Raw genomic sequence first — 72,089 nt, 5'->3', positions numbered from 1 at the left:
TAGGAAGCGGAAGAGGGCCTCTTGCAATTTTGAGACCATTCTTTCGACCCTAGACCAAAGGGCATCTGACAGAGATGCTCTTATGGAAGCAGGCAGGCAGAGGCGCACTGCCGTCATTGAGAGTCTGATGGGACTGCAAGATGACTGTGGCAGACACGGCCTCCGCGTGGCAACCTTCATGAGGTCTCTGCCACCAGCCCATCTGGCTGACTTTAAAGTCCAACTCTGCAACCTCATGAGGAAGACCGAACAGGCAGTGGGAAATGAACTTGCAGAGAGAGTTGTGGAAAATGATCATTGAAAATGTTTTTGTTTTGTATGTATTGTTCCAATTCTTGGTTTACCTGTGACCCTATAGTCTACTGAGGCACTACACTGTCAATATTCCTGTTATATTTTTTACATTGGTTATATCTATTTATTATAACATTTATTTATACATTATTTATTTATAATTTTTATGTTTGCTAGATTTATTTATACATGTATTTATTATATACATTTATTTATTATCTTTATATATTAATGATTTATACTGTATACATTTGTATTTATTATATTTATTTATAGATATTTTGTAAATATGTTCAGAGTTGATTGCTATTTATAATTATTATGCTAGTTCAATGTCAAGTCAAAAGTACGGTATACATGTATTTATATATTATTTATTTATAATGTTTATGTTTGATAGATGTATTTATTTATATTATATACATTTATTTATATTATATACATTTATTTATTATCTTTATATTTGATAGATTAATGATTTATACTGTATACATTTGTATTTTATATTTGATAAGATTTATTTATACATAATATTTATTTATAGATATTTTGTAAATATGTTCAGAGTTGATTGCTATTTATAATTCTTATGCTAGTTCAATAAAATGTCAAGTCAAAAGTACGGCATGGTGTTATTTACACATTGACCAAACAAGTAAACTCTGAAATATGTAATGTACACCCCTTTTTATACTCACGTTCACTATGTTGCCACACTGCCACAGATAAGTAGCGAAAATAGCCAATCCACAAGCTCAAGACCGCTCGCAATGAGACATTTTGATCTTGTAGATGGGCTATTTTCCCTATAATATTTGTTACATTTTTAGTGTATCACATACCCACAATAGGAAGGCTAGGTTGAAAATGGCTAAATGATTCTAATCATTAATACATTTTCTGAAATCAGAGATAACTCACAGGATAAAGAAGTGAAACTGGTAAGTGATGACCATAAAAAATAATTCTGTTTAAAAAAGCTGGAGATGGGCTACAATCAGAATATAGAGCTTTAACGTTATAACAAAAACGTTCCCTCTGTGGATTTTATGCACATTTAAACATTGAATAGTATTAACAAGAACTTACATTGGATCCACTGGAACATAGGTTCTGAATGGGAATGTTTTATTTACAGACAGGGCCCACACACACACACACACATTTAAACAGTACATCAAATATAAAATGTGAAGGTTTGGGGGTGGCCACACATAACAAATCTGCATCAGCATAACACATTAAATGCCAATATCACACAGTAATACATCAATATATCCAGTTGCCTATGTTGAGCCTGTGTAGAAGGCCTCAGGGTTGCCTTTCTGCCAAGCTAGGGGCTTAACATTACAAACTGGAGGGAGAGTGGGGCATGTCCCTTCATGAGAGCAAAGGGGGCCGTGGGGCCTGAAAGCCCAACAACGGGATACACTTTGGTGGTTCCAAATAACGCAACTTAAAATTCTGGCACAATTTGACGTAGTGTGATAAAACAAACCCAACAAACCCAAACCCTAAATGAGTATTTACTCATTTACAGAAATCAAAACCATTTTTTATGAAAACATTTGATTACTGTTAATTCGAGTTCTGAAATACTGGCTCATATCAGTCAGGTTCTACTGTGGTTCCACAGTCCTGAGTAAATCTATGAAAGACAAACACCCATAGGTTGGGTCGTGCAAACAGGTTACTGCGGTCACAACTGAGCCCATGTCAAAGGCCTGTCATATCCATAGTCTTTGTGCAATTCCATAGCAGGGGGTCCTCATCATGAGGCCAAAGGTCATCCTAGGAAGAGCCGGGCGGTGGCTCTGCATCTAGCCAATGTTTAACACCCGAGCCACATGGCTCAGAGCACCCTAGCTACTGTTCCCAGCCTGCACATGTGCAGGCAGCATAAGCAAACAAGACCCACCACTCCATACCCTCACAGGATCCTCAACCCAAACCATCACCCTACACATTCAGACGACCCCGCCGGACCACGTTTCCCTGCCACGGGACAAGCCCTTGTGGGGTCATAAAGTACTCTGTGAAGTCCCCTCTGACTCGCTTCCCTGCAGTCGTTTTGCGGTTATTGGACATCCTCGCCGGGTGTATGAGGTTGGTGTCTCCTTCCACCCGTCTCCTCCATTCTCCTGGCTGCTCGTCCCCAGCAGCAGTGGTCATGTCTGTGAAGTTGGGTGGGACGTACCTTGGGATATAACAATTATAGATTTTGATGGTGTGATTATAATCACAACTTCAAAATGATCACAAATTGAGGTGACATTTTTTTCTACAACCTTTGTCAACTAGTGTCAACTTTTTTTTTTTTTTTTTTACAGTTGTTGCCTTTCAAAAGACAAACAATACAGTCTCAAAATAAGTCATATTTATACTATTTTAAATCAGTGGTTCTCAATGTCGGGAGTCCCCACATGATTTTTGGGGGGTCCCAGGATGACAGTAAAGTGACAATTAAAGGACATTTAAGAGGTTAAAAATACATCACAAGTAATCACAAACTATAAAAACTGGTCAAACATTGGCCAAATCGTCAAATAATATATGAAAATAGCCGATCTACAAGCTCACAACACGAGGCGTTGTGAGCTTGTAAATCTGCTATTTTTTTGAATATTTATCTGTGGAACCGAGTCAAATTAAATGTCATGCCTCAATTCCTACAATTCCAAGTGCTTGTCATGGTGGGGGATCCCCAGTTCAAATATGATGATTTAGGGGGGGGGGCCTGAAAATGGTTGAGAACCACCGTTTTAAATAACGGTTTATAGCTACATCACCACATTACCTTGAAGCCGGTGTATTTGCCGCATCTGTGCACATCAGGTAGTTGTGCAGAGCTACACAGGCATGCACAACGTGTCCGGCCTTCTCTGGAGTGCATTCAAGTGGCCGCCCCAGGATCCTCCACCTGGCTGCCAAAATGCCAAATGAATTCTCGATTATCCTTCGAGCTCTGGAGTGACGGTAATTGTAGATCCGCTTCTCCTCTGTGAGATTTGCGACCTGTACATAAGAGAGGTAAACAAAACAAATGCCATGTGTTATTTAGATGTGTCACAGCATGTTTTGGTTCAAACAGTATCAGTGCTCGCATTGCCAGGCGGGAGGAAGGTGGGTGTAAAATCTATAAATACAAAGCAGAGCTTTTTGCAGCATCACCAGTGTGCAGACTCTACTCATGTGATATTTAAAAGAATAAAGGAATAAACAAAGTATCATTTTATGATACTTTGTTTGTCTTGCACCTGGGCCACGGATGTGCGTGCACTACCTTTTTCGGGTGTCAAATTGTATGTCATATAGCAGGATTAGAACACTTTGTCTGTGTCGTCTGAAGTCAAGTTACATTATTAGCAACTTACTTGAATAGGGACTCATGAGGTTAGGAAGCATGGGGAATGCTGCGTCGCCCACAAAAACATGCAGGGTTTTTATGGTCCGTCCAGGGAGGGCTTCGGGAGGGGGTAGCTGGATCTCACCGCTCTGAAGACCAGAACCAAAGGCGCTGTCCTGGAAGACTCCACCGTCACTTTCTCTACCTGTGAGAGAAATTATAAACATAACAAAAATCTTATTAGCAGACACACATGCACCTGGTCATTAATGTATACTAGTGGACTACTGATGTGCCATAGTGTCTATTCTATATTCCAATGTGCAACACATTTAAATGTATCAGTGGCTATTCTGAATCAATCACTGCAGCATGGACCAAGTCTATTCACTGCATACTGGCTGTATACAGTGTAGTACAGTCCAAGTTCACTGTATACATGCTGCATCAAAGCAGCATGGTCCATAATTTCCACAAGTCCTATCAATAGTCAGTGTTTTATTCCCACATTACATGAACAACATATGAACAATTGAATGTTTGGTAGAATGAATCATTATAAAAAAAGGCCTTGATCATTGCATTGTCAATGGAATGTAAATGATTCATTGTGCTTTACCAAAGAGAGGGCCATGTATACAATGGTCACAGCAGTATCATTATTATTTTTAGGATATAAGTAAGTTTGCTATGACATACCATACGCCCCCATGTCTACCATTATGAAACGGTAGCGTGCGTCACACACTGCCATCAGGACGATGCTGTGATGTCCCTTGTAGTTGTGGAAATCACTGCCAGCATTCCCTGGAGCCTTCAGAATCAGAATCAGAATCAGGTTTATTGTCACATCACAGGTTTACAGTGTAAAAAAGTGTGTGAAATTCGTTTTCGTGCATAGTTCCCATCGTAACGTTATTTCCATAGAAAGAAGAAGGGGAGGAAGAAGAGGGGGGGGGGGGGCAAGTGGAAAAAAGGAGATTAAACAAGAGAACTACATATTTACATACACTAGTAGCCTACCTTGAGGTTGACGTGCTTGCCATCTATCGCACCAACACAGTTGGGGAAGTTCCACAAGTTCCAGAAGTCCACCGCGATCTCACGGAACTGTGGAGCCGAGGGGAACGCCACAAAATCGTCTTTCAAGGCCAGCCAGATGGCTTGGCTGACCTCCGCCACGATGGAACAAACTGTGGAATGGCCCATCCTGTAGTTCGTTGCAGCCATTTGATGAGACGCACCAGAGGCCAGCAGAGACACGGTGACTGCAAGTGGCTCTGCAGGGGAAATGGGCATGCTGTGTGTGGGTGCATGCTGTGTGTGGGTGCATGCTGTGTGTGGGTGCATGCTGTGTGTGGGTGCATGCTGTGTGTGGGTGCATGCTGTGTGTGGGTGCATGCTGTGTGTGGGTGCATGCTGTGTGTGGGTGCATGCTGTGTGTGGTTGCATGCTGTGTGTGGGTGCATGCTGTGTGTGGTTGCATGCTGTGTGTGGGTGCATGCTGTGTGTGGGTGCATGCTGTGTGTGGGTGCATGCTGTGTGTGGGTGCATGCTGTGTGTGGGTGCATGCTGTGTGTGGGTGCATGCTGTGTGTGGGTGCATGCTGTGTGTGGGTGCATGCTGTGTGTGGGTGCATGCTGTGTGTGGGTGCATGCTGTGTGTGGGTGCATGCTGTGTGTGGGTGCATGCTGTGTGTGGGTGCATGCTGTGTGTGGGTGCATGCTGTGTGTGGTTGCATGCTGTGTGTGGGTGCATGCTGTGTGTGGGTGCATGCTGTGTGTGGTTGCATGCTGTGTGTGGTTGCATGCTGTGTGTGGGTGCATGCTGTGTGTGGGTGCATGCTGTGTGTGGGTGCATGCTGTGTGTGGGTGCATGTTGCAGCAGCGGCTCGACGCGGCGCAGGAGGTCGTCGAAGCGGCTAGCTGACATCCTGAAATGGATGAAGTGCTTCTCCTCGTCCATTACCCGCATTTGCGCCACCAGCAGACCCCATTCTCCCTCCTCCGGCCGTGTCATGTTCAGCGGCCGAACACTCCACCTGTGTGTACTCGGTGCCAGCGCTCATCTCCTCCTCCACCAAGCACCGCAAACCGAGGTCCTCCGCTTCCTCCTTTTCACATAGGAGCTTCTCCTCCTCCTCCTCCTCCTCCTCCAACAACTTGCATGCGACTGCGATCTTTGCTGCCATCTCAACTTCCTCGTCTTCCATTCCCAATCCCTCCATGTCTCTTGCGATTCCTTCTCCTTCCATGTTGTATTTCCCGCAAAATGCACACTGAGCTCTGTTTCCTGAACACCGATTTCAGAGTGGGCGGGGTGGCGCGTCTGAACCAGAGGGAGGCGGGGTTATTCCTTATCACCTTATCACCGAGTATGAGCGTCTCGTATACAAACCACCGTTTCGGTGGTCACAGCGGTGATAGGGTGACCACCTCATTTTGGTAGCATGCGGGGGCCTTAACTGTTCTTAATATTAAATATCAGTCTTGCATTGCAGAAAGTACAATACATTACAATGTTATGTGTAATAATTCATTACATGGATAAGTCTTGTTTATTATTTTAAAATGAACGTATTTTTCCAGTGGTAACCTATTTATATCATTGATATATAATCTCTTATCACAGGAAAAGCTTTGTGTTCAATCAGCCCCTATGATCATGTATGTGTACTGTGAGTGTGAAATCCTGTCTTCTTGGTAATAGTCCATGAGTCAGAGTCCCAAAATTGAGCCATGATTATCAAATGGATAGGCAAATCCAGGTTTGATTTTTTGACTATAGCTGTACACCTCTGGTGTACAGTTTGGCATGACCATTGAGGACTAGCAGCTATCATGCGTTGAATATGTGGACCCCTATATTGTCACACTTTTGAACCTTATTTTAACCCACTTTCCTGCATAATTCAAGTATGGGGAATTGATTGGAATGGTTATTGTCTCCGTCAGGCCGAAAGGCATGGCGAGAGAGTATGTTTTACCCCCTGTCCGTCCGTGTGTGTGTGTGTGTGTGTGTGTGTGTGTGTGTGTGTGTGTGTGTGTGTGTGTGTGTGTGTGTGTGTGTGTGTCCGTGTGTCATTCTGTCATTTTGTGTACAGCTAATCTCTTGATTGCAGCTAAACTGTGCACACACACTCCCTGGATGCCAGAGCAGAACCTCTGCTCTGGCCTTTTATAGCGCCACCAGGAGGCCGATTTGTGCAAAACACATTTTTGAACAGTACTCCTACAGATTTTGGCCAAAGATCCCCCAAATCGGTACACAGTATCTCTATAGTCATTAAAAGAAACGGCTCATTTCAGATTTTTCATATTCCATCCTGATTGGCAAAAATTGTCTTTCAAAGTTTGCAGGAGTACTCCGTTTCGAACAAAATGCCTCAAATCATGAACACAGCATGCAATTTCCGTGAAATGTTGCACACACATTCCCATTAGGCCGAGGAAGAAATGCCATTTGAAAATGTTCAAATCAGCCTCATGGTGGCGCTGTAACAGGCCGATTCGTGTTTTTACCTATAACTGCACCGATCAGTGTAAAACTTTGTATGCACACTCTCTAGAGGCCAAGGGAAAACATTTGCCCTGCATTTTTCACATTTGCCTTTTATAGTGCCACCAGGAGGCAGACTTATGTAAAACACATTTTTTGATATTAAGCCATTTCACGCAAATCGGTACACATGATCTTTATAGTCATGTGATGAAGACGGATCTGTTTGATTTTTCATATTCCATCCTGATTGGCTAACATTGACATGTAATGTTTGCAGGAGTGGCCCGTTTTGAACAAAATGCCGCCAATCATGAACGCAGCGTCCGATTGCGGTGAAACTTTGAATGCACATTTGCACTACGTTGAGGAACAAATGCCACCCTTTTAACATTGGCCTGTTATAGCGCCACCAGCAGGTCAAATTTGGCAAAACACATTTTTAGAACAAAATTTGTCAAATCATGCATGCAGTGGGCCTATTATATATATATATATATATATATATATATATATATATATATATATATATATATATATATATATAGTGCCACCAGGAGGCCATAATAACCTACCTGACCTGGCGGAGACTTGTGCTCCGAGGAGCACTTTTTCTAGTTTTACTTTTTATTTATTTTTTTACTTATTTTACTCTAAAGTTTCCTCACTTCTGAACACAGATGGTCAGAGCCCTGTTCTGTCTCTCCATGCTGCATGGACATGGACTTATATTTTTTTATAGAATCAAGTATGTTTCTCTTTTAATCTGGACCTGCGTACATTTTCTTCCATGTTTTTCTTCTTTTTAATAGCACCTTTTTGGGTTTAACAGCAATGGCCTTTATTAGCTTCAGGGCTCAGTAAAGAAAAGCCACACTTTTGCTAGGCTGATTTGAGATCTTGAAATGAATAACTTTTCTATGAATATTGTATACAGCACTTTTTCCCCACTGGTGCAAATCATTATGAATTGATACATTTCTAAAGTTAAAAAATTGATTTTTTCCCATTCATCTGTATGAAACAGTATGTTAACAGATGGCATGTCATTATAGCCGTGTCATTTTGACCACATTCCATTTCTATTTTCCTGCCTGTCACCTCATTTTTAACTGCCTCATTTATCAATGTTTTCCTTAAACCATGCACGTTATGTACCGTACATATTTGTTACAACAGCTGCTGTTTCAAAGATACTATAAGTGATTTGTTTGTTGGTTTTGTCAGTATTAAATAACTCTATATTATGATAGTAATCATATAGAGTGTTTGTTCAGTAGAGGTCTCCCCATCTAACAGAAAATACATTTTCAGTTTGGGATACTAAACTGCCTGTTTTCACTATTTTCAAATCTTTTTAAAAGTATACAATTATAAAAAAATAAAATATGTTCAATGCCAAAAAAATTATAATTATCGATTATTTGTATGACATGTGATCGTCAACTAAAATGTCAGCCCTACAGTATGCATCCATATAGCGTACCAAGCCAACATTCAGCGAAAATTCACTGAAAATAGCTAATTTGCAAGCTCACAACCCAACGCGCAATGCGATGCATTGTGGGCTTGTAGACTGGCTATTTTCACTGATAAGATTTGGTATTGAGGGGGAAAAGGAGAAGGCGAAGTACAGACCCCTGGGGGACCCCAGTCATTGAAGTATATAGGACTGTTGTGTTTAAGTGATTAAAGAAAATACTGCATTATGTAAACATAAGGTTTATCGCAAATGTGCATTTGTATCCATACACCATTAGTGAACAACTGTTTCTTTGATACAGTACAGCAACAACACTGTTATCTTTACAAAAGCTCTAGCTAGCTCTAGCTAACAAGACTTCTCCCTGTGAAGTTGTACACGTGGTCCTGGGTTTCTTGGCTTTCATTGAGGCAAAGTCTTTGGTAGCTAGTAGACAAACAACAATAACAGAGCTCATTGTGGAAATGTGTTCCTCTCTTACTACTAGTACTGACAGGCACTGTTGTCATGCCATTGTTTTCAAGTTGGCATCTGACCATCAAACAGGGGACCAGATTCTGTGGAAATGCTGACAAAGTCAGGAGTGCATCTGCAGCAAGAAATGCATCTCCACTGCACTACATCTTTCAAGACTATATACATACTGTATCATTGTAGCTTTACTGTATTTACTGTATCCTTTACTGTGCAGAGATAGGCAACAAAGGAGTGGTAGATATGTCGCCTCCATATATTTGCTATATGTATGAAACAAAAAACAACAACAATCACCTTTACAGAACAGTGTACTCCTATTTGACAAACGGGGATTTTTGTTAAGAATAACAAACAACACAATAGCAGGATTTGTTTTTGTTTTACCCCCAATAAGCAGCAATCCCCAACTTACTACTTACTTACTACTACTAATTACTGCAATATTATGAGAGAGACCGGGTCTGTCTGTTATCAGTCAGCCATCTTTATTTAGAACTACCTGCATGGCCCTTATATCCTATATCACAACAATTACCAGAAGTCTTAAGTGCATTCTCTTCTAAAACAAGCAACTAAGAGTATACCTAGCGCTAAGGTAAAAGTGCAATATATCAGCTTCCTACTTCCTTAAACAGATGAGACAAATAGGAAAATCAAATGAGCAAGAGCTAAAACAAATACGTATAGAATAAACAAGAGCTCGCACAAATAATTGACAACAAGTAGGCAAGGCTAAGATGACTGCCCGCCCCAGGACGAGACATGCCGGTTCTCTAAAATAGGCTCTGTCATGATTAATTGACCACATATATGAAGTTAAACAACTAATTGCTATCCAAAAATATCTTTAAAGTAAATTCTGTGCCACTAAAAAAAGAAGTTTGATAGTGTTCAAGAAGTGCTACAGCAAGTGGTACGGACTAAGGTGGAGTCTGAAGAGGTGAGTCTTCAGATTACAGCGGAAGATTGGGAGTGAGTCTGCAGTTCTGACTGCAATGGGGAGTTTGTTCCATAGTTTGGGAGGCAGAGGAGAGAACAGTCTGGGACGTGTGGAGCGTTGTCCCGGATGTTTTAGTGAAGGTTCTGACAGCTTCCCTGTGTTAGCCTATCTGAGTGATTGTAGGGTTGGAGTAGGGTTGGAGTAGGATTGGAAGATATGGGGGTGCCATACCTTTGGTTGCTGTGTAGGCCAACCTCAGTGTTTTGTACTGTCAGTAACTGGGAGCCAATGGAGGGAGAGGAGAAAAGGGGAGAAATGTGAACATTTTGGCTGGTTGAAGACCAAGCGTGCTGCGGCATTCTGGATCTAATTTAGGCATTTAGCATAGTCTGTGGGCCAGGGAGGTTTGTCATTATCATCTGAGGGGAATAATGATCATAGTGATTTTTGTCAAGCTATGCATGTCTAGAGTTAGAAAAATATGTGATAGACTTGCACCAATGGTAGCTTTATGGGTGCTATCATGCATTTTATTTTATAACACTAGGCGAAAAATACATGGGTCAATATATGAAAACATACTACTTAACCCTGCTGTTGCTGACAGGGAACTTCCCAGGCTACCCTGATGTGCTGGGTGGGGTGGGTGCCACAAGTTAATGGGCCTTCCTCCAACACCGACCAACCTGTTGCACCACGTGTTGAGGGCTTATTTTCAAGTGATGCTGTGGAAAGTGTCAGACCACCAAGCTCCACCTGACAAGTCGTTTGACGTCACAAAATGTGGATTGAAGATCCAGGGGAGTATCCCTGTTTCTGTCATTGCTAAGGGAGACCCGGCACCGTCAGAGCTATGTGGCATGGTGCAATATCAATTTAGGGCACAGAGCAAGAAGTGCATCACTGATGTACTGTAACTGCTCTGGTGAAGATGGTTACTGATGATATGTTCAAACTACAGATGAGGAGTGATGTCTATAAGGAGGATACTTACCCCGTGTCTCCTAGGGTAGGTACCCTCACAAAAACATGCAGTAATCCTTGTCACTATACTGCCTCCCCCTGGTCAGCCGGGGCGCCTGATGGAGGGGAAAGGAACTGGTTGGAATAACGTGTTCCTTCCACACGCTACGTCCTACCGGGGAAACTCTCCCCTGTCAGGTGACAAGAAGGTCAGTTGGCTCTCATGCATTGAAGGAGGCATGAGCTCGGCCCTGGCCTCCCTAGGTTGGCAGAGGGAAGGTAGTGCCCAGGATTACATAGACAATTGGCACTGGGTGTAAAAAATGGGGTTACAAAATCGTGGGATAAAAAAAATAAAAAAATATATATATATAAATAAGGAGGATACTTGTAAGGATGAGGTAGAACAGGATGTGGGTACGAGAATTGTGTGCGTGCCAATCAGGACGGCGTGGGCCAGGAGGATGTGATGGGTGGACTGTATGATCCTAATTATAAGTTGGAGAATACAGATATAGTTGCAAAAGATACATATTGCCATCATAATATATCATTTGACATTCATGTTATTATGAATACCAGATCGTGTGATATGTTAATGACAGTTTTCACAAAAAATAAATCATGAATAAAGTGAACCATGAATGTTAATCAAGTTGTTTACATTTGTTCTCCAAAAGGTCAACCTTGACCTGACCTTTAACATGTGAGATTGACCTGATATTAAAAAATATCATCAGGAATGGATTCTACACATTATGAAAAGCCTAAAAAAGAGGTATTACACAGAGGTATTTTAGGACAAGCGGATCAAAAGTACAATTTTGGATATTTTCTTACACACTTGCACTATATTCTGTAAATTGAATTTCATAATACATTTCCCTAGAATCTATGTATGTAAACATGGTTTTAAATCTTTAGGTGATTTACAAAGGAAACCTTTCTTAAGTACATCTTATGTCATATATAGTCACTATGTTGTCACTGCCTGTAATAGAAAAAGATTCCAGAGATGCTAATTGTAACAACCTTTCTGAACAATATATAGTCTGAGCTTTATCCCAACCATTTTTCAAAGACTCACGGCTGTAATCTGGGCAAATCTAAAGCCCCGCCCGGTGTCCATTACCCGTGAATTTCTGCCCATTACTCGTGAAATACGGGATAAGGGAGCTGGCACTGTCCCTAAACGCTATTCTGCGCCTGCTATACCCGCTCTGCATTATGCCCACTCCCTTGTCCCTGTTGTTGCTATATCCCCAAAATTGCTATTCTGCCCAGTGCCCACACCCCTTTGGGAAAGCACATAGCGGAATCTGAAACCACCTGCAATGCCAACTTGGTTTGGTAGAGAGCACACAGGCTGCAATGGATGTGATGGAGACGACCAGGACGCACAGCGCCGTACCTCTCTCTACTAGGCTATCATTGACAACACAACTCTGTGATTCTAATGTTCCTATAATCAGCAGAAGTGAGAGTGTCAATTCCTTGTGTCTGTTGTGTTTAAATAAGATGATAGTCTATTCAAAGAAGACAATTTGTGCGTCACGCAAATTACACACGTCAGTTTTATTCATCGATTATGCAGGAAATGATGAACTGATTACAAAACTGTAAAATGTTCTCTAATCAGTAACATGTAGGTGATACGTATATGTCTATGAAATGTGCTTTTATTGAAAGGCAATCAAAGGCCAGAGCTTAGAAACCAAACGTCAGTGTGCTGACAGGAGCTGTGTTGCCAGAATTTGCAAAATAAATAAGCAACCAGGTCTATGAAAGCAAGCCCAAAAGAAGCGACTATAATAGGCCACATGAGCACTTCAAACCTATATATGTCGGCCATTAAACAATGTGCATATTTATATGTATTGGCTATTTGAAAATAGACGATCTACAAGCTCACAGCCGTTCTACCATTATTTACAAGCAACTTCAGAGAAACAAGCCCAATGTGGCTTATAATAATCAGACCAGGCAACACTGCAGACAGGGAGAGAGGAGTGAGTAAGACTGCATTGTGGATAATGGCTAGCTCAGTCTTCTCTTAAAGGTAATAACATCTGGCACGGTGATTGGTTTTATCATTGTAACGCCCAAACCACACACCTATGCATAATGTAACAGGGTAGTTTACTGTACATATTTTTTTGTTTTTAATAGCTTTAACTTTGAAGCTATTTGTATGATGTTCTGCATAGTAGTGTATATCTGTCTGTTTTTTACTGACTCCATTATTTGAGGACGTGGGGATCTCATTTGAAACAAGCCGTTGGCTTTTCACAGACAATTGGACTCGAGTCATAGTGACTCGACTCGAGTCTGACTCGAGTCGCATATTTGACGACTTGCGACTCGACTCGGACTTTGAATGTAAAGACTTGCGACTCGACTCGGACTTGGAAGGTAAAAGACCGACGAGACTTGAGACTCGACTCCGACTTGCTAGCCAATGACTCCCGACTCGACTCGACTCGAGACAAGATGACTCGTGACTTGTTTTGTTTTTTTCACTGTGAATGATCTGTGTGTGTACTGTGCAAACGGCACCGCCACCCCCAGCAGAGTCATATTGATTCTACGTCGGCTGCCGTCCAGTTATCATGAGTGCCAGTGTTGCCAGATTTCCTGTGAGCAAAAACAAGCAACCAGGTCTAGGAAAACCAGCCCAAAAGAAGCGAGTCAAGCGAATATGGGCCACATGAGCACTCCAACATATACACAGCTATTTGAAAATAGCAGATCTACAAGCTCACAACGCGTCGCGATGCGACGCCTTGTGAGCAGCTTGTAGATCGGCTATTTTCAAATAAAATCTTTCGGCGAAATTATAATAAGCAGATCTGGCAACCCTGATCAGTGCGTGCAGAACAGCTGGGGCACACTGCGGCGCCCCACAGCAGCAGAAAAACAACAACAATGGCAACAGCAACAGAAGTCCCCAAAGTCATTCAATTTGCTTTTAAAAACTACAATTCTGACGGAACGAGAAGAACAGCTCAATGCACGATATGCAAGGCCACAATAAAGGATAAAGAGGGCACCACATCAAACTTTGTCCGGCACTTGAAGAATCCCGGCCATTAAGTCAAGTAAGTGAAACCAACATAAATGCCCGACCTGTGGCCAATGTAGCTAAAGCTAACATTAGTAGAAGACTAGAAGTGTGTGTGCATGTGTGTTGGAAATGAATAATACTACTAGTCGTTCGTGTTTTGTTTATGACCCCAGATAGCTAACGCAAAGCCAGAAATCAACAACAACAGTAGCACCAGCCAGCGAGATATACGTACTTGTAAACATGAAAGTCACTCACCACTGTCGAATTAGGATCACACCGATCATGATGTACTGTAGTGAAGTGACAGTATACTTTATCCATGGTAACAGCAATAAGTCTCTGCGTAATCCATCACTTTCTCACGGCGCCACTTTTCCATTCATCCGCAGGTTTAATAACTTCTAACTTCACTAAATCACTCCCACCAAACTTGAATTCCTCCTTCCTTATTCCTTCCTTTTTTTCCACCATAAGTTTCTCTCTGCTATATATAAGCTTAAAGAGATGCCTTTATTCCACTGTGTGTTGTAGCCTTGTTTTTACCAAGGACCCCTTTGCAAAACAAAATAAAAACACATGTACAGGGTTGCCAGATCTGCTTAGTGCTTATTATCATTTCCCCGCAAGATTTTATTTGAAAATAGCAGATCTACAAGCTCACAACGAGCTTGTAGATCTACTAGTATTTTCAAATAGCTGATGTATATGTTAAAGTGCTCATGTGGCCCATAGTCGCTTCTTTTGGGCTGATTTTGGGCTGGTTTTCCTAGACCTGGTTGCTTGTTTCTCTCACAGAATCTGGCAACACTGCATGTGCTGTAGTAGATGGCTGAACTGTGCCTGATGGAAAATGACGTAATATTAAAATACTACAAAACAAACACAGACACGTCAGGATTATAGGCCTAATAGGCCTATAGATAAATACCATTCATGTATTTCCTTTCCTGCATCATTTCACCCACAGTTTATCCAATATTCATTAATAATTAATATAATTATAGGCTATTTGTCTTTGATTGACCCAACTGCACCCAAACTGAGAAATGTACTGTCAGTAAATTATAATTAATGGCAAGTGTGTGTGTTTGTGCATGCAGTTTTATGTCTGCTACACAGAAATGTCACACACCAATAACCTTTCTTGTTTTCTTCTGTTTCACAGATTTGAAGAGTACAAGAGGTGGAAGAAACAGCCAGTGCCTGGTCCCAGGCAGTCAGGGATTGGACAATTCTCTCTTCCTCTTGGTCAGCCCCTAGAGGTATATAGCCAGACACACCCCAAACAGAGGGCCATCACCAACGCCATCGTTGAAGACCTAATAGTGCGGTGTAACCTTCCCCTAACTATAATGGAAAACGAAAACTTCCGTCACTTTCTCTCCGTAGTAGACCCCAAGTACACGGCCACCACTTATCGCTCTGTAATGAAGCAAGTACAAGGCTCTGTAGCAGAGACCCGCACAAAGCTCAAAGGGATCATCGCAGAAGCAGAAGATCTTTCAGTGACTGTAGACATATGGTCAGATCGTAGGATGCGGGGCTTTTTGGGTATCACTGCCCATGTCCTCACTACAGACAAAGGGCTGCGGCTGAATTCCCACTTGCTGGCCTGCAGTAGGTTCCGAGGATCACATACAGGAGAGAGGATCTCTGAAGCGTTTGAAGCCATCTGTGATGAATATGACATCAAACACAAATTGAACTTTATAATCTGTGACAACGCAGCTAACATGAAAAAGGCCTTCTCGATCTGCTTCCCACCCCAAGAGGAAGAAGACCAAGATGATGATGATGAGAGCCTGGACGACTCAGAGATATGGGAAGATCTATCTGCGACTGATAAAGACATTGTTGAACAGGTGAATTGACAGACAGTTAAACATATTTGCGTATGATGGTTATTGTAGTAGTTATTACATTTTCTGTTTTGTAATCTACAGGTCAGCCTTGTTTTGTTTACTCATTGTACTATTTATTTTCTGTCTTGTGCTCTCTGACAATACTGTTTATGTGAAGAAAACCAACTGAATGTAATTGTTTGAATTCAACAGGCACTAACCAAAGGAAGCCCCACACGCCTACAGTGCTTTGCTCATACGCTACAGTTGGTTGTAGGTGATGGCATTAAGGAATCAAAGGCCGTAAGAGGTGCCACGGCAAAGTGCTCCAAACTCAGCTCTGTTCTGCACACATCTAGCTCCTTCCATGACAAGTTTGAAGAAGCGTTTGGCGATCGAGGGATTCCTGCTGCTGTGACCACACGATGGAGTTCAACCTACCGCCAACTGAATGCACTGCTCTCGTTTGACCATCAGGAACTGAGTGATGTTGTACAGGACGCAGGTTAGTGCTCCTGCTGCTCTGTCTGCTGTGTACTGTAGGTGGCCAGATCATGGCTTTAGCTCAGGAGAATGGGTTTTCTAATCAAAGGGTCCCATCCCGACTTTAGAATACCAATACCGTGACTTCTCTCTCTCCTCTCTCCTCTCTCTCTCTCTAGGTAAACCGGAGCTGGATCTCTCAACGAGAGAGTGGAATCAACTCAAAGAACTGCGTGATATCCTCAAGCCCTTCGCCGAGGCCACTGATCTCACACAGGGCGAGATGTGCGTGACTGTCAGCGCCGTTCTCCCCTGTGTGTTGTCCCTAAACAACCACCTAGAGAAACAAAAGCAGCAGGTTGGTTATAGTTTCATTTTAAAACATTTGAACTACAGCTTCTTTCTTTCACACACTCACACACACACAGACACAGGGACGGACGGACGGACGGACACACACACACACACACACACACACACACACACCCCTAATTCATTCATTCATTCATTTGTTCAGGCTCGCTTCCTGGGAAGTATGGTCAGGTCCCTTCAGACCTCCCTCAAAAGAAGATTCCGTGGGATCCTGGTCAATGTGAAAATGGAAACGGCAGCACCAGGCGATCCACAGCCTCTGCCTTTTGCGGACCCCCTGTATATCCGAGCAGCTGTCCTGGACCCAGCATACTCAATGATGTGGCTGGAACATGATGTCCTTGTCAACGATGACGTCAAGAGGGAGGTGTCTAACATGGTGGCAGGTCAGTGAATGTGCATTCTTTGTACATCTAATATAATGTGCTCGAATGCACTCAGGAAGACACCACAAGTGTAGTGTATGATGAAACTCTCACACACACCACTCATTCACTTTGCATACTTACTTAGTTCCCTTTATTATAGTTGTCTGTGTCATGGTGATCAAATTATGATGATCACAAAACTACCAATATATCAATTAACTGTTCACAATATTTCATGCTATATTAAGTGATAATAATTTGTTTTCCATTAGATCTGATCCTACGGGAAGTGCCAGCTGACCAGACACCCCAGAATCCAGAGAGAGAGGAGGAGCTGTTGGAGGAGGATGGCTCTGAGTCTGGGCTCTTCGCAGGATATCGGAAGCGCCGCAAGCAAGACATAACAAGGCCAGAAACTCAGCTGACCAATTACCTTGCCCTTGAGACTGATCAGAGTTGTCTCACATTTTGGGAGGCAAATAGAACGTCCCTCCCTGCACTTTATCCGATTGCCATTAGAGCACTTGCAGTGCCCGCAACTAGTGCGCCAGTCGAGTGTTCAGCCACGGTGGCATTATTTTGAGACCACACCGTTCGCGGATGAAGGGTGACACCCTCTCAAATCTTGTGTTTCTCAAGTGCAACAACAAGCTCTGAATGTACTGTATTTAATACAGGTACTACTTGCATTACTTGTTACATATAGTGTTAGATATAACTTAGGTTTAACCCTACAGTATGTAAAGGTTATCTTGGAAAAGTTGAATTTCCCAAGCTCTTATTTTCTTTTAGAACTCTTATCTTTTTGTTTATCTCTTTAGAATTGTCTTGGCAAACACCTCATTTATTTTAAGTTAAATGTTGTTTTTATATAAGCACTTGCTTATAGTTCAGTTGTAAAATGTAGTTAGTAACTACATTTTTTTGTACAATCAGCTTCAGGTCTAAATGAATAGGTTTAATGTATATGTCTCTTTGTTCTACTCAAACCAAACGCCTCAAGAGCTTTCACAATGTGCCACCAATCACTGGGCCATACACTGGCAGCCTATTTGGCAACAGGCCTTTGGTTTCTCTACTGTTTGAATATTCACTTGCCTTTAGTGCATTAATAGTTACAGCAAAAGTAATGTCCTTGAAGTTTGTTGTTTGTTACCTTTGACTTTGTTTAATGTTTACATGAGCACTTTGTTCACTTGCTCTAACTTTGTTTACAAAACAATACACTTGAAAACTACTCAGAAAGCCAGTGCCAGTTTCAGTTTGAGCCTGCCAGCCTGGTGCAAAATGTAAAAAAATAAACAATTTTGTATCAAACATGCCATTTCTTTAGTGTAATTTAGCCTTTCCCTAGTTCTAACTAAATGATCAGACATGTAATGTTGTAATGGATTAATGAACAGCTTTATGCTGGTTTAATTCTTGACTTTAAGATACGGTTTCTCTCTTCAAGATATAAACCTGAGTGCTTTGTGGGTGGGCTGGGGAACAATAGTAGTGAGGGACTTGACACAACCTTGTGACTCGACTTGTGACTCGGCTTGACTTGCCCACAACAGAAAGACTTGGGACTCGACTTGGACTCGGACCGGAGGGTTGGATTGACTTGGGACTCGACTTGGACTTGGGACCAAATGACTTGGGACTCGACTTGGGACTCGGACCTGAGGGTTGGATTGACTTGGGACTCGACTTGGACTTGGGACCAGATGACTTGGGACTCGACTTGGACTTGGGACCAAACGACTTGGGACTCGACTTGGGACCAAATGACTTGGACTCGGACCGGAGCGACTTGAACAATTGTCTGGTTTAGTTGACCTTGTATTGTAAAGTGTAGGACTACTTCCATGTGCTTTTTCCATGTCTTTCTAAATAAAGTATTCAATCAATCAATCCCAAATAAGCAACTTTTGCGGGGGAACTCAACAACAACATGACAAAACATGGAAAAAACACTCATGCTTATGGTTTTTATTAAAGTAATCTTATTGAATACAATAATATAGATAATCAAACACAATGATGACATGATTGTGAGGAGAAGACAGATTACATACCGTAGGCACAAATGGTTTATATAAACAGTGGTGGAGAAAGTACTCAGATATTTTACTTAAGTAAAAGTAGCAATACCACAATACAAAAATACTCTGTTACAAGTAAAAGGCCTGTGTTCAAAATGTACAAAAGTATTGACATCAAAATATACTTAAAGTACAAAAAGTCAAAGTACTAAAATGTTTGAAAATAGCAGATCTACAAGCTCGCGATGCGACGCGTTGTGAGCTTGTAGATCTGCTATTTTCAAATCCTAAGCCTAGGTATAAAATAAGGCTAAAGTGGTTAATGTATGATTTATGATGTAATATATTTATATCTGCGAAGTAACAAGTAACTAACGTTTTCAAATAATTGTAGCAGATCTACAAGCTCACAACGCGTCGCATTGGAAATTGCAAATACTCAAGTAAAGTACACATACCTCAAAATTGTACTTAAGTACAGTACTTAAGTAAATGTACTTAGTTACTTTCCACCACTGATGATAACATGATTGTGAGGAGAAGACAGATTATATACTGTAGCACAAATGGTTTCTATAAGGCAGGGGTTCTCAAACGCTTTCTTTTCAGGGACACTAGATTGATACCATTTTGGCCGCGGAGTCGCGGACCCCCATCTGAAGATATGTCGTGGCAGGGACCCCCATCTGAAGATATGTCGTGGCAGGGACCCCCATCTGAAGATATGTCGTGGCAGGGACCCCCATCTGGTTTAAGGTCACTTTGCCCACTTTATTGTGCTTAAAGGAGCACTTCACTCGTTTGGTTGATATTTATATCAAAAGCCCCAGACAGTTTTAATAAACACATCGTTTTTCAAAGTAAAAGCTCCAGATATTGTTTTTCTAAATGAAAGCTCCAGACATCATGTTTCACAATAAAAGCTATATTTTTTTCAAAATACAATTCCCAAAACCAGTTAAAAAAAATATAAATAAAAGTTCCATACATGTTTAACAATCCCCAAATAGTTTTTTCAAAATAAAAACCTTTTTTTCTTTTAAAAATAATACCCCCAAAACCAGTTAAAAAATTCCCCCATACATCAATAACAACAATCCCCAAACATTGTTTTTTCAAAATAAAATATCTACATAATTGCCCCCAGATCTAGTATTCGTTTAGTTTTTTTCAAAATATAAGCCACTAGAGGCCCGGGCGCGCGCCCTGCCCAATAGTAGCCTGGCCACGAATTGTGCGTGTGCATTGCTTGTTAGTCGCGCAATACCTGGAAACCTGGCAACCCTGTGGCTGCTCCGTTACAGACAGGCACAGGCACGCTAGCCGCGCACGCGTAACATCGCGGACCCCTTGGGGGTCCATGGAGACCTAGTGTGGTCTAGCTCTGAGATTAATGGAGTACACAGACATTATGGCGACTGACTATGTTCAAGAGAGAACAAAGCAAAGCTAAAGGGCTACAGAGGAGACGGACCAGAGAGACGGACATATTTCAATGGCCGCCGCTTGGTTTTGTCTCGGCTCTGGTCGGCTGCACTCGGCTCGGTACGACCCGTATGAACGACAGAGACACACGGCAAACAGGCAGAACAAACAGCCACGCATGCGTACCACTCCCTACTGTAATATAGAGATAGATGTTGTTTTTAAAAAATCTAAGTTACAAATACACTTTTTATAAATATAAACTCTTTGTTTAGTTTTAAAGGAAAAAGATACCATGACATTTAGTTTGACATATTAACCTTATATTCTCATTAAATACCTGCAACATCCCCACGGCCCACCAGGGGGCGCCGGCCCACAGGTTGAGAACCGGTGCTCTAGAGAAGCAGGTCTGTGTGTCATGTTCTTTTTTTAACCCTTTTTTCTTTTTAACCCTTTTCTCCCCAATTTACTGTGTGTTGTCACTGTGTTGTTTCCTACTGACTCACCTACCAGTGAGGAGCCCCTACCGAGAGGACCTAGAGCCTTCATCCTACTCCTCCCACCCAACACTCCCCCCCTCCCACCCCATAGGAGTACATACAGTGACAAATACCCCCCCCTCCTCCTCCCTCCTCCTCCTCCTCCTCCTCCTCCTCCTCCTCCTCCTCCTCCTCCTCCTCCTCCTCCTCCTCCTCCTCCTCCTCTCCAGAACACGGGTCAGTCATGTTGTCGTAGACGCTCCACAAAGCAGACGCACGGCGCTGGATTCAAACCCACAACCTCCAGGATGTTTAGGTTGAGGGGGGTTTGGTCAAAGCCTCCAAGATCTGACTGAGAGCATCCTCCACCTAGTGGACACACACAGTAAGAACAGCATAAAGGTTTAAATGATAAAACTCTGTGACAGAACGGTGGACAACATGTGTAGTAAAGTGTTCTATGAGGATTCATTACAGATCAAACAGAACAATGCTTATCCGTAGGAACAGACACTGAGGAGAGAAGAGGTTTGAATAAACATCTGGACGTTACCTTGGTCTCCAAAGCTCTCTGTCTCTGCTCCATGTTGACTGTGGTTTCAGTCAGTTGATCAGTCAGTTGTTTCTGTTGTTCAGTCAGTTGTTCAGTCAGTTGTTTCAGCTGTTTCTGTTGTTCTTTGTCCATTCTGTCCACTCTGCCAAAACACACACAGATTGATTGATTGATTGATTGACCACTGATTGACCACCACTCTAAGGCTGATTTGACCATGGAGGTGGGGTGAGCTGGGAGAGTTATATTTTGTTGACCGCTTTTGTTATTTGCTCACTGTTCAAGTTATTTTGTGCACATATTTATTAGTAAATTGTAAATTGTAATAATTGGTGACACACTGCAGTAAACATTTTTAAACTTGAGCATTCGTTTGGAACAGGAATCTTTTACGTTTTCTTTCTTTAATACTGTTTTAAATCTCCCAGGCTTAGCCTGCCGGCTGAACTTTCATTGTTATCAGCCGCAATAGTAGTGATTGACATGAAGTCATTGTCACCTCACCTGTCAGTCATCTTCTCAATCCTCTGGTCAATGGTTTCTGTCACACACACACACACACACACACACACACACACACACACACACACACACACACACACACACACACACACACACACACACACACACACACACACACACACACACACACAGTTCAGTACATGTAATGCATACAAGGTGCAGGTTTATGGTGAATGTAATTATTAACATGAAGTGAAATCACAAAGTATTTATTATTTATTATCTCACTGTCAGTCATCTGCTGAATCCTCTGGTTAATGTCTGTGCTGTCAGTCACTTGTTTCAGCACAGTGTCCACACTGTGGAAATACACACAACACAACACAACACAATACAATTACAACACAACACAACACAACACAACACAACACAACACAGACACATTTCAGTGTTGCAGTTTTAGGACAAAGTAAAACTCAACTCCAGTACTCGAGTATAAAGTATAAATACTCCTGGTCAAATATTACTACAAATGTGTACTTAGGATAAAGTAATGGAGTACTAGTGTATGTTTCAGTAGACTAAAGTGAGGACTGTTTCTCTCCACCAGGACTTCACAACATGTTTATACTTTGCTGTGAGATATGAAGTTTGCAGGAGATATTTTGGGTTCTGGGCCGTGAGAGGCTTTGTGAGGCCAAAAGGTGTGGATGAGGTGCGGGGCTGGACCGCCAGTCGAAACGAGACATAAGTGTACTTTTTACAGTGGTGGAAAAAGTACTCAAATGTTTTACTTAAGTAAAAGTGTCAATACTGCACCGTAGAAGTACTCCGTTACAAGTAAACGTCAGGAATAAAACATTTACTTGAGTAAAAGTACAAAAGTATTGGTATCAAAATGTACTTAAAGTACCAAAAGTAAAAGTACTAAAATGTTTAAAAATAGCAGATCTACAAGCTTGTAGATCTGCTATTTTCAAATAACCTATGTATAAAATAGTTAATGTATGTTTTATAATGTAATAATTTGTATCTGCAAAGTAACTAGTAACTAAAGTATTCAAATAATTGTAGTGGAGTAAAAGTAAAATTTTGCCTCTGAGATGTAGTGGAGTAGACAATTGGAAATACTCTTGTAAAGTGAAAGTACCTCAAAATTGTACTTAAGTACAGTACTTGAGTAAATATACTTAGTTACATCATTGCTTTCTACTGTCTTAGAAATGCATTAGAGTCAAAAGTACAATATTTGTCTCGTGCAGCGACAGTCATATGCAAAAATACAAATACTCAAGTAAAGTACAGTACAGTACTCAAGTAAATGTACTTTGTTAGTGTCCACCTCTGGTCATTATCATCTTACTTGTCAGAAATCAGCTTGATCCTCTCAGAGTCACTGCTTCTCTTTGTCTCACTCTGGGCTTTGAGGAACTCCTTCTTCTGCTCGGTCTCCCAGTACTTAACTCTGCACGCCCTCAACTCCTCCTCTAACCATTGGGGAAAATGGTTAAATTATTATCATGCACCATCAACATAATTTACACAGTATCTCAGCAGCTGTGAGCTGAGGTTGGGCATACAGACAATGTAAACAATTCAAACAATCTATTGATTAATCAATCAATTAATCAATTGATTAATAATCAATGTAATATTTGGTAGATGCTGTACTAAAAGCATAGTTACACAAATAATGACGTACAAAAGACCAGTTGTCACAAAAAATCCTCGGGAACGACTCATGATTTATGCATCATTTTAACCTGTACATTAATTAATTAATACACTCATTCATTCATCCATCCATTCATTCATTCATTCATTCATTCATCCATCCATTCATTCATTCATTCATTCATTCAGGCGCTCACAATAAAATAGACAGTTGTCAACGATTATCTTTTGTTCTAGACTTCACCCAGTGGTCAAATCACACTATAACCTTTTACTAAAAATGAAATTTGTTTTATTCTGTTTTATTTGATCTAAATCAAATACTGACCACGACTCTGACCCCTGTTGGATGTGCTGGAAGACTCCTTGTGGATGTTCTTGTTTAAAAAAGAGAAGAAGAGAAGAAGGTGGGAGAGGAAGATGAACGGAGGAGCCAAAACAGGACGGGACTGGTACTCGATGATGAGGTTGTAATGCTGGAACTTCCAGTAGTGGTCGCTCTTCTCCTGCACCGTCTCAAAGGTCTTGCTGCATGGACGGTTGAAGGGACAAAACAACAAACTGTTAAATCATATTTGGGGTTGATTGGATCTTGCGTTCATCATATATGGTGAAACCACAGGTTTCCATCACGGACTGGTGCTGGGCGGTGTGTGTGTGTGTGCGCGTGTGCGTTTGTGTGTGTGTGCGCATTTGTGTGTGTGTGGGGTGGGGGGGGGGGGGGAGGGGGAGTAGATCGCACCACAACTCGGGTCCGCGGCCGTGTATGCATGGACACGTACGTGTGCATGCACGTTGGGGAGGCATGTGTCAGAATGTACATTATTTGTGTTCGCGCGACGGCCGTGTGTGTGTGTTCGCGACGGGGGACGGCTCTGGCCGCATGAGGATGTACCCTGGTGTGTGTGTGTGTGTGTGTGTGTGTGTGTGTGTGTGTGTGTGTGTGTGTGTGTGTGTGTGTGTGTGTGTGTGTGTGTGTGTGTGTGTGTGTGCGTGCGTGCGTGCGTGCGTGCGTGCGTGCGTGCGTGTGTTGGCGACGGGGGACGGCTCCAGTTGTTACATCTGTATATGCGCGGGTGTTTGTGTGTGTTCTGTGCCTCCACGGCGCGGCGACGGGATGTGCGTGTGTGTGTGTACACACTACAGAGTACAAAGTCACTTTTTTTTTTTTTTTAATTAGTGAAAACATGAACAGGTAGTCTCAAGGTCAGAGGACAGCGCCGTTTTAAACAATTGAGGAGATGATATTGACCGAATATGAACAGGTAGGTTGTTCCAGTCAGAAGGAGCTTAAAACCTAAAGGATATTTTGGAAACTGAATTAGAGACTTTTGGAACATCTTTTGGAACATCAGTAAACTTGTGCACAATGTCTCCGTTGGTGTCTAGAAGTAAAATTATCCGTATACTGTTTGAGATACTGTTTGTAATTAAAGTAGATACATTTAAAAATGAACTGCAACCAGTGCTGCTGTCGTCTTACTGTGGGAGATGGCAAGTTAAGGTTTTCATTTATGGTGCAATGATGAGTCATATAAGGACATTATACATGCCTACATGGTTACTGTGGACCACACTAATGAGATGATGAGAGGAGAGAAGAGCTGAGTTCAGTAAAGAGAGACAGAGTGACATTAATGGAGTCACAGACAGACAGAAGGAAGGTGGCTAACAGGTACAACAGGGTTCCTACGTGAGCATGGCGATGAGCAGGTTGATGAGCAGTATGTTGGTGACCAGCAGGAAAAGCACCAGCAGAATGATCACCAGCCAGTTGTTGTTCACGCTCCTGCATGGCTCAGCACCGCCCTCTATCAGTTCCGTGATGTTAGTGCAGTCTAATCCCACTTTAATTAAAATAACAATATTAACAATATTAACAATAATAATAATAATAATAATAATAATAATACATTAAATGGTCGAATATTTCAACATAAGATAAGTTTATGGTCCATGGCATTTTAAAGGTATTGTAAGTGATTTATACAATATATAGTTTTTAGTTAAAAAGTGAAATCTCTATATTGTGACAGTAATCATTGCTATAGAGCTGTGGTAACCGAACACACACACACACACACACACACACACACACACACACACACACACACACACACACACACCCCCCCCCCCCCCCACACACACACACACACACACACACACACACACACACACACACACACACACACACACCATCCTCATCATCAACAGGTCCATAGATGTGCAGGTAAGGTCTGTAGAACACTCGATGGATGATACGTTCTGGGTTGGGGTCATAGGGATAGAGCAGCGCCTGATTGGCTACTCCGTATGCCACTATCCACACCCCCAGGAAGAAGAGGAATGAGAAGACATCTTTCATCTGAACAGAAACAAGACAATTAGTGTTTATTTATCCTGTTTGTGACCTTCCCTCCACTCTGGCTCCAGGATGAGGTCCTACTGTGTCCAGTTCTGGTTGAGGACGGACCGGTGGAAATTTCAAATCCTTTAACAAATATTGATGGGTTGAAACAAACTTTTAATATCGTAAATATAGTTTAAATTTTTTTATATAAACTATAAAAAAGTTTATATTTAAACTTTTTATGATTTTTTCATAAATTAAAGGACGACTTCACCGATTTTCAACCTATCTTCATATAATTGGTCCTCACTAATACTCATGATAAAATGGTAAAAACATTTTCTACTTGGTCTGTGTCTCAGAGGAGGGCTGTGGACAGTCCAGAAACCCGTCTACCAGTGACATCATCGTTAGGCATGAATTTCTTTCCAACAAGATTTCACATTTTTTATTTAGATTTTTATTAACACGAGAACAATGGCTTCTTTTATTGCATTGCAACTTTCCAGGAATAGAAAGCCTGCAGTTTCTATTAGCTTGGATTCCCCATTGATGATGTCACTGGTAGACGGGACTCTGAAATGTCCACAGCCCTCCTCTGAGACACAGACCGAGTAGATTTTTTTTTTACCATTTTATCATGAGTATTAGTGAAGACCAATTATATGAAGATAGGTTGAAAATCGGTGAAGTCGTCCTTTAAGGCCCTACTTCAATATTACAAGAGTGTCGCACAAACATTTTGAATATAGCCGATCTACCAGCTTGTAGATCGGCTATTTTCTCTATTTTACACTATTTTTTAAGAGTGATAAAAGAGTGCAGTTCAGCTGTCACAGAGCACACCTCCTCTAGCCTGACACTCAGCCTGAATTTTCATTTCGTTTCACTCCATTATTCAGTCTGAAAGCCCTCTCTCTTTGGCGATTGGTTCATACTGGATTATCCCGATCTCGATTTGTCGTACAGATTTTCAACCGAGAAACACCCGCCTTCGACAGCGTCACCAGACCCTGAATGCGAGGCAAACGATTCAGGGGGTGGAGCCAGGCTACACCTCCTCTACATATTAAAGGCTTCTTAGTAATGTTTTAAATCCTATCTGAGAACTGTCCATTGAAAAACTAAATTAGAACTGTGGACGATACATTGAAAAACTAAATTAGAACTGTGGACGATACATTGAAAAACTAAATTAGCATAACACTGCTAGTTGGAAGAAGGAAGAATCACTCCTGTCTTTGACGAATAACCAATCCTACTTACAGTTTGCATACCGTACACACACACACACACACACACACACACACACACAACGATAACAAAAAATAATACACAGCTCGTCGACTTCTCCCTGTGTGTTTTGACTTGTGCTAATGACTTTGACTCATCTACTTTTTTACTCATCATCTATGTACAAGGATGTGAAGAGAGAGGTTAATTAGGAGAAAAAAGATGTTCAACAAACGACCTGGGGTGAGAGTACTGCTGCCGATGGGGCAGCAACTTCCTTTATAGGTCTTAAAATCAAAGCACATACCGTAGTGACTAAATGAGCCATTTAAAAGTTTGTTATAACTGATCAATAACCTCTTCCTTTTCAGAAATACAACTAAACAGACATCTGTAGAATTGCTGGACTACATTTACATTTTGAAATCGATGTTCAGAAAAAGGTAAGAATTGGACATTGTCTTCCCTCCGCCATGCAGAGCTTGACACATCAGGACCTCATCCCGGAGCTCGAGAGGAGGGAGACGTCACAAACAGGGCTAGTGTTCATTATGATATCAGTGACCAATGCGACCCTCACAGCGTGACAAAATAACATTAAAATCTGTCTTATATCTTACCATCTTGCCAACAATGATGATTTTTGGTCCCATCTCTTTGTGAACGGCGAAGAAGTGAATGAGACGGAGTGTGAAGACCATGTAGTCGATACACAGGACACATCGCCCAACGTCATAGGACCGCTCAAACATCCTGAAGCACACGAGCAGAATAAATACATTTTAACTCATTTTAACCAAACTCCTATTTTTAGGATTTCAAGATTATCATGACTGTTCCGGCATTTCTCTTAGTTCTCTATTTACTTCATGGTGTTAATGGACAGGCATTATAGGCATGTTTCCACGTATGTGATCGAGTAGATGGCAGTGTCACTTCTGTGGTCCATGCATGCAGACTATATTTAACACTGAAATATCAACATGAATTTTAGAACGAAAGTCAAATTTAGTGACTAGAACGAAAAAACATTATTTTCATTGCCAATTCAGGTTGCCATAGAGCCTGCAAACTTTGGGAGACAGTTATAGACAACTGGAATGGTATATGAGAAACGTGACTGATACATCTTGATCACATGACTTCAGATTTAAATATCTACCGATTTGTGTGAGTTTTGGGCAAAAGGGAGTTGGAGAAAAAAGTCTGTTTTGAAGAAAACACAAAATAGTGGACAATCTAGTCTGGCGTAAAAGGACCAATGGGTCCTTTTTTATTGTACGACCTACGGTTCAAGAGTTATAGGTAGCACCAACAAGAGGCCATTTTGAGAAAGGTGTGGAGTTTCTTCCTTGGCCTACTGGGAGTTTCACAGTAATTGAATGCTGTGTTCAAGATTTGTGGCATTTTGTGCAAAACAGGCCCCTCCCGCTAACTTTGAAAGCCAATCATAGCCAATCCAAATGGAGTCTGAAACATCTGACAGATACGTCGTGATCAAGTGATCACAGAGATCATGTGTGCGATGTGTGTGAGTGTTGGACAAAATCAGTGTTGTTGCAAAAAGTGTGTTTTGAAGAAAACAGTGGCAAATTGTGCCAGGCGGAAATGGACGTGGTCTATATGAGGAGTTACACTGGACTGACGGACGGACGGATGGACGGACGGACGGAAGGACAGTTAGCAAAAGAGGAGGCCAGAAGGCACTATGTGGAGTCAGCTGAATAATCTAAATAAATAAATCACAAATATAAACTAGTCAATAATCACTACTGTATAACTGGCAGAGACAAACCATGCATGTGTATCTGCACAGGCAGAGGCAGCCATACTGTAGGCTCATGTTTAATATCTTTACCTCGTATTTCATTGTGTTGTAGTGTTACACACACCAATATGATCACATGGTGCTGGAGTCTAATGAACACTTGAGCTCCATTAATGACGATTATGGGTCCTGATGCCAAAGTCATTACCCACACAATATTTACTGTTTTTTGTTGTTGTTTTCTGTCCTTGCTTATGTCACAATCTGGAGTACTATACCTGAATAATGTGTACCAACCTGCAGATGAGACCAATAATGAACAGAAGGATGGCAGTGAGGTCATACATGTTCCAGACATCCTGCATGTAGAGCTTCATCCTCTCGCGTGAAGTCATGTCACGCATGATGAATGCCTGAAAGTTCATAAACACATCAATCAAACTGAATCAAGCTGATAAACAATCAACTGAATGTGTCACATGCACAGGCAGCCTATAATTTATGTTTCACCCATTTCAATTTAAATGGGCCCGCCTCCCTCAGGGGCCCCCAACTGACCATCAGTCACTGACTCACAGAACCCCCCAGATGTTCGTAAACACACCTGCATTATTGTGTGCAGAACTGTTCCCACCAGCAGCTTTCAGAGCACATTCATAAGAACTAGATTTTCAGTCAGCTACGCGGACGGTCACTGAGTTATTGACATTTGAAGTGTTAAACACTGCTGTAGTGCCCAATTTAGGTTTTTTGGTTTGACTATTTTCATGGCAGACCCCTGAACAGTGTTTGTGTCCAGTTTGGATGTGGCAGGTCTGAATGTTACGTTTGGGTCCACGGTCTGCTGCGGTCGGTCCACCCACCCTCTAGACTAATGAAATATAGCTGTCACATGTAACCACATGTAGGCTGCCTTACATTACAGCTGTGGCAACGTTGCAGGCAGTGAACATATTGAACTTACATCCCCCTAAACAGTGTGGACAAAAATAAAATATTCAAAATTGTCTGAAAAAGCTGATTAGCTAAGAAGCTGTTTTTCAAATATTGGTTGGAACTTAGAAGCTCTCAAAAGGTAACGCCCACATGCATCCTGCTTACCAAAATAAAAATTAAAGGTAGGGTAAGTGATTTACTTTGGTTAAATTAAGAGTTAAATAGCTCTATATTCTGATAGTACTCATTGCTATAGAGTGTTTGTTCAGTAAAAGGAGTCTCCTTGTCTCTCCAGCTCTTTATAAAACAGAAAATGCCTTTTCATTTCAGTTTCAGTTTAATTTCCAATTTTATCCAATCAGGATAGAGAACTCAATCAGGACATAGATTAAACAAGTGAAATTGGAAGTGATGACACTAAGAAATGAGCAGGCAAAATTGGAACTGGAACACTATAAAAATGAAGCTTAAAAATTGGTACTTTCTCCTGATTGGCTGAGATTTTGACACCTACCGGAAAATGTATTTTCTGTTTATTAAAGAGCTGGAGAGACGGGGAGACTCCTGTTACTGAACAAACACTCTATAGCAATGATTATCAGAATATAGTGCTTTAACCTTAAAAAAATACTTTTTGTTTTAACCCAAAAATATCACTTACCCTACCTTTAAAACACCAAAATACACATTAGATAGAGAAAATAATTCTCATATATATATATAAAAGAGAGACAGAGAGAGAGAGAGAGAGAGAGAGAGAGAGAGAGAGAGAGAGAGAGAGAGAGAGAGAGAGAGAGAGAGAGAGCTTGTGTATCGGATTTATTTTTGATATGTTTTGTAAACATAGGGCAAAGTTACATAATATGCCTTTAATGACACAATTCAAACATCATTCCACTGTTGTACTTTATGTAGGTATTTATTGGATGAGAGGAGTGTGTGTTAACACAGGAATAGCTCACCTCATAGATCTCCTCACAGAAGAAGTTGAACACCCAGAAGTACAGCACGTATTCACTGATGGACGGCCCACTAGGGGGCGGTGGCTTAAAGTCCACCAGCAGCACGTAGGCAAACAGGAAGAGGAAGGGGAAGTACATCACTGCGTTGCCCAAAAAGGAAGTGACGGGAGCACTCCAGAACTGACGCCATCTTGATACGACAAAGGAAGGCTTGGGCTCCTTGCTATGCCTATTAAGCAATTGTTGTATTATATCTGGTTCCCTGCAAGGTGGAGCACACACTCAACTTAGTCTTAAACAAAGTGAATTAATGTATAGTTTTAGTAACAAGTATAATATGCATATGGGACAACAAGTGTGTTATTGTGTTAAACATGTAGGGCTGGGTGCTAACCTGTAGGAGATGAGGTTGGTGCAGCAGAGTGGAGGACAGAAAAGGGTGAGAAGGACTTTCCACACTGCTGTGTCCTTCTCCATGTCACCCCGCCAAGCCTTAGACAGCAGAGACTGAGGAGCAGAACGGTTTGTTTTAGCTGTTTCTGTAGGGTCATGAGTTCATGGTCCACACACACACACACACACACACACACACACACACACACACACACACACACACACACACACACACACACACACACACTCTGAGGGGGCGCCAAACGGCCGTGCATTTTTGGGTCATTATATTATCAGAAATAGTCAAAGGTAGTCAAGAAAAAAGGTGGAGAACCACTGGGTTAATGTGACACAGAGATGTGTATTTCATTTACTTAAGTTACAGTACAAGTTATAAAACCATTTCAGGCTAAACTAATAGGATTAACTAAGTTAACTAGACCAGGAGACCTGGTTCTGCCAGACCCAGAATGAAGTCCTAGTATGTAACACACCTACAAACCACTTTATAACTGAAAAGAATAAATCATTTTAGGCATTTGGTGTGGAGTTGTTTGTGTATAGGCTAGACCAGCAAACCTTCCAGTCTGATTACATTCACCTGAATAGTCCCCTATGCCTATGCCAGTGCCTGAGCTTAATCTGAATGGCCGGACTTCGCTTGACGTGTGTGCAGAGTGTGTGCAGAGGAAAAGAGGAATTCAATTCCGACATCCCCATATATGTACAAGGCCCATATATGGACGAAGGATCTTATAGAGTAGTGCTCTGACTTTATAAGATCAGAGCACTACGTCAGGGCTAAGCCGGATTTCACATGACGTGTCAGCCTGTGTCCCTTTTCAGAGGTCCCTTCTATGCCCATGTATGGACGAAAGGGGGACAGACTTTTATGACTGGGGCCTAAGGGCAAAGTGGGCATGCCCATGTATGGACGAAACAGGTACAGAGCCTCATGTAAGCCATACCCTTTGGGTCTGGCAAAAATATGACTAGAACATAAAACCTTTTCCTTGATCTGCACTAATAGATTATGTCGTCACCAGAACCAACAATTATAAACAAACATGTTTTACAGCGCTTGGCCAGCAGTCTATAAGAGTGAGTGAGTGAGTGAGTGAGTGAGTGAGTGAGTGAGTGAGTGAGTGTGAGTGTGAGTGTGTGTGTGTGTGTGTGTGTGTGTGTGTGTGTGTGTGTGTGAGTGTGAGTGTGAGTGTGAGTGTGGTTCTAATCAGTGCCACTAAGCACGCTGCCAGGAGGCCACAGAAAATTTTACTTGGAATCCAGACTGATTCACTACGTTTTTTTTTTGTATTTTCACTGCACTTCCTCAGTCTGTCAGTCTTCCTTTCAGAACGTCACCTGTTATGTAGGAACGTCATTTCTGATTGGATAGTGCTCAACGAATCACAGTAGGAAGTGAAATGACTTGAATTTTACATTGGAAGGCTCTGGTCCCGCCCCGCCCACAGACCAATCAGAACCTTTCACACAGGAAGAGTCCCAGACTGAGAAGTGAAGTGAAAAAACAAACAGACCCTGAACTTAGAGATTCAGTCTGGATTCCAGACTGACAGAAATATGTGCCTCCACTATTTTCACTTTTCTCTTTTAAATGTAATATTATAACTAGAGTTAAAGTCATTAAAGTGGCTGAAACCAGCCAGACAGAGATGGACCAACCTCTAATCCATCATGGTTGAAGAAGAGGTGTGATTCAACAGCTATGCCCATCTTGAAGCAGTTTGTGTTCCAGACTGGAGACTCTAGCTTGAGCAGCTCAAAGGATCCAATCTCATTGCTCTGGTAACATGAGCTCAACAGACCTGAGGTTAGGAAGACGGCACACAGGACAATCATAAGAAAGACATACTATGTATTTATTTGAAATAATTAGAATGACAATATATTGATATTTATATATGAAACATATAATTCCATTCCATGTTCCAATGTTTCCAAAGTTGACATAGTCTCCATAGGACTTTTGGTCAAGTCTGATTTACCCCCTGCTGTATCAACGTTTATTGGCACCCATCCCCAATGGCAATTACAAATGCGGCTCCTGTGCACAATGCAACAGTACTTACAAATGCCACAAGTTTAAGCACCCACATTCTGGTAAAAGTATCCCCATCAGAGGTGTAATCACCTGTACAACAAAAGCCGTCATCTATCTACTCACATGCCCGTGTGGCAAAGCATATGTGGGAATGACGACACGAGAACTTAAGGCTCGTATAGCAGAGCACCGCAGCACCATTAGGTGCAAGAACATGAACTACCCTGTTGCCGCTCACTTTGTGGAATCCAACCACCCCGTCGCTTCCTTACATTACATTAGGATAGAAAAGGTCCCTGTACCAAGAAGAGGGGGAGAGATAGACCAGTTACTTTTAAAACGCGAGGCTTTCTGGATTCAGTCTCTTAAAACTCTTACCCCGTTTGGCCTAAATGTAGATTTTGACCTTAAACCATTTTTATAAAAAAAAAAAAAAACTTTTGTATAAATACGCTTTTAACCCTATGACTTTTTCCCCCTCTGATTCGCAGGCGGCCTATCCCCACCTCAGAGGCTCAGAATTATATAGGGGACATGAATAAAATTCAGGACATGTTATTTGTTTAATTCTTTACCTCCCTTGACTGTATTTGATTCCTACATTAATGTGTATTGCAAAGATTGCTATATGGTTTCTTTATTTTCGTTATTACATGTATGTATTTGGTAAAAAATCTCATATATATTTATTTGTCAAATTGGCAAGGAACTAACCTTCCACACACTCACCAGTAGAGTGGTTAGTCATGAGGGATAATCCCTCCTTAATTATTCAGGAATATGAGACAACACTTGATCCTGATGGCCCATCACAGGGACATGGCCCATTAGAACCCGTGTCCTCCAAGTTTATTGTGATTGGCTGTATTACTCTCAGGCACCATATTTAAGTGTCACTTGCATGTTGCTCTGTATGCCCTGAAGAAGGCAGTTGTGCCAAAACGTTGGTCATTTTTACTCTGCGTCCTATAATAAATTGTTGCACTTTTGTTATAACAGTGTGTGCGGCCACTTTTTGTCTTTTGACAATTTACCTTTAGATTTTTCTGCCATGAGCCAGCACCACTATTAGTCCATGAGCCAGAGCCCCAAAATTGAGCAATGATTATCGAAAGAGTGGTTAAAACCATACCCCTATTAAATTGTTTATAGGGTCAATATAAGTAAATAAATATATGATAACCTTTCCACAGGAGCAGCTTTTTCATATTTATCACACATTTTGTTATTTTCCCCATACATACATGACAGGTGAAAAAATTTCAACATTTTAAAAATAGTTATCATAATGAAACTTCCCCAGTTGATTACGTACATGAAGACAATGATTTATCGTATTACAAGTTTTCTGAAATTGTATATTTAAATATGCAAATTAGGCATTTAGTCCATGAGCCACAGCCCCAAAATTGAGCCAGATATAGAATATTCCCTCGTTAAAAACCTTTGACTCCAACATCTTAACAAAATGAAATAAGAATGTTGACTCTGGCTTTGTCCAATGTTCCAATGTTGATCTTGGAAAGTTATGAAAATTCTGGCATATTTTCCTAATGCATAATTTGCATATTTAAATATACAATTTCAGAAAACTTGTAATACGATAAATCATTGTCTTCATGTGAGTAATCAACTGGGGAAGTTTCATTATGATAACTCTTTTTAAAATGTTGACATTCTTTCACCTGTCATGTACGTATGGGGAAAATAACAAAATGTGTGATAAATATGAAAAAGCTGCTCCTGTGGAAAGGTCATCATAAATTTCATTACTTTGACCCCATGAACAATTTAATATAGGTATGGTTTTGCCCACTCTTTCGATAATTAAATCTTGTCTGGCTCATGGACTATATAAGGACCTGGTGTGCGTAGCATCTTTGTGCATAGTCTCCATATGAGCCACAACCTAAAAACTTCAGTTTGATGATTTATTCAAGGTCTCACCATGTGCCAGGTCCTCAAACTTCTGTGCCGACTCTTTCATGGAAAGTTTGATGTCCATCCGAGTTTCCAACTCTGACATCTCTCTAAGCATCTTACAGGCACTCAGAGCATTCAGCACTGACTCCTCTGCCTGAGAGAGAGAGAGAGAGAGAGAGAGAGAGAGAGAGAGAGAGAGAGAGAGAGAGAGAGAGAGAGAGAGAGAGAGAGAGAGAGAGACAGACAGAGAGAGACAGAGAGAGAGAGAGAGAGACAGACAGAGAGAGAGAGACAGAGAGAGAGAGAGAGACAGAGAGAGACAGAGAGAGAGAGAGAGAGAGAGAGAGAGAGAGAGAGACAGAGAGAGAGAGAGAGAGAGAGAGGGGGGGAGAGAGAGAGAGGGGGGAGAGAGAGAGAGAGAGAGAGAGACAGACAGAGACAGAGACAGACAGACAGACAGACAGACAGACAGACAGACAGACAGACAGACAGACAGACAGACAGACAGACAGACAGACAGACAGACAGACAGACAGACAGACAGACAGACAGACAGACAGACAGACAGAGGGACAAAGGGCTCATTATAGACTCTCAACTCTACAATAACAATTTTAAATAAATCTTCAGCCTTCTGTGAGCATCAGGTGTTTTACCTCCTCCTGCTTCCAGAAGAAGTCAGCCCAGACACTGTGGTTCTGTAGGACAGCCCAGATAAAGAGATGAGTCCAGGGGGATTCACAGGGCTGGTTCCTGTATGAAGGTTCTCCTTCCAGCATCTCTCTGACACGCTGAGGAGAGAAGAACAGAACTATGAAGAGGAAATGGAAAATGAGCATTAAAGGCCCAATCTGGGATTGTTTTGAACAGATATATTAGGCTTATATTCTTAAACAGTTTGATTTGTAATTGGAAAAACAAATATCTAACCCTATCATGAATCAAAATATATGTATGTTTTACTCCAATGTTTACAAACATTATAACATTAACAGAATACAGAAAACACAGCTTACAAATCATTTATATGTTGTCTATAGTGTTAGAAATTGTATCAAGACCTGAGTCAATAAAAAAAAGATTTTTTTTTTTTACATTTATATCACTGATCAGGCCTTCATTGACTTAAACTGAAGAAAGACGTTCTTTAATTTAATTTAATAAAACAAACTGTGTATAATATTAAAGCATAGTAGAGGCTACTAACTATTAAACTGCTATTAACGCTTAGACCCTATTACCGGAGTCCCCCAGGGGTCATTACTAGAACCCCCTAATTATTTACCTCTACACTAAATATCTTCACAGAAAATAGCCGATCTAGCAGCTCACAACACGCCACAACACTGCACGTTGAGAGCTTGTAGATCTGCTGCTGAGGGTTCAACCCCAGAACAGGGACACTAGTGTTCACGTTTAAAGAGAGGATGAAAGAACATAACAGTATTATATATTCAGAAGAATACCTCCAGAGCCTTCTTGTCAGAGGTGAAGTCTTCTAGACCCAGAACAGAGAAGAAAGGCTTCACATCAACCTTTAACTTCTTCAACACACCTGACACCTGGAGAGACAGAGAAGAGACAAAGAAGAGGAAATAAGACAATCCTGTCACAAAGGACACATTTCCTCTCAAATCAAGTGGCTTTGAACTATTGCTTTCATTCTTTTTTCTTCAGAAAAAAATATTCATACAGTATATTATATAATGTAATCTTTATAATTCTGTTGAACATATTATGTTCAACAGAATGATAAAGATTACATTATTCACCAATACATTACAGATTTGCTTTATATTCAAAGTAGATTGTTGTTGATTAATTCCCCCTCCACCAAACTTACAACATTAACCCATTAAGACCGGGAACGCATCTGTGTCATTTTTAGATTCCCTTGGCTATTCAAAAATAGCAGATCTACAAGCTCATAGCGCGGCACCGAGTGCCGCGCTATGAGCTTGCAGATCTGCAAAAAAAAATCTAATCGTGAAATATTGTGCAAATCTTTGATTTTAAAAGCGAACGTTTTTAACTCAAATATTTGCTTCTGGGGATTCTACAAATGTCTTCTAAATGCTAACAGTTTTTATTTTTGTTGAAAAAACATATGTTGCTGTAAAATCAGTGGTTGTCAAGCTTTTTCATGTCAAAGACCACCTAAATTATATGTATTTGGCCACAGACCCCCATCTCAAAATATGTTGTTCCAGGGACCCCCCAGAAGCAAAGATTTGAGTAAAAAATATTCGCTTTAAAAATATATAAATATTCAAAGATTTGCACAAATCTTTGCACAAGCTCATAGCGCGGCACTCGGTGCCGCGCTATGGCACCGATGCTATGGCACCGATGCGTTCAGAACAGATGCGTTCCCGGTCTTAATGGGTTAAGTAGTGAGTGAAGGTCATCTCCTCAGAACCACTGATCAAGGATTATAATATAGATTAGTCTAAACCTAAACCCACCTCAAACAGGCTGATCTCTTTCAGAGAGTAAACTGAGGGTCCCAGTCGCTCCTTCAGGCGTTCCAGTAGCAGATTGTAGACCAGTGTGTCTCTTCTCACTCTGCTGTAGAGTTCCTCCAGGAGGCCATAAGTCAGGTAGAACTTCTTCTCAATGAACAGACGTACAAACTGTGGCCTGTCTCTGGTCAGTGCGAACGTCATGCAGTCCTTCATGTCTTCATCCTGTTGGACACAGTGGAGGTAAAACAGGGACAGGTTATCTAACTGTTTTTAAGCTGTAGACCAGAAAACTAAAAAGGGAAAATAATACGTAGACAATAATGACATTTCTGTGTAATTCCTTATCCTAAAATATATGCACAAAATATCTGTGTGTGTGTGTGTGTGTGTGTGTGTGTGTGTGTGTGTGTGTGTGTGTGTGTGTGTGTGTGTGTCTCAGTGGTGGAAAAAGTACTGACATTTTTTACTTAAGTAAAAGTATCAATACCACAATGTAGAAGTACTCTGTTGCAAGGGCCTGTGTTCAAAATGTTACTTGAGTAAAAGTACAAAAGTATTGGCATCAAAATATACTTAAAGTACCAAAAGTAAAAGTACTAAAATGTTTGAAAATAGCAGATCTACAAACTCACAACGCCTCACGACACGTTGTGAGCTTGTAGATCTGCTATTTTCAAATAGCCTAGGTATACAATAGGTCTAAAGTGGTTAATGTATGTTTTATAATATAATAATTTATATCTGCAAAGTAACTAAAGTTTTCAAATAATTGTAGTGGAGTAAAAGTACAATATTTGCCACTGAGATGTAGTGGAAGTTAAAGTATTGAAAATGGGAAATACTCAAAAGCAAAAGTAAAAAATCCTCAAAAGTGTACTTAAGTAAAGTACTTGAGTAAATGTACTTAGTTACTTTGAACCACTGGGGTGTGTGTGTGTGTGTGTGTGTGTGTGTGTGTGTGTGTGTGTGTGTGTGTGTGTGTGTGTGTGTGTGTGTGTGTGTGTGTGTGTGTGTGTGTGTGTGTGACTATCAGGAAGGAAGGTCCAGGTCATGAGAAGACCACTGAGGAGCAGGTTATTGCATTCTTTGAGAGAAAGGGCATTTTTATTGATAGTGGCAATGTTGAAGCTTGCCATACACTGCCAGTTAGGGAGGGGAAGGGCAAGCCTGCCATTATCATGCGTTTTGTAAACAGAAAACATAAAGTTGATCTTCTAAAACAAGGAAAGAAATTGAAAGGGTCTGATGTTTATATTAATGAGCACCTCACTAAAAGAAATGCTGACATCTGCTGGCAGGCGAGGCAACTCAGGAAACAGGACAAGATTCAATCCACCTGGACTGTTAACTGTAAGGTTTTCATCAAACCAGTTGGTGCACCAGAAAACTCAAGGGGTCTGTGTATCAAGAGCATGGACCAACTTGATAAGTTTAAATAAATATGTATGTGTGCATCTCTGAAGGTTGGGTTGTTCTTGTATTGAGACGAACTGAGAAGCATGATGCTTAAACTACCAAAAAAGGGGTTAAGAATAGCTCACATTAATGTTAATAGTTTGAGAAATAAAGTTGAAGAAATATCTACCTTGATAAATGGGGAAAATATCAATATACTTGCTATTTCAGAAACACACTTAGACGATTCAATTACAGATATGGGAGTAAACATATCAGGCTATAACATTTTTAGAAATGACAGGAATATTTTTGGGGGAGGTGTAGCAATATATATACAAAGCCATATTCCAGCCAGGGTTAGATCTGACTTGATGGTTCTGGGTATTGAGGCTCTTTGGTTGGAGGTACATCTTGCTCATTGTAAACCGTTTGTGATTGGCTGTGTCTATAGGCCCCCAAGCTCAAACGTACAATATTTAGAAGAATTATGCTCTATGCTGATTAAGGTAACAGATATGGCTAAAGAAACATTTGTCCTAGGCGACATAAATATTGATTGGCTGTCTGAATCATGCCCATTAAGGAAAAAGTTGAATGCCACTGCACTCATTTGCAATTTAACTCAGATGGTGAACAAGCCAACTAGAGTGTACTGCAATGATGCTGGGCATACATCTGCAACCTGTATTGACCATATATTTATTAATAACACAGATTTGTGCTCCAAAGCAGTATCTGTCTCTGTGGGGTTCACTGATCATAATATTGTGGCTATTGTAAGAAAAACTAAAACTCCAAAAGCAGGGCCTAAAGTACTGCATAAAAGATTATATAGAAGGTTTTGTGAAAATGATTTTATTAAAGATATTGAGAATGTTGAGTGGAATAGGGTGCTGGCATTAAATGGAGTTGAAGAAGCTCTCAAGTTATTTAATGAATTATTTCTGTGCGTAGCAGATAGGCATGCCCCATTAAGAAAATTTACAGTGGGCTCTAGTAAAGCATCATGGATTGATGACGAGCTCAGACAGTGTATGCGTGAAAGAGATGAGTTGAAGAAAGCTGCTATAGATTTTAAAGGATCTGAGAAATGGCAAATGTATTGCATAATGAGGAATAAAGTCACAAAGTTAAATAGAAAGAAGAAAAAGGCATATTATCAAAATCAAATTCAGGAGAGGAAGAATGATGGCAACAAACTTTGGAAAACTCTAAATGAAATCATGGGCAGAGGCAAGAGTAATTCACCTTCTTTCATTGAGGTTAATGGAAGTTTTTTAACAAATGCGAAGGATATTGCAAACCACTTTAATGATCATTTTACAAATAAAGTTGATAAGTTGAGGAAGGACACGGGCTCTCCCAGAGTTAGTGGTAAGTCGCATGAAATAATATCCAACATTATTATGAGAAACAAACAGTGTGTTTTTAAGTTTCAACCAATAGGAAATGATGATGTGAAAAAACTGCTTGATGGGTTAAACAATGATAAACCAGCTGGTATGGATAATGTTGATGGACGGTTACTTAAAGTTGTTTCTAATATAATTTCATTGCCAATATGTCATATCTTTAACTTGAGTCTGCAGGAGGGGTTATTTCCACAGATTTGGAAATCTGCTAAGGTTGTACCTCTTCCGAAAAATAAACGTGAGGGTTTTTCAGCTGTCAATAGCAGACCCATTAGTATTCTACCAGTATTAAGTAAGCTAATGGAAAAAGTTGTTTTCGAGCAGGTACTTTATTATTTTTCAATTAATCAATTAAATTCTGAGTTTCAGCATGCATATAAGTCAGATCACTCTACGTGTACAGCCCTGACAGATATGGTGGACAAATGGTTATCTTATACAGACATACAAATGAAGGTTGGAGCTGTTTTACTAGACTTTAGTGCAGCATTTGATGTTGTAGATCATGGGATATTGTTAAGGAAACTGACTGCATATGGGTTTAGTCCAAATGCAATCACTTGGATGAACAGCTATCTATCCAATAGGATGCAGAGTGTGTTTTTTAATGGCAGTTCTTCTTCTTTTAAATGTTTACAGTGTGGCGTCCCTCAGGGGAGCTGCCTTGGTCCTCTACTTTACACAATATTTACAAATGACATGCCTTTAGTCTTAGAAAAGAGTGGTTGTACTTTATTTGCTGATGATTCGACTGTCTATTTTGCATCAAACAGCTTACCCGAGTTGAGAAACACACTTCAATCTGAACTGCAACTATTATTGGACTGGATATGTGAAAATAGACTTGTCTTGAATGTAGCAAAGACCAAAAGCATAGTGTTCACTGCCAGACATGCCACTATAGAGGATAATCACCTGTGTTTGTCACTTAAAGACTCAAATATTGAACAGGTTCAAGAAGCACTTTTGCTTGGTGTCACACTCGATGCACAGTTAACATGGGAAAAACACATAGAAAATATTGTCAAAAAAATGGGTAGAGGAATAGCATGCATTAAAAGGTGCTCCTCGTTTCTTACCCCAGCTTCTAGAGTGCTGGTGACACAGGCACTAGTGCTATCTCACCTTGACTACTGCTCTGCAGTATGGTCAGGTGCAGACAAGAAACATCTGTCCAAACTTCAAATAGCTCAGAATAAAGCTGCAAGGCTTGCATTGCACTGTCCGTTGGGTGTGAGGCAGAGCACTGAGAGACTGCATGCCAGTCTCTCATGGCTCAGAGTGGAGGAGAGGTTGGCATGGAATTTAGTGAGTTTCTTTAGGAATATTTGTTACATTGGAGAACCAGTTTGTTTGTATTCACAAATACAGTATGTGAGAGATCGTCATAATTACAATACCAGGCAGGCTACTAGGGGTGACATGGTCAAAGAGAAGCCCAGAACAAATGCAGTCTGCAGATCTGTAATGTATAGGGCAATTACTATATGGAACACGTTACCGACAATGATCACTGAAGCACCTAGTAAGGCTAGTTTTAAGAGACTCCTTAAAAGACACTTGACAAATTACCCACATTTAAATTGTAATTTTAACTGACTTGTTATTTAAGGGATTGTTGAAAGCTAAATTGTTTTAGTTTTTTTTTTTTTTTTTTTTTTTTTTACTTGATTTTTTTTTTTTTTTTTTTTTGTCTTGAATGAATTTGTTTTTGTAATACTGTATACTATATATAATACATGTTTTATTGCATTATGTATTGTTTGTAATCCTGTGGACCCCAGGAAGAGTAGCTGCTACTTCGGTGGCAGCTAATGGGGATCCCTATGAATAAAGAATAAAGAATCAGTAAGTCATTTCAAATCTACAGTAGTAATATGTCTGAACCACTAGGTGGCAGTATTCACATACAGTGTATATACCTGTACAGTATGTGTGACTTCAACATTCAGGTATTCAGTGGTGGAAAAAGTACTCAATTTGTTTTACTTAGGTAAAAGTACCAATACTGCAATGTAGAAATACTCTGATATAGAGTATTTCAAATTTACTTGAGTAAGAGTACAAAAGTATTGTTATCAAAATGTACTTAAAGTACCAAAAGTAGAAAGTACTCATTATATTGAATGTCCCATTTAAAAAAAGATGCTCACAATGCGTCGCGATGCGACACATTGTGAGCTTGTACATCTGCTGTTTTCAAATGGCCAAAATGTATATAGGGCTGAAGTGGTTAATGTATGTTTTGTAATAATAATCAAAATCTACAAGTAACTAAAGTTTTCAAATAATTGTAGTGGAGTAAAAGTACAATATTTGCCTCTGAGATGTAGTGGAGTAGAAGTAAAAGTAGTGACAATTGGAAATACTCCAGTTAAGTAAAAGCATCTAAAAATTGTACTTAAGTAGTACTTGAGTAAATGTACTTAGTTACTTTACACCATTGCAGGTATGTTGTGATGTTGTTTCTCACCTTCCAGTTGATGTTGAAGTCATCATCACTGATGTCATCATTGAAGAGCTCACTGCGGGCAAAGTCCACTCTGTTCCATCTCAGTGCTAGAAACAGCTCCTTACTGTAAGGGAAGGTTCTCCGTGATGCACGGTGCTTACTGGCTACACACACACACACACACACACACACACACACACACACACACACACACACACACACACACACACACACACACACACACACACACACACACACACAAAATGTTAAATGAACATCATAATTAGTGGAGGAACCAAAAGCACAAAAGTTGACTCTACCCCTCCCCGGGGTAGAACAAATGTGACATTATTTTTTTTCATATCTTTAACCCATTTAAACCGGGAACGCATCTGTGTCATTTTAGATTTCTTTCGCTATTCAAAAATAGCAGATCTACAAGCTCATAGCGCGGCACTCGGTGCCGCGCTATGAGCTTGTAGATCTGCTATTTTTGAAAAATCGTGAAAATGTGTGCAAATCTTTCAATATATATATATATGTATATTTTTCAAAGCGAACATTTGTAACTCAAAACTTTGCTTCTGGGTATTCTACAAATGTCTTCTAAATCCTAACAGTTTTTTGAAAAAACTTACATTGCTATAGTGGTGCTCAAAACTTTTTCATGTCAAGGAACCCCAAAATTATATTATATTATTATAATTATAATTATAATATTATTGTATTTGGCCACGGACCCCCATCTCAAAATATGTTGTTCCAGGGACCCCCCAGAAGCAAAGATTTGAGTTTAAAATGTTCGCTTTAAAAATATATACATGTTGAAAGAGTTGCACACATTTTAAAAAAAATAGCAGATGTACAAGCTCATAGCGCGGCACTTGTTTTACTTTTACTACTCTTCTATCAGGGGTAGAACTAAAGGAAACATTGTTAGTTTTTTCCCCAACCTGGGGATAGGTATCTATAAAACAAAGGCCCTTTTTGAGTGTTTGTTCCTGCACTAAATGTGCTGTAACCCACAGTGTTTCACCTCCCAGAAGTAAAGACTATTAAATATCATATTAATTATTGTTCTATATTGTACCTGGCATCAGGGCTTTGATCATGACTCTACCAAAGTCTTCTGGTTTCTCCTGCTCTTCATGGTAGAAAGTTATCAGCTTCCTGTTCAGGTAGATGCTCTGAACCTGAGGGTCAAGGTCAAAGGTCACAGCATGGGCAAATTAAAAATGTCTGCAATTACATCAACTGTAAACAGAAACTTGTAAGACTTTATGATATTCTGATGACATTTAGTGTAATAACACACACACACACACACACACACACACACACACACACACACACACACACACACACACACACACACACACACACACACACACACACACACACACACACACACACACACACACACACACACACAATTTATATCTGCAAAGTAACTAGTGACTAAAGCTGTAAAATAAGTAGTGGAGTAAAAGTACAATAGATGGAGAAGAAGTAAAAGTACTGAATATGGGAAATACTCCAGTAAAGTAAAACATCCTCAAAAGTGTACTTAAGTACAGCACTTGAGTAAATGTACTTAGTTACTTTACACCACTGCCATTTGGTTTCATTTTACACTCAAGAGTTAAAGATCTATAAGGGTCCATTTGGTTACCAACTCTCCATCATTTAGCTGGGGACCACCTGGAACCCCTCAAGGACCACTGGTGGTCCCCGGACCACTTGTTTAGAGGAATAGCAATGAGACGATGAAATGTCTTGGTATTATTGTGTATATTATTGATATTTATACCACACTGTGGATTGTTATAACCAGAATATACAGAAAAAAGGCATATTTTGGACATAGTTAGAATGGTGATTAATAATGATTAATTAATGTTTAATATGATGATTTTTTTTATCGTTTGACAGCCCTAGTATACACACACACACACACACACACACACACACACACACACACACACACACACACACACACACACACACACACACACACACACACACACACACACACACACACACACCACTTATTACTTCCTTCCTGCTTTGACCCTTCTCTGGACATTCTCTAAACCGATAAATGTCCAGAGCTTTATCCATCTGATCACTGTTTTCACTCTATTAAGGATAAGGATAATTCCTTTTAACAGGTCGTTCATGAAAGTCCTTGTAGTCTTGTTTCCAATGAGAACCTGTGAGCAATTAGGGGTTAAGAGTCTTGCTCAGGGACACATTTCATTTCATCGACACATATGCTAATCTGGCCTGGAATCGAACCTGGGGCAACCAGGGCCTCTGGCTCCCTAGGCAGGCTCACTAACCATTCAGCTATGGCCGCCCCCCATAAGACCCTCCCCCATCACTATAACATAGTTCTGTTCTGAATATTTAGATTCCATTTCAAAACGCCCGTTTCACCCGACAAGCCACCAGCCTCCGCTCTCCCCAGTGGATTTACAAATAATTATCTGCCTGTGATTGGCTACAGGTTCAGCCTCATCACTGTGAACCAATCACTGCTCTTACCCAAGCCCCCAGAACCCAGTGGTTGCATTGAAGCGAAATGGACATGCTGGCCATTCGTAGGTACTGCAGCTTAACACAATGACCGCCGGGCCCGTAGTTCTACGGGCTGTTAAATCCAACAGTAAAGCGCCGATCCCGTAGCCTACGGGCTGTGGTGCTTTTTCCTTTTTTTCGAAATTTTTTTCAATTTTCTAGTACGGCACATTTCATTGTAACACCACCGGAAACAGAATTATTTGGGATCCGGTTTTGACGATCACGCCGGCTCCCATTCTAAAGCGCACACTGAGACGCCATTTTCTTCGATGGTAGTTTTTCTCCTCGCTGATCACTGTTTAACATAAACCGTTCTAACTCAAACATGGATGCCCCGTTTGACACGTGGTTTGGACTGGTAGACGCAGGGAGATGTCCGCGATGTTTACAAACAGTGCACAGATCAATCTTAAGGATTTTAACGACGTCTATGGCGACGTGAAAAAAACAAAAAACAACAATAAAACGTTGGCACTGAGTACATTATGAGATTAACCTCTGGCTGTCAATGTGTTAAACGGACGGGGCCACTGCACAATGTACGAGCGAAAACTGTTTTGACCAATGGGCTCGACTCACGAGCTTGCGCACAAGCTTGCGCACGGGGCCGCGCACCTCTTGACGTAAAACGCGTCACTTCTGTGACGCAGAACGTATCACAGTGGCTCCAAATAGGCTACGCCCATCACACTTTCCAACCCGGAAGAAGGGGTGAATTCGCTTCATGCGCTGAGTGAGCAACTCAATGCAAGTGGATGGGAGGGGATTTCAGGTGCCCTCTCTATTATTTTTAACTCTATGCTCTTACCTGTTCAACAAGTTGATCTGTCAGGGCTTCAGAAGGGAAGTGTTTCCTCATCACTTCTGTCACTCTAGTGACATCAACACTATCAGAGGCAGGTGATTGGTTCTCCAAGATGTCACTCAAGAGGTCAGCCACACCTCCTGAACCTGCCAGCACCAACCAGGGTGTGGAGTTCTTCAAAGACACGCCCACCCTCTGATGAAGATATGAGAGGCGCGCGCGCACACACACACACACACACACACACACACACACACACACACACACACACACACACACACACACACACACACACACACACACACACACACACACACACACTTTTAATGCTCCAGGCACATAAACGTCGAGTTATATTGTATACAATCATTGTAATTAGGGATGCACCGAATATTCGGCCATGGAAACATATTGTCCGAAAATGGTTAGAAAATGCATTTTTGGCTGAAGTTTTATCACCGAAAAAATATCACAGAATGTGTAGAAGTCATACACAAACAGCACAATCCGATCGGCGATAGGTAAAAAAACGTTGTAGGGAGAGAGAAGTATACATCAGTGGCGTCTCTCTCACACACTGTTGTATGGAGGAGCTGCTTCTCTCTGAGCCCAGCTGATATTCCTCCCCTCCCCCCCCCCCCCTCACACACACACACACACACGACAGCACCGTCTCAACTTGAAGGAATAGCCTACTAACTTTGTAACCAAGCTTTGCTGTTCTCATCTTGAATTAACCAAACTAGAATCCACATGTCAGAGGGTGTAACATTAGTAGGTTAACCAGCGCTAGTTAAGAGGCTACGTGGCGCAAGATGATTAACACCAGTGGACTGGGAACTTTTGTTTCCTCTGGTGGTCCAGCCTGGGATATGCCCACAGACTGGTTGTTAGAGCGGGGTTCCAAAACTTGGGATGCCCAGAAACGAGGCAGGAGGGCTGGCAGAGTGTTGTGATGTCTCTGCTATGATTGTCAGCCGCCATGTGGAGACACTGCTGCTTGTGCCCATGGATGGCTGGGTCCAGGGTTGCCAGATCTGAATGACAGTTTCCAGCCCAAGCACAACTTAAAACCAGCCCACTTCAATAAAAACTAGCCCACATGGTGGGCGCATGTGCGTGCATGACCCGCGCGCGTGCGAAATGTTTCGGGTCTAATTTGGTTTTTGGTACTTTCTTTTCGGTTTTAATTCGGTTATTTCTTTAATTATGCGAAGTCTGGTGACGTGAGGCTAATAATAACCCGCCAAATATGTTAACAATTTTAATTTAATTTCATTTCATTTTTAAATTAAATTTGGGCTTGTTTTTAACTTAAAAACAAGCCCAAATTTGATGTGCCCACCCAAGGCTATTTATTCCAGCCCAATGAGTTTTAAAATAGCCCAATTGGGCAGCAAACTGCCCAATCTGGCAACACTGGCTGGGACACATGACATGCTTGTTTTTATCATGAGGACATATGACTTGACTTTGTGGATGTAACCTTTGCTGCACCGTAATGTGTGTCCTTGTATACATTTCCTTTTGTGTGGACATAAATAGATTGTTAAAATGTGTGTGTCTCTCTCTCTTTCTGTCTTTCTGAAATGAAACTGAAAGTAACTTCTCAGTGGCAGGCCTAATATTATTAATTTATTTTGACTATGTGCATTAATGCAGCTGCAGACATTATATTGCCTTTTGTTAGGCTATTCAATATTTGTTTTAATGTGTTGAATTAATATTTATTTAATTTGCAATCATTCAACTGTATGGCATGCTAATGTTTTCAGACATATTGTATTTATTTTATGTTATTTATTTTTTAAATAACTGATCTCAATATAAACCCATTATAGTGATGATACTTGGCCATAATCATGTAGCTCTACAACAGAGGCACAGCCATGACAGCAATGGTACAATATATATATATATATATATATATATATATATATATATATATATATATATATATCTTCTTTTTTTTTAATCATTTTCGGCCTTTCGGTATTCGGCCAAGTGTTTCCTATATTTGGTTTCGGACAAGAATTTTCCTTTCGTTGCATCCCTAATTGTCATGTAAATGATATTGGATGAATGAATATTGTATTAAGAAGCAGTGATTGTACCTCCAGCATGGAAAGCTCTCCTGATATGAGCATGTTGAGGACAGAAATGTTAATGCTGCTGCTGCTCTCTGTAAGAAAAATATGAATTTGATTAAATCATAACTCAACTGGGAAATGATCTCCTTTCTCATTGCTCTATGTACAGTACAGTTCATTTATAGCTATAGCACACTGATCACACTATCATAGTTCTACATATCTCATATGTGAATATATCCATATATATACCCCCCCCCCCCCTCTGGAATGCACTCCCCAACCACCTCAGAAATGCCCCTTCCCTCATCTCCTCCAAAACCTCACTCAAAACCCACCTCTTCAAGATAGCTTTTCCCAGCTGATGTCTGGTTAAGATGCCTCTCCAACCCATGCTTAACCTTTTTTCTTTTTAATGTAGCTTATTACTTATCTTTAATTGTTTTTCCTCTTAATACAGTTGGTTCCTTCTTTTTCTTTATGTAAAGCGACTTTGAGTACTTAGAAAAGTGCTGTATAAATCAATATATCATCAATCATAAATAAAATATTATCATTATTATTATTATTATCATTATTATTATTATTATATTTCTGTCATTTCTATTAGATTTCTCAAGTGTACATTTGACCTCAATGGTTAATCTGGCATCAAGAGGAAGTGTACAGTGCAACCTGGTTCTGACTTGAAACATTAAATATTATCTTCACTTTGTGGAGACATTAGTTTCCACTGGAGCCTGAAGGCTTCCTGTCACTGTTATATATGAATGAATATAACATGAATATAACCAATATTAATTTAATTCCAGTAACAAACACATCCTTTACGTCCATCATGTCTTACCCTCGATGTGTTGTGTAGAGATGTGTTCCTCTAACTTGACGCTGAAGTTCTTCTCTCCTCCTCTGTGACCTTCACTCCCATCATCCACCAGCAGGAAGGCCTTATGGTTCTTCTCCAGGAAACAGAGGTCACTGGTTGTGTTCTCAACAGAGTACTTAACCTTTCCGCCCTGAGATGGAAGAAAACAGGAATTACATCTCACTTTCTTGTTATCCATGTCGTCACCTTGCTAAACTAATGGCCTAAGTCATTTTTTTTGAGGAAAAATTCAAAACTGATCCAAAACAAAACTATATGATATTTCTTAATCATTTCACCCAAAACGTTTATAACAAATTATGACTATTAACATAAAAATAACACTGTCTGTCAATTATGTAACATAAGAGATTTATATAGGTTTAAATAGGATTAAACCTGCAATTATTTTGGCCCAAGACACAAAAACAAGTGACTTAGGCCAAAAAAATTGCCTATTTTAGCCTAAGTCACACTAGGGAGATAGGCCATTATAAGGGGAGGGAACAGCATGATCCTTTTCAATTAGGAGATAAGGAGATAGGCCATTTACCAGAGGTGGCCAGTGTCATGAGGAGCTGACTTAGGCTAATATATCATTTTCCTAAAAAAAAATACTTAGGCCATTAGTTTAGCAAGGTGGCATCTCATACCATCTCTATGCAGATGATTCTCAAATCTACATGCCCTTAAAGAAGGAAAGTAATAGCTCCCTGACACCACTTCTTGATTGTCTCAATGATGTTAAAACCTGGATGGCTTTTAACTTTCTAAGTGTCAACGAAAAAAAGACAGAGGTCATAGTGTTTGGGCCTAGTGGTCCTGGCATTATACCCACCAATCTGGGCCCCCTACAGTCTTATGTGAAACCTGTTGTCTCCAACCTTGGAGTCAAATTTGACAATCTGCTCAAATTGGATAAACAGGTTAATGCTGTGGTCAGCTCCAGTTTCTACCATCTGAGACTGCTTGCCCGAATTAAATCTGTTCTGTCCTTCAATGATTTTGAGCGAGTCATTCACGCCTTTATTTCCACACGTCTGGACTACTGTAACGCGCTATATGTCGGGCTAAATCAAGCCTCCTTGGCACGCCTGCAGCTAGTCCAAAATTCTGCGGCACGCCTCCTGACAGGAACCAGTAAGCGTGAGCACATTACGCCCGTGCTGGCCTCACTCCACTGGCTACCTGTTCGCTTCAGAATTGATTTTAAAATGTTATTGTTTGTTTTTAAATCCCTGAATGGCTTGGCACCTCAGTACCTCTCTGACCTCATAAAGGTCTATACCCCCCCAAGGTCACTGCGGTCTGCTGGCCAGCTAAGTCTCGAGGTCACAGTAAGGACCAAATTAAAGACCAGAGGCGACCGAGCCTTTGCTGCCATAGCCCCCACCCTATGGAATGCGCTCCCCCCCATGTTAAAAGGGCCCCCACCATTGAGACTTTTAAATCTCGGCTTAAGACACACCTTTACACCTTGGCATTTTAACCCCGCTTGAGAGTTTTCTGTGGTCTATGTCCTATTTGTTTTCTGTGTTTTTAGCTTATTTTAGCTTGTATTTTGCATGATTTTCTGTACAGCACTTTGTAAACCCTTAACCCTGGTTGTGAAATGTGCTATATAAATAAAGTGGATTGGATTGGATTGAAGGTGACGATGTGCTTCTGGTGAGTCTAAGATGGGGGGAGGGGGGGGGGGGGGGGGTCACATGTTAAGGCTGAATTGACTCAATATGGATCCAAGACAGGAAGTTAAGAGTATATTTAATTCATAAAGGCTCCATATTTACTAAACTAGATCCTAACTCACTTTGTCAAAAACAATGAAATCACATTATGATAACAGTATTTAATATTATTACATAATAAAAAGGACATTTAATATCAGTACATATTAGTATGGTACAGTACAGTTACAGTACAGATAGTGTAGTTTGATAGAATGATACTTTTATGAAGATGATTAATTAGGTGGAGGAAAACACTTTGTAAACAGTGTTTGTATGTTTGTATAAATACCTGAGAGACCAACTGGTCTCTGTTGTTCACACATCCCCAAGGAGTGATGCCCACCGCACGGACCCTGGTGCTCACCGCCTCTCCTACACATCTCCCCACGCCTTCATCAAAGCCTTCTGTCAGTATCCAGCTGGAGCCTCCTGGATATGTTTGTGTGTGTGTGTGTGTGTGTGTGTGTGTGTGTGTGTGTGTGTGTGTGTGTGTGTGTGTGTGTGTGTGTGTGTGTGTGTGTGTGTGTGTGTGTGTGTGTGTGTGTGAAATATGTAATATGTTAGTCAATGAGATAAAGAGGGAGAGCGTTAGTGTGTTTTGGTGGTAGAAACAGAGAGAGACACAGAGAGAGAGAGAGAGAGAGAGAGAGAGAGAGAGAGAGAGAAACAGAGAGAGAAAGAGACAGACAGACAGACAGACAGACAGACAGACAGACAGACAGACATAACTTTAACATACGTGAAATGAGGATGAATTCTGTATCAATCATTACATCATCATCAACATTCTACTGACCTCTTCAGACAATTATAACTCCATTCATTAACTGGATTATGATGTGAAATACATGATTTAATATTCACTATTTCATAACAATTTCTGTCATGGTCTGTCTGTCTGTCTGTCTGTCTGTCTGTCTGTCTGTCTGTCTGTCTGGTCAGCATCATGCATGATGCCATCAGACCATAAAGTAGCTTCACTAGTTGTTTTCTCCACTTGTGTTATACTTATATGTTGAATTTCAGTTTTATAATGGAAGTCAATGGAGCCGTGTTCAGGCTGAACCTTTGTCCACATGTGTCATATTATGTCATAAATATAAGATTCTATATGGATCCTGACAGACATATGTAAAGGTGCAATATTGTTTGTTAAACTAAGAGTTAAATAGCTCTATATTGTGATAGTAATCATTACTAGAGTGTTTGTTCAGTAACAGTGTTAAATAGCTCTATATTGTGATAGTAATCATTGCCATAGAGTGTTTGTTCAGTAACAGTGTTAAATAGATCTATATTGTGATAGTAATCATTGCTATAGAGTGTTTGTTCAGTAACAGTGTTAAATAGATCTATATTGTGATAGTAATCATTGCTATTGAGTGTTTGTTCAGTAACAGTGTTAAATAGATCTATATTGTGATAGTAATCATTGCTATAGAGTGTTTGTTCAGTAACAGTGTTAAATAGATCTACATTGTGATAGTAATCATTGCTATAGAGTGTTTGTTCAGTAACAGTGTTAAATAGATCTATATTGTGATAGTAATCATTGCTATAGAGTGTTTGTTCAGTAACAGGAGTCTCCATGTTGTAGCGGTTTGAAAATGGTACCTTTCTTTTTGGTTGCTGGGGTGCCAGTCAGGGCGGCCTGACAATAGTAACTTCATAAACTTAAATAATAATAGCAATTAAGCAAAACTCAAACGCTACAAAGGGTGCATGTATCTAGTCAAAACCATCTCATGAACCCTTGCAACTCAGAAGTAAACCATAAACCAATTTTAAATATCAGAAACCTTGAATGCACACAGGGAAAACACAGTTCAAAAGAATAATAATAAGTAGACACAACACAGAGAATTTCAGTTGAGGTTTTTCTTTGTATTCAAAGTCAGGGGAGCAAAGGAAGTCAATCACAGTCAAGAATAATCCGTTTTTTAAAGAAATCCACTTCAGGTTTTTACTTCCCACAAAACAAAACCCAAACTCAACAAAATCCCTTTAAGGTACTCTGTACCAAAATCAAAATAATAATTCCCCAAAAATAACTCCCAGAAAAGGTTGAAATCAAATAATAATTCGGAATTCCTCTTCTTTTAGACAAACAGATTTCTGACCGACCTGTGTGACTCCCCTCCAGGGAATCCTGGCCGGAATTTGGCCGGTGCCGTTTGGTTCCCGTTCCTTTAGCAAACAAACAACAGCACTCAGTGAAGCCTAGCGATGCTGCCGTTAGCCTTTGTCTTCAGATGCGTGGACTATGGAGACCTCTGGGAAGGACTGCAGAAGGTTTTCCATGGCGAAACGCAAAAGTAACTTAAACTGACAGCTAACAAAAACAAACAGTCGCGCTAAACAGCTCCGTGGTGTGAGACCCACACTTCCTCCTTCTCCCCACACACTCTACTCGCTCCTCCTCCATTCATAAAAAGACGTCTGGCTGCACGTTGATTTGCTGCGGGTGAGTGAGCGTTTACCAGTGGTTGATTCAACGGAGTAGTGTGTATATGGGCGTGCGTGTTTTATTTGAGTGACAGTAGAAAATGACGGTGGCTCCCTACGGATCGTTACACTCCCTCCCCCTTACAAAAAGCCGACTAATAGGGAAGGCTTAAAAACCTTTAAAGTCCTCCTCTTCACTTTCTTCCAGGAAGATTTTGAGTACCCGGTTTCGAGCCTCCTCCTCTTCAACTGTATTGTCCATCAGGGACTCTGAGAATGAGAGGTCAGGGAAGGAATGGTTTTGATCAATGACATATTTCTCCTCGTCCTTCCCAGGAGAATGTGCCATCGGGCCAGCTCCATCAGGGAACCCCATGAACTCCTCATCCTCGCTCTCCTCTTCAAAGATTTGGAAAAGTCTTAGACGCTGTTGCTCCTCCACTTCTTTGGCACTTGGATAACATGGCTTCAGCCGAGAGACATGTACCACCCTTAAGTCTTCACCAGACTCCTCCAACACTACCTCATAGTTTACAGGGCCAACCTGACGAACAACTCGGTATGGCCCCTGCCATTTTGGAGCCAGCTTAGCAGCAAAGGATTTCTCGGCCTTGGATAAGGGATGAGCACGCAACCAGACACGAGCATTGTTCTCTACCTCCATCTCTCTTCGGTGCTGATCGTAATTCCTCTTTTGCCGTAGACGAGCCTTAGTGAGGTTTTTGTTCACAAAAGAACTGAGTTCATCGAGTTGAGCGATCTTTGAGTAGGATGGAGAGGTAGGTGGGACATCCTGTGGCTGCAGCAGCACATCCAGGGGTCCTCGAAGTGTTCGATTCAGATTGAGTTCTGCTGGTGTTACTCCGGTGGACTCATGAACCGCTGAGTTCAGGGCAAACCTGAACTCAGGAAGATATTTGTCCCAGTGTTTGTGGTTATTGCCGACAAACGAAGCGATCATGGTTTTTAGAGTTCGGTTCACTCTCTCCGTGAGGTTAGTTTGCGGATGGTAGGCGCTGGTGAGTTTCTGGGATACCTTCCATATTTTGCAGGTCTCCTGAAAGACTCCTGCAATGAACTGGGAACCACGATCTGACAGAATGTAGTCCGGAACTCCCCAACGCGTCAGAATCTCCTGCGTAAAGATCTGGGAAACCTTTGTGGCCGTGGCTTTCCGGATAGCGAAGAGTTCCACCCACTTTGTATAGTAATCCACAAACACAAGGATGTAGGCATTCCTGTTAGAACTCATGGGAAATGGACCCATCAAATCTACTCCCAACATCTCCCAGGCACGATGCACCTGGGTCTGCTGCAGCTTCCCAGCCATTTTCCTGCTTTCTGGTTTGTATACCTGGCACACTTGACAGTTCCTGACATATTCCTTGACATCGAAACTCAGTCTGGGCCAGTACACAAGAGCTTTCATCCTTCTGTAGGTCTTATACCTACCAAGATGGCCACACAGGGGGTCCTGATGGAATAACTGAAGGAGTAGAGGTCGAAGAGCAACAGGTATGAAAAGTTGATATAGGGTCCTATGAGGCAACTGTACAATCCGGTAGATAAGGTCCTCCAAGATGGTAAGCTTGGTAGTAGAATTCACAGTCACCTCTCCCTTTTCATTGTCCAGGATGCTCTGGTAGTGAGCCTGACACTCAGAGTCCTTCTGCTGGGCCTGCCATACGGTCTGGATAGAAAGGGGAAGGTCTTGCAGTGACGCTGGCTTGGTGGACAACACTGTGGCACATATGGGCTGAGGATGGCCGCTTAGGTCATGTGGTGCTCTGGACAGGGCATCCGGGACAGTATTGTATTTACCCTTCCGGTACTCCACAGTGAACGTAAACTCTTGCAGTCTTAAAGCCCACCGGATTAGTCGGGTACTCGGCTTCGTGGTTTTAAACACCCACACCAGGGAGGAGTGGTCTGTCACCACGGTAAAGAGACGTCCCTCCAAATAGATTCGCCATTTCTCCAGGGCCCACACTACGGCCAAACACTCGAGCTCTGTGGCAGAATAGTTCCTTTCCGCAGAATTTAGACTCCTGCTGCCAAAAGCCAAGACTTCCTCTGTCCCTAGGCCAGTCCTCTGCACCAGTACAGCTCCCAAGCCAACCTCGCTAGCATCAGTGTAGACAAGAAAAGGAAGTTGGAAGTTGGGGTGACCCAAGATTGGTGGTTGCACAAGATGTTCTTTAAGCTGCTCAAAGGCATCCTGACATTGAGGAGACCATTTGAATCTCACCCCTTTCCTCTTCAAGGCATTGAGGGGTTCAGCGATTTGTGAGAAATTAGGCACGAAACGATGATACCACCCGGCCATGCCTAGAAAACGTTGGACCGCTTTAAGGTTGGTGGGCGCAGGGAAGTCTTGAACAGCCTCGGTCTTCCCAGGGTCGACATGAACTCCAGCAGATGATACAAGATGTCCCAGAAACTTGAGAGAAGTCCTGCAGAACTTACTCTTCTTCATGTTAACTGTCAGTCCAGCTTCCCTGAGCTTATCGAGAACTGCTTGGAGGTCGTAGAAGTGCTGTTGCCATGATGAAGAATAAATGATAATATCGTCAAGGTAGACGAAGCATATCTTTCCTTTCAGATCTTTCAATGCAGTTTCCATTAACCGTTGAAAAGTTGCGGGAGCATTTTTCAACCCGAACGGCATAACTCTGAACTGAAAGAGGCCATGTGCACAGACAAAAGCCGTTTTATCCTTTGCTCCAGGATCCATCTCGACCTGCCAGTAACCACTGTTCAGGTCTAATGAGGTGAAAACAGCAGCTCCAGCAAGGCTCTCTAGAATCTCTTGGATGGTAGGCAAAGGATACGCATCTGTGAGGGTGTCCGTATTTAGCTTCCGGTAATCTACACAGAAGCGGGGTTTTCCTGTCTTTTTTGGGATCAGGACCACAGGAGACGCCCATGGAGAGTTGGAGGGTTCGATTACGTTATCCCTCAGCATCTCGCCAATCAGTTCCTTAATGACCTGCAGTTTAGGAGGGGACACTCGATATGGCTTCTGCTTAATTGGAACGCCTTCGTTCAAATAGATTGGGTGTTTCAGTAGGCCAGTGCGTCCAACTCGGGTAGTGCACACATCGGTGTTATGGTGGAGTTGTTCCAAAAGTTGCTCTCGTAAGTCAGTCTCCAGGTGGGAATCTTGGACAGCAGTCAGAAGTTGGGACACATCTGAGCAAGATGGTAGCTCCATAACCCCGGGTGCGAGGGCGGAGAAGAAAGCAACCTGAGGTTCTGGCTTACCTCCAACCTGAGACGTGGATCGGTAGTTGAGAAAGTGATATCTGGCTTTCTCATCAAGTCTGAACCAGTAGGTTCCACCAGAAATATCCATTTGCAGACCACTGTAGAAGATGAAGTCTAGGCCCAAGACCACTGGGAAGGCAAGGGTCTGAGGTGATAGAACAACCACAGAGAGGATCCATGATTTTCCCTGTAGACAGAGTTCCACCTCAGTCCATCCAAGGGGCATCTTTCCTTCCCCATCTGCCAAGTACAGAGGGCCCCCAGTCCAAGCATTCAGTTTGACCTTTGGGGTCTTGATAATGTCCCATAGCCGCTCATTTAGAAGAGTATATGAGGATCCGGTGTCCAGAATAGCACTTCCTTGCCACAGGCCGATGGTTAGTGGTACAATTAGCTGCTGGGGGACCGGACTGCAAAAGGTTAAGGAGGTAGGGTTGAAATTAGTAGACATTGGAGTGAAGGTCTGTGAGGTCACAGTGGGTGGGGTGTGACTAGGAGAAGTGGTTAAGGCATTCACAGACATGTGGACAGCTGTTTTTTTCTCCCATGGCTGCTCTGAATGACCTTGAGTGGTATTGGAGGGATTTTGCTTTTGTGGTTGCCATTGAGGACATGACTTGGGAGCATGAGTCCCTTTACATCTCCAACAAAAAACCTGATTTGAGGTGGTGGCTGGTTTTGGTTGAGAGGAGGGTTGAAGTGGGGTAGACAGCTGGGTGCTTTCTCCTTTAGTTCCAGGTTTATTTGATGGTTTTACCCTCTGATTGTACAGAGTCTGGCTTTGTCGGTCTTTCTCCAGCTGCTGTCCCAATCGCACCAGCTCATCCACTGTATGGACTCTTCCCCGGAGCTGGCTAGCCAACCGAGGGTCAATGTTTTTGAGGAGCAGTTTCACAGTGGCTGCCTCTGAGATCATGGGATTCCATCGCAGGCACAAGGAGCGATACATGTATGCAAAATCGCGGATGCTTTCATCCTCCCCTTGCAACCGTGCCCTCACTCGCTCTGCCAACTCATCCTCATAGTCCTCTGAAAGAAAGGCTGAAAGGAACTTTTCCTTAAACTCGGCCCATGTACGGGTAGAGAGTCGCACCACATCCCACCAGTCCCTGGCTGTACCATGGAGCACGTTACGCAGGGTAGCGATCAGTTCCTCATCATTTAATGGATTTAATGCCAGGAAATCGTCGCACTTCTCAAGATACAGCAGGGGGTCCTGGCTGTCCTCCATTCGTCCAAAACAGGGGAACTGTAATTTTATGGGCATTTTTCCCACATATCTACCCCTCTGTGTGGTTTGAATGGGAGAATCGGCTGAAGGGATGAAATTCTGTTCTACTGGATCATAATCCATAGTAGACTGTAAATTTGGCAGCGGAGCTCGGGTAAAGGGTGGCTCACCCACGGGCATGGTCTGGACGTTAGCATTTGCCACTCTTGTGGTTTGCACTGAGGCATTAGCCAGGGCAGTCATGCCCAGTGTCGGGGCTCTTACGGTTTCCCCATAACTGGCCTGCTCATTCATTTGCTTTACCTCAGTCTGAAGATGCCGTACGCTCCTGGTCATGGGGTTAAGGCCGTCCATTAAACTTTTGAGCAGTTCAGTGTGCAGTGATTTCAGACGCCAGTTTAGTGAACTGTCCATTTGCGTCCTCATGAAGTCAAATTGTTGGTTCATAGTGCGATTCATTACTACTATTTGATTTTCACAGTGAGTGGTGATTGTATTAGAGAAGGTTGTAAGCATTCTCTCCATCTCCTGTCGGCTGAATGGCGCTGCCGAGACGGGTGGACAATTTTTTGACCTTGTGATTTCCTCAGGTGTTATCTGAATGGGTGGGTTTATCGACCTTGTGATTTCCTCAGGTGTTATCTGAATGGGTGGGTTTATGCCAGGAAGAGGCCCCTCATGCGGTGTAAGTGAGAATGGATTCCCAGGAGAAAGTGTCTCTGGTGACTGGCCAGTAGCCCCCTGCTGTGGCCTAGGGGGAGAAGTATTGAAAGGAAGAGGCCTAGCTAGTTTAGGTGGTAAAAGATTGAAAAGGGGAGGCCTCTCTGATCTAGAGACATCAGCCCCCTCTTGTGGTTCAAGGGAGAGAGCCTCCAAGTCCAATAATGAGTAATTAATTGCGTGCGTTGTATTGAGTAGCTCATTCCTTCCCGGCTGAGGAGCAGATCCCGTTTTCTTGAGAATACCAGCAGGTTGATGCACCAGGGGTTCAACCAGTGGTGTATTTTCCAAGAAGTCCAAGAGACTTCCTTGAGAAGCCATTTTGAAAATTCACAAGGTGTTTTGAGTTGAAATGTTTGTCCGGTTTATTGCAATAAACAATTATTTTCCCACAGTGTAAAGATGTTTTGTGGTTCCTTTTTGGTGACAAGGTTTTTACACAAGATTTAGGTTTCCTCCTTTGTTTGTTTTAACAGAATCCCATCTGGGGTGCCATTTTTTATGTAGCGGTTTGAAAATGGTACCTTTCTTTTTGGTTGCTGGGGTGCCAGTCAGGGCGGCCTGACAATAGTAACTTCATAAACTTAAATAATAATAGCAATTAAGCAAAACTCAAACGCTACAAAGGGTGCATGTATCTAGTCAAAACCATCTCATGAACCCTTGCAACTCAGAAGTAAACCATAAACCAATTTTAAATATCAGAAACCTTGAATGCACACAGGGAAAACACAGTTCAAAAGAATAATAATAAGTAGACACAACACAGAGAATTTCAGTTGAGGTTTTTCTTTGTATTCAAAGTCAGGGGAGCAAAGGAAGTCAATCACAGTCAAGAATAATCCGTTTTTAAAGAAATCCACTTCAGGTTTTTACTTCCCACAAAACAAAACCCAAACTCAACAAAATCCCTTTAAGGTACTCTGTACCAAAATCAAAATAATAATTCCCCAAAAATAACTCCCAGAAAAGGTTGAAATCAAATAATAATTCGGAATTCCTCTTCTTTTAGACAAACAGATTTCTGACCGACCTGTGTGACTCCCCTCCAGGGAATCCTGGCCGGAATTTGGCCGGTGCCGTTTGGTTCCCGTTCCTTTAGCAAACAAACAACAGCACTCAGTGAAGCCTAGCGATGCTGCCGTTAGCCTTTGTCTTCAGATGCGTGGACTATGGAGACCTCTGGGAAGGACTGCAGAAGGTTTTCCATGGCGAAACGCAAAAGTTACTTAAACTGACAGCTAACAAAAACAAACAGTCGCGCTAAACAGCTCCGTGGTGTGAGACCCACACTTCCTCCTTCTCCCCACACACTCTACTCGCTCCTCCTCCATTCATAAAAAGACGTCTGGCTGCACGTTGATTTGCTGCGGGTGAGTGAGCGTTTACCAGTGGTTGATTCAACGGAGTAGTGTGTATATGGGCGTGCGTGTTTTATTTGAGTGACAGTAGAAAATGACGGTGGCTCCCTACGGATCGTTACAATGTCTCTCCAGCTCTTTCATGAACAGGTTGGGATACTAATTTAATCCAATCAGGAGAGAGAACTCATACAGGATACACATTTGAAACAGGAAGTGATGACACAAAGAAGTTCAGGATAGAGAATCCATTCATCAGCTTTTTATTTTATAGTGTTCAAGATCCAATGTTGTCTGCTCACTTCTTTGTGTCATCACTTCCTGTTTCACTTGTTTATCCTGTATGAGTTTGTCACACGAGCGCACATACACACGCATGTGCACACTCAGGCACACACACACACACACACACACACACACACACACACACACACACACACACACACACACACACACACACACACACACACACACACACACACACACACACACCTTTATCCAAGGCTTTGACCAGTCCCTGTCTGATGACCTTCTGAACCCAGGGGTTGACCTCTGCACTGCCTTGTCCTCCCACCACAGACACCACCATGTAGGGTGTGCCCAAACCCCACCCATCATCTTGGCCTCTTTCTCTTCTCATCAGGTCGTAGATAAGGGAGGGTTCAGTGTCTGATGACAGACGCAGGAACTAGGTGATCAAAGAGACAAATCAGAAGATGACAGTGATGATGATCAACATAAATACACTCTCATCTTTCATATCAAGAGAGGCGGGGTTTACACACTCATTTATAGCCTTATTGTCTATTCTAAAGGGTTAGGGTTAGTTAAGTTGTGTGTCTGCGGGTACAGCTTTGAATTGTACTTGCGTGCGTGTCTGTGCGTGTCTGTGCGTGTGCGTGTGCGTGTCTGTGCGTGTCTGTGCGTGTCTGTGCGTGTCTGTGCGTGTGCGTGTGCGTGTCTGTGCGTGCGTGCGTGCGTGCGTGCGTGCGTGCATGCATGTGTACGTGTACGTGTACGTTCGCGCGTGTGCGTGTGCGTGTGTGTGTGTGCGTGTGTGTGTGTGTGCGACGCGTGTGTGTGTGTGTGTGTGCGTGTGTTAATGGTGTATTTGGAGGATTCAATGACATCATCCTCAGGGACCTTAAAGGAGTAGTTCACCCCAAAAATGACTTGAAGCATGAATTCATGGAGATTATTTAGTTTTTGACGCATTCCTGAGACAATAATTTTAGTTCCGGAGGAAAGATGCTAATGTAGGAGACTCTTTGTGTCTCCTACCGGATACACAGTCATCAAATTATTGTCTCAGGAATGCGTCAATAACTAAATAATCTCCCTGAATTCAAGGCTTCATGGGGTTTGTGATTGATAAAAAATAAGTCATTTTTTTGTGAACTACTCCTTTAAAGCAACAACAACCTTATGATCAAACTAAACATGTTTTACTCTGATGTACGGTACTACAGTATGTGGAAAACTTTAATGTTGAATCTCTTGAGTGAATAATGTTAAATAGATGATGTAAGACAGAGTATCATGAACCACAGAGAACATTCATCACATTGTCAGTCAGATACTTACATTGTTATAATAACTGACTCCCTTAATGTCCAACTCTCCAAAAGCATCAGTGGGCCGTTCAGAGGAGTGCTGCTCACTGGTCCACTCAGTGTCCACAGCTGTGTTGATGTGTGTTGGATGATCTCTGGGACGTCCACACTGACACCGTCCATCACTGACGACACAACAGGACAATACATCAATATCTGGGGACCCCCAGGGGTCCTTGAGGGGGTTCCAGGGGGTCCCCAGCAAAATGAGGAAGACTTTAAACTCTTAAACCCTAATTAAATGTTCAGCTATTCAAAAACAGCTGATCTACAACGCAACACTTTGTAGATCAGCTATTTCTGAATAATGTAACATAATGACAAAGGTCCTGGCACTATATCTTTTCAGATGGGGGTCCTCAGCCTCAGCTACACATGGGGGCTGTGACATGAACATGATTGAGTAGCACTGAACTAGACATCCTGTCATTCAATCATCACATTATCTATTCTAATCAGATCACTTTGTTTGCAATAACTTGTCTGTTCTGTTTAGTGTGTTGTAATAATGGAGGTTTGTTTACCTGGAAGAATCTTCTATGAAGGTGTTACACTCTCTTTTCTTGAAGTCTGCTGGTTTCCATCTCTGAAAACATAATAGACACACATTATGGATGTTATCATATCTATATATATATATATATAGGATGTGTGTGCAAAATTTCACAGAAATTGCATGCTGTGTTCATGATTTGAGGCATTTTGTTCAAAACGGAGCACTCCTGCAAACTTTGGAAGCCATTCTTAGCCAATCAGGATGGAATATGAAAAATCTGAAAGACTCATTTTGTTTAATGACTATAGAGATACTGTGTACCGATTTGTGTGATGTTTGGATAAAATCTGTAGGAGTAGGCTACTGTCAAAGAATGTGTTTTGCAAAAAGCGGCCTCCTGGTGGCGCTATAACAGGCCCAAGTGAAACATTTGGGGCAAAGGTTCTGAAGTGACATCCAGGGAGTGTGTGTGCACAGTTTAGTTGCGATCAAGCCAACAGTGCCGGAGATTAGCTAAGCACAGACGGAGGGGGCGACGGACACACACACACACACACACACACACACACACACACACACACACGGCGTGACAGGGTGCAAAACATAGCCTCGGTCATGCCTTTCGCTCCTGGCGGAGACAATAAAAAAAAGAAGGGAGGAATAACAGTTTGGTGTGGGAGTGATTTAGTGAAGTTCTGAACCCTGTTGATCACTGGATATGTCTTATGAAAAGTTGTGATGTGAGAAAGTGATGGGAGACGGAGGGCTTGCTGTTACCATGGATATGTATTGTATACAGTCACTACAGAGGTGAATATAATCCCATGTGCATCCCTGTGGATTGGTGCGGGTATATAAATAGGATGCTAAAATCAATGCGGTTGGATGGCGGATGGATAATGAACATGTATACGCGGATTCGGGTGACGAAAAAGCCCATCCGCGCATCTCTAATACATACAGTACATATATATGTATATATATCTAAACATTATCCAAGTGAATAAATAAATATCATCAACAACCAAACAAGTTACAAGTAGCCTACAGATCTATCATCATCCACATTACAGGATGAAATGGCAGTGACTGCATTTTTCTTTTCAACATTAGTTCCTTTTCTACATTCCCTGAGGTATTTAAAGGTTACAACTGCACGGTTTTCAGATGAAAACGTTTATTGTCGGGTGTAAACCTTGATGTCCAAAACCGCTACTTTTCAGTAAATTAAAAATAAAAATACACGTAAAATAGCAGATCTACAAGCTCACAACGCATTGCAACGCTGTGCGTTGTGAGCTTGCAGGTTGGCTATTTGTGCTTCCTCTGTGTGACACTAGTATGGCGAAGTAGGACTTTAATTTACAGGAGGGGTGAGGGGAAACATAACAATTGACATACAGAGATATGAGGTTTCTGCCAACAGCAATGATTATATTCTGACCTGATATGAGCTCAGGATGGGGCGCAGGATGGACCTCAGACGGTGTCCCTTATGAAGCCCAGTGGACTGACAGGTAGAGCACAGGTCATAGTAAGGACACACTGTACACTTATACCTGATGCCCACAACACGTCCCTTACAGCCGTCACACTCCACTCCAGGGTGCTGCATGCAAGGATCTGGCAAACAAAACAAGAGAAATGTACTGTATGTATCAGTATTGAGTCTATTACTAGATAAAGTGCTCCTCGGAGCACAGGTCTCCACCAGGCCATGCAGGTAGCTAATTTACCGCAAAGAGGGCGGTTCTTCACTTGGTAGAACCAGTAGAAGCCCTAGATACATACCCTACTTTATCATTAATTTAAAAAATATTGGACCATATTTTACTAAACGCATATCATGGTGGGGCTAAGTAACTCCAATGAAGGACAAGGACTCTCTCTCTCAATTGGGTAATTGATTGAGGTCATGTGATCAGTGACATACGCAGGGTGTACTTTTGGCTCCGCCCCCTCAGCCAAAAGTACACCCTGCGTGACCTCAATCAATTCTCCAGTTCTAGGCAACATAGAAGGGGGGGGGGGGGTTATTATTTCCACACAACAGCTCTAAGGTGTATTAAAGACATAGTTCAATGTTGAAAATGAGTGGTATTTCCCTTTAATGTCTACCCCTGATTAATAATCTTTGCAACTTCAATAGGGCTTCACACTGCTGCAGTGCTCGAGCCCTAATGGTAGTTAATGTCTTCTGTTAAGATACATACCTTCACCTCCCGTCTGGGATCTTGTATCCGTGTCTGCTTTCTTAAAGACAAAAGAGAGAGAAGGGGTATCAATATAATAGTAGATCTGCGTATGAAGATTGAGGATGCTATTAACACAATCTACATCTGCTTAACATGCAACTTTCATTCTATCTCACCAAATTCCCCTGTCTGCCGAACAAGTGACCCGACTAGTAGGACTCTCTATTACAGCAACAAGGACACAATGCCCTTCCGGCTTCACACCCATGAACTGTATGATAATCTATGTCACCCAGAGTATAAAGTACCATATTGATATTTAAATGTATTGGAGTCAAAAGTACAATATTGATATTTAAATGTAATGGAGTCAAAAGTACAATATTTATATTTAAATGTAATGGAGTCAAAAGTACAATATTTATATTGAAATGTAGTGGAGTTAAAAGTACAATATTTATAATTGAAATGTAGTGAAAGTCATCAGCTTGCAAAGAAAACAAACACTCCAAGTTTTGACAAATCTAAATGTATTGGGCATAATTATGGTGAAATTCATATAACTGCAGGTTTTATAATGTTGGTTTGTTCTAAATATTGACTTTGTATTTACACAGTAAAGTGTGTTGGTTAAAGGTCTTCATAAAGAACCACCTTCTGTTCAGATGTAGATGTTTTGGTGCCTCCTACCTCCTCATGGTGGCGCTGCCCCTCCTCACTGGTGCCTCCTGCCTCCTCATGGTGGCGCTGCCCCTCCTCTCTGGTGCCTCCTGCCTCCTCATGGTGGCGCTGCCCCTCCTCACTGGTGCCTCCTACCTCCTCATGGTGGCTCTGCCCCTCCTCTCTGGTGCCTCCTGCCTCCTCATGGTGGCGCTGCCCCTCCTCACTGGTGCCTCCTGCCTCCTCATGGTGGCGCTGCCCCTCCTCACTCTCATGTAGATGTGGGTCCATCTCTACACAGACTGAACTCCCATCTTCATGGTGACTCATGATGGTTTCTGTTGTCCTGGTGGATTCAAGGACGTTTCAAATGTCCACCAAGCCCCTCGCTCCTTCTCTCTCCCTCCTAGGTTGACAGAGATGATGTTTTATTGGTTTAACATGGTCTAAACCAGTGGTTCTCAAAGGACCCCCAAATTGACACTTATTAGCCCGCGGACCCCCATTTGAAAAGATATGCCTCAAGGACCCCCATGAGAGAAGATTTTTACGGCTCTAGCAGTGGTTCTCAAACATTTTTCATGTCAAAGGACCCCCAGTTTGACATGCATTAAGCTACGGACCCACTTAATGACATTTATATCTCTGGGACCCCAATTTATATTGTAAAATCAATGTTAATTTAACTCTGAGAGTGTACAAATGGAACCAAATGGACACGTTTGGGTCCATTTGGTTCCATTTGTACACTCTCAGAGTTACAGACCCAAAAGGGTCCATTTGGTTCCATGTGTACACTCTCAGAGTTAAAGACCCATAAGGGTCCATTTGGTTCCTAACTATCAATCATTTGGCTGGGGACCCCCTGGAACTCCCTCAAGGAATACTTTGTTACAAGTAAAAGTACGGAATTAAAAATGTACTTGAGTAAAAGTACGAAAGTATTGGCATCAAAATGCACTTAAAGTACCAAAAGTAGAAGTACTAAAATGTTAGAAAATAGCAGATCTACAAGCTGTCGTGATGCACACACACACACACACACAACACACACACACACACACACACACACACACACACACACACACACACACACACACACACACACACACACACACACACACACACACACACACACACACACACACACACAATAAAACAGAGTTAACAGCAATGATATAATTAGTCTAGATGGAAAGCGGGGTCCACACGCATAGGGTGGATTTTTTCCCGCCACCTTGTTTTTCTTAAAGAGGTAGTTCACGCAAGAAAATACTTATTTCATATCAATTACACACCCCATATGAAGAGTTAAAGGACTTAAAGACCCAAAAGTCCATTTGGTTCCTAACTATCAATCATTTGGCTGGGGACCCCCTGGAACTCCCTCAAGGAATACTTTGTTACAAGTAAAAGTCTCACACACCTCACACACAAGTCTCTCACACACACACTAGGGCATTCACCGAATAGTCGAATATTCGAATATTCGACTATCAAACCACTATTCGATTATTCTATTACAAAAAAAAGAAAAAAAAGAAAAACGTTTTTTTTTTTGGGCTTTTCTACAGCAGACACGCAGCTGTGAGCTCTGGTGTAGCCTCGATCTCCAGGCTTTTATTGCTTAGTTTTGCTAAAAAATAAAAGCCTGGCCCAACGATAGCCCGTACTGGGTATGAGGAAGTGTTTCACTTCCCAACCAACCAGAGTGCAGTGGGCGTCGCTCGTAATGTTGTGTTAACGGGGCGGGGGTTGACGGACAGATCGGTGAACCAATGGGATCAGCCGCAGTTTCTCGCCGGCTCTTTACACCCGCCCCTTTATACACGAAATCAGGAGGGTTGCAGCAGGCTAGCTCTGGTGTGACGTCAACTCGCATTCCTAGAACTTGATCATTGATTTGAGGTCATGTGATCAGTGACATACGCAAGGTGTACTTTTGGCTGAGGGGGCGGAGCCAAATGTACACCCTGCGTATGTCACTGATCACATGACCTAAAACAATTATCCTTTTCTAGGCAACACAGAAGGGGGCGGGGGGGCTTTTTTCTTATTTCCACACAACAGCTCTAAGGTGTATTAAAGACATAGTTCAATGTTGAAAATGAGTGGTATTCCCCTTTAAGTGGCTTGCTCAGGGACATTTCGACACTTATGCCATATTAAAAAAATATATAAAATAGAAGATCTACAAGCTCACAACGCATCACAGTTAAGCTTGTAGAGCTGCTATATTCACTATTAGTTAGTAAAATGTACTTTTTAATACTTTTTGCATTTTTAAAAGCACATACTCCAATACTTTAACTTTACAAGTTTGACTGAGCGACTTTCGTTTGTAATTGAATAATGTTCACCAGGAGTATCTATACTTTGACTCAAGTACTTTGGTCCATCAGTGCTGCAAGTAGAGCCTCACTTTGAAGCATATAGTGATGTCCAGGACCCTTCACTGACCTGCTACGAATGTGTATAAAATAATAACAACATATGTGTAATAAAGGGTTAAAATGAACCCCATGGGACATTATTTCAGCCTGTCACCTGGCAGAATCTTAAAATACACACTTCAAGGAATAAGAAACACCAAGTGGTGAAAATAAATCCACCCTATGTGCATGGACCCCACTTTCCATCTAGAATAAATATAAAATAATATAAATATGGTAGCTTTGAGAGAACTTACTTTCTCCAGACGATGGTAATCACTTGTGTTCCTGTAGAGCTGTGTCCAGGGACTGTAGTCTATCCTCCCCGACTGTCTGTGGTTGAGAGACAGGTCAGAGGGTAGTGACAGAGTGAGGTCATTCCATGTTGATACTGGTATGTGGACGAACAGGTTTGTGGACGAACAGGTTTGTGGAGGAAGAACACATCTTCTTGACCTGTTTCAAAGATTTCGGCCGCACCCTTATTCTAATCTCTGGGAGTTGGCAACCCTAACCTTGCCATACCTTAGCTTTTGCTGAACTGACGCCACTGACACAAGATGAAACAAAGAACAACCTTGAACCCTGAACCTTGGAGTGCTCAATGAACACAGTCCACATACAGTAATGGTGCAGCATATGTTAAGCAGAGAGTTAGAGGCCTTTAGAGAAGATGTCCTGGACAACATACCCTTCTTCCTCCTGTTTGGCTGCCGTTCAGTCACAAGGTTCAGGTCCAAGGTTAGTGGGTCTGGGATATGGTGTGATCTGGAGACAGGCCTGTGACACACATTGTTCACAACTTAAATTCCAGAGGCATGTCGTTATTATGCACATTTAGTGGTGTAAAGTAACTAAGTACATTTACTCAAGTACTGTACTTAAGTACAATTTTGAGGTATTTTTAATTTACTGGAGTATTTTAAATTTTCAGTACTTTTACTTCCCCGGCGGACCGTACGAACCCTGCTCCCCTTGGCCAGACAATGTTGCTGAGGATTTCCTGGCAAAGAAATCAGTAACACAAGCAAAATGTATTGATGGATTATTTTACCAATATCCTCAATATCCTTATATCCAAAAAGTCACTTAGAATGCCACTGCTGAGGGAAATGGATTAGCATAACAGCAGACCCAAGTACAGGGTTTTATATCTAAATGTAAATTGGGAACAGGTTAACACAGTTTCAGAGAATCACACAATTACATTTGATAAATGGATACAGTAAAACAGAACAGTGGTCAGTGGGATCATTCCATTGTTTACACCGGGGTTTAAGTCATTTACTTAACATTCATATTGCTTGTGCAAAGAACAGAGTGGACCCTCTCAATCACTGGGAAATCAGACAAAACAGGCAAATGATTGCCTAAACGGTCCGTGTATTTTTCGGCCATTTGAATTCTAATTTTATATTTGGTAAACGAAATTCGGAAAACGGTCCGTTCTCTAAATACTATTTAGAAATGGTTAAACAAAAAACAATATTTGATAAATGAAATTCGGAAAACGGTTAGTATTCTAAATACTATTTAAAACTGGTTAAACAAAAAACAGAAATAGGTATTATATGACCCGATTCCCGATTTTCGTTGGTGTGGTTCTAAACACAATTAGTAATTTAAAACAACAGTGCGCAAAGCCGTACTGAATTCTGTGTCTCCATATACCAGGCGCGTCTGTGCTATAGCCACGCCCCCTTCTTTGACGCACCCGGAACTGATGAGCAGACTTTTCTTTTTTTCATTTTTACATTATTTATCGACAATAAATCAATATAAACAAACAAAAAACACACACAAACGCTGGGAGGTGTCTTAGAAGAGAGCCTTAGAATGGCTAGCATTGGATTTATGAATATCAAAAATCACTAAAATGACTAAACAGTGGTGGAAAAAGTACTCAATTGTTTTAACTTAAGTAAAAGTATCAATACATGTAGAAATACTCTGTACAAGTAAAAGTCCGGAATTCAAAATATACTTGAGTAAAAGTACAAAAGTATTGGTATCAAAATGTACTTAAAGTAACAAAAGTAGAAAGTACTCATTATGCAAAAACTTTCCCATTTCACAAGTTTTTAAATGTATAAAAATTCTTTTGAACAGATCTACAAGCTCACAATGCATGGCATTAGTTACCTATTAGTTATACGCCAACCCATAGTCATTGTTTATATAACCTTCTATTTACATTTATATTTATGTTTTCTACTTAATTTATGTTTGCATGATTTTATTTATTTGTATTATATGTTTGAATATTTAAGTTTATCTTTAAATAAATGATGTTTTATTTCAATAAATGATCCCTTGTTAGTATTCATTATCTAATTAATTACAAATGGAAAATATGGCAAAGAGAAATAAGCTCTTAATTTCTAATTAATTTAGACCTTTATGGACCCCTGCAGGGCGTTTCCCGTCATAGCAACGTCAATGATGTTTGGTGTTTTACTTTTCACAATGAGTTGTATATTATTGTATGTCTACAGCATTATGCTCATGCCTCCCTGGATAATATAGAGATTATGTATGGGCCATGGCTTTGGTATGGGCTAGCCACTTCGGATCATATACCAATTATGATTAATGTTGAGAATGTACCCCAGCTGACTGTTACTGGTAGTGCTGTTAACACAGGGAAGCTGACTAAAACTGACCAAAAGAGGACATTGATAGATATTCTTGACAGACAATTTATAAAAAATATATAAATATAGAACTGCCTAGGCCTAATAAAACCTGCCTAATAAAACAGAAATTATTATCTTTGGCCCGAAACAGTCCATCACTGGCCTAAAAAGCGCTCTTGGCCCCCTCTCTGCAAATTTGCACACCACTGTAAAAAACGTGGGTGTTTATTTGGACTCCTCCTTGAACTTGAATAAACAAATTTCAAGTGTAGTGAGCAGTAGTTTTTATCAGTTACGAACCATAGCCAAATTGAAGCCCATTTTAACTCATAGGGACCTGGAAACAGTCATCCACGCTTTTATTACCTCTCGGTTGGACTACTGTAACTCGTTATACCATGGGCTGGCTCAGTCTACTCTCTCCCGTCTGCAGATGGTCCAAAACTCTGCTGCTAGACTCCTGACTGGAACTAGGATGCGAGAGCACATTACCCCGGTTCTGGCCCAACTGCACTGGTTAACAGTGAAACATCGCATTGATTTTAAAAAATTGCTTTTTGTTTTTAAAGCCTTAAATGGCCTCGCGCCACAGTACATCTCTGACCTACTTTCTGCACCTCCTACCCTCAGAGTTCTTAGGTCATCTTCCCAAATGCCCCTCGACATTCCCCCAACAAACCTTAGAACTAAAGGTGACCGGGCTTTCTCTGTTATTGCGCCCACACTCTGGAACAATTTACCACTGCACATTAAGTCCAGCTCCACCATTGAAAGGTTTAAATCCACTCTAAAAACCCACCTCTTCTCCATTGCCTTCAGCTCAGTCTGAGGGCAATTTTAACCTATGGCCATTGAATGTATTTTTCCTCTTTTTTGTATTACTTTTATGTTCTCCTATCTTTGGTGTTTTTGTTTAGGTATTGCCTTATGTTTCTTTTACTATGCTGTATTTTTATTAGGTTATGCTATTGTAAAGCACTTTGGGTCAACTTCTGTTGTTTTTAAATGTGCTATATAAATAAAGGTGACGTGACTTGACTTGACTTGACTTGACTTGACTAGGCATTCCTTAATGTTTTTAAATGTGAACTGTACAGACCCACATCATGCTACTGAACTGTGTACCATGTATGATAATATTGTGTCAGCTTTAATTATCTCTAGTGAGCCGGAGCCCTTCTGTAAATTTAAGAACAAGGTTTTTAACATCAAACCTGGGTGGAATGAGCATGTGGCTGAGAAACACTCTGAAGCCAGAGAGGCCTTTAAACTCTGATCTGGTCTGAGGCAGGTAGGCCTGGACAGTGGGTTTTGCTTGGACTTCTGGAAAGAGGTCAAGGTCATGAATAACTGTAAAACCTCTTTACCATCTGATATTGAGGGTGTCTGTGGCCAAGACAAGATTGCCATCAAGTTGCTTGACAATAACAAGGCTTGTGGCTTGGACTATATTACTGCAGAACACCTAAAGTATGCCAGCTATAGGCTCTGTCCACTGCTTGCTATGTGTTTCACAGGCCTCATGGTTCATGGTGTTCTTCCTGAATCCATTATGTCTGTACTGTTGGTGCCTGTCCTGAAAGACGAGGCTGGGAAGCTAAATAGTATGGACAATTATAGACCTAATTGACTTGCCAGTGTCTTGTCTAAAATATTGGAAAGAATCCTCCTAACTAGGCTGGAGATGTGTGTTCTCACTACTGATAATAGTGTGTATGTTTGTGCTTTATTGATGGTTCCAGAGTAATTGATAGAGTTATTCATGGAATTGATTGATAGAGGTGTTCCAAAATACTTAGTAAGAACACTAGTCTTTTGGTATGCCCGTCAGATGTTTCAGGCAAAATTACA

General features: G+C 41.4%; 2 protein-coding genes across 2 annotated transcripts; both read right to left on the bottom strand.

Moving 5' to 3' along the window:
* Nucleotides 1–21,304: 21,304 nt before the first annotated feature.
* On the bottom strand, nucleotides 21,305–35,497 carry LOC308086381 (transient receptor potential cation channel subfamily M member 5-like; the record flags this gene model as incomplete). The annotated part of the gene is made up of 12 exons (XM_080429901.1): nucleotides 21,305–21,435; nucleotides 22,370–22,440; nucleotides 23,445–23,568; nucleotides 24,084–24,283; nucleotides 25,449–25,602; nucleotides 25,952–26,120; nucleotides 27,959–28,091; nucleotides 29,404–29,519; nucleotides 31,005–31,266; nucleotides 31,399–31,511; nucleotides 33,081–33,223; nucleotides 35,407–35,497. 12 exons carry the CDS (start codon nucleotides 35,495–35,497, stop codon nucleotides 21,305–21,307), a joined length of 1,707 nt encoding a protein of 568 aa, XP_080286027.1.
* Nucleotides 35,498–58,781: 23,284 nt separating this feature from the next.
* LOC308086380 (uncharacterized protein) lies at nucleotides 58,782–65,500 on the bottom strand (the record flags this gene model as incomplete). Its single annotated transcript, XM_080429900.1, has 5 exons — nucleotides 58,782–58,876; nucleotides 60,699–60,894; nucleotides 61,791–61,944; nucleotides 62,344–62,405; nucleotides 65,165–65,500. 5 exons carry the CDS (start codon nucleotides 65,498–65,500, stop codon nucleotides 58,782–58,784), a joined length of 843 nt encoding a protein of 280 aa, XP_080286026.1.
* Between the last annotated feature and the right edge of the window lie 6,589 nt (nucleotides 65,501–72,089).

The sequence above is a fragment of the Gymnoscopelus braueri genome, assembly GCF_963280865.1.
Source record: "Gymnoscopelus braueri genome assembly, chromosome: 6".
Lineage (NCBI taxonomy): Eukaryota > Metazoa > Chordata > Actinopteri > Myctophiformes > Myctophidae > Gymnoscopelus > Gymnoscopelus braueri.
Note: the sequence above shows the minus strand (reverse complement) of the source record. Positions and strands in the feature narration are given on the sequence as shown.